A 72089-nucleotide genomic window follows, 5' to 3' on the forward strand; every position below is an offset into this window, starting at 1 on the left:
ATACATATGAGGACTTATTATCTCAAAACATAACTCACACATATGAGGACTTATTACCTAAAGATATTAGATACGCAGATAAATTGCATATACGTTGAATTTATATCCCAAAAACATAAACTTTGCATAAATGGGGAATCTTTATCCCAAAAAATATTCGTTTGCATACACGGGGAATCTATGCCCCAAACACATAAGTCTTTGCATATATGGGGAATTTGTACTCCAAAAAATAAACTTTGCACATATAGGGAATTCATGCCCCTAGGCGATTCACAACCAACTCCCTACTAACCACAAGTGAACAAATAATTCCTTGTGGTCGCTTCCCTTTATGAGGGCTTGATCTGAATCCTTTACCTTTACCATTTATTAAATAACCAGCAATGCCGATATAAAAATCATTACAAATATGGTATGCTATCATTTCAAACATTTAAATACCAATATTCTCCTTTTATCAATTTAGTAAATGTGACGACTTAAAGACTCATGCATCACAACATTTTCATATAAACGACTTGCTTGTTATCAAACATTTTCACATAAACAATTCATTTTGCTATGTAGCCATAAAATTCGCATGTTCTCACTTGACTAGTTAGTGTAGACTATTTTTTACTTTTACTTTGGTCGTTAACTCTACACTATCTCCAACTTATCACCTTGCCAAAACCTATTTATTAGGGAATATTAGGGTGATGGTGGAAAATATGATTCTTTATGGATCATGTATATTCACCTTCTGAACTGATATTTCCACCCTATGTATGAGTTAGAAGAAATCCAGTCTAGGATAATCCAAAAAGGACACTTGTGTATCTAGGCACAGAAACACAAGCCAAATCGCCAAAGAATTCTGAGTTTGTTTTAGAAGAAGAAGAATAGTCGAGAAGGGTTATGTTTATACCTCAAAAGATGAGTCGTATATATACATGACAGATTAGGGTTGTTATCTTCTAAATTAGTTAGGAGAATCTTGAATTTAGTGGCATAATCAATGGTTTCCAAAACCGACAAGATTTGTTAATTTTACCATAATCACCCACTAGAATTCAATTTTTCCATAATGAAACTAATTCAAATTTCCGAAGACCAACAGGGGCTTTTCCCCTTAGACCCTGCTAGGGGCGCTGCACCTAGGACCCTGCAAGGGGGCGTGACCCCCTTGACCCCCGCCTTTCTGTCGTATTGGCTTATAATTCAATCCCATATATGCTTGCACTCCATATTCACTACAACATAGAATATAGAGCACAAACGATAAGCCTCTTAGCTCACATGTCAGTTCCAATTACACAAAATGCTAGGTGACGCTAAAATCATCAACACTATTTAATCAAGATACCATGTTCCTTAGAAACTTGTATAGGCTAACTATCACGTCTACTATAGTGGTCATTTATTCGACCCTTAACCGAACCTGGTAACCACTTGTTACCAGACTCATTCAAAATCTTATACTAAATCTATTAAATGGATTATCATGTAAATCGTTAGTTTGATTAGTCACTTCTAATCATCCTATAATTTAGGGTTTATAACTCTTGTAAATCGGATCAAAAATCCCACCGTGGAATTCAACTGTTAAACTTACTGTTGAGTTCATAATGACACCATATTATAAACTTGACTAACCGACTCGGGTTTTAACAACCTTTCTATAACCACGTTACATAACTATAATCACATAATAATGAGATGATAGAATACCTTATCTCTTTTTGTGATCAGTTCCTCGTATATCAACGCTAATACATGCTTCTTTAAGCTACAAGTCGTTGCTCGAGTTTTCGTAGTTCTCGTCGGAGAAACGTGCAAAGAAAGACGATTATAAGGTATTTATACTAGTTGTGATACATGTTGACATGCAAAGCCCACGTGTCACATTGAGAGACTGCTTCATGTTCCAACCTCTTGCCACCTGTCCTACTCGCCTGCCACATTAATTGTCACCCACACAACCACACACAACACATTTATTGAATCTTCATGATGCGTTTTTTTTACCACACATCACATCTTTTAAGACATGACGTTTGGTCAGCATGTTGACTTTTTCCAAATAGCAATGTACTTCCAAATTCTTGATTTCTATATCCATAAACACAATTTTTACTTAATTTCTAAATAAGGAATTGGAATTTTTCGATCGTTACAGGTTGGAAGTGATGAGAAAGATGAGTTTTCAGGTATTATAAGATATGAGCAGTGGAAGTGAGATGAGAGAGAAAATTGATGTGAAAATTGATTTTAAATAGAAAATAATTGTCGGTTCCTCCATGTTGAGAGAAAAAAAATGATATGACAAGTGAGTTGGAAGAGAAAGGAATTGTGGGTTCCCTCCAAGTTAGACCTTTATTTATAATTCAAAGGTTTCAAAGTCTTATGTATTTATGTTGGAAATGACGATGTACACATGCAACATGTGTCACGTACACATAATACTCTAATAATTCGTGCATCCTTCTTTCTTCAACTTTTTGATTTTCCCCCCCTCTGACTTTTAGGTTAATTATTAGAAATCCCTTATATCACCCATTAAAAAATCGAAATATATATTTTTGCAATAAACCAACTAATTACCGTGATGACTAGTTGTTGACTAATTTTTTTATCCTTCACGTGTCATTTGTTGACAAGAATTTCGTAAAACTTTTTATTTCACTAAAATCCTTATCTTTTAACACATTTAAAAAAAACAATGAAAATATAAAATTTGTTGTTCATTTACCGCTAATTTAAAACTTTAATGTTTTAATAAAATTCAAATATTAATACAAGCAAAAATCAAATTAAAAGTTATCCAATATCGCTTTAACCTTAATTGATCTAATTGTGTCATTAAATCCTCTAACTCCCAAAAAAAGCACCTAATGTTCTATACATAAGGTTTTAACGAAGATGCTACTTTAAGTTTTTAACCCTAACATTTTACTATTGTTATATAACTTCACTACCCTCAAAACTCAAAGGTTGACTGACACCTGTGATTTCTGTTCATCTAGCCAACAACCGACACCCCGTTACACCGTATTATCAAATCTTACCCTTCATTTCATATTATCATCATATCTTACCCTCTTACAAACATATTATGACATCTTACCCCCCTACGCGTTTTGTCCAACTTAAGTCCTCGGTCCAACAGTTAACGAAGCCATCCGCACTTACTAGTTTCTGTTTTTGGATAACAAAATATAATATAATATAATAATAAAATAAACAAATACATACACAAAATCCTCTATCTCTCCAATAATTCTTTCATCTTTATCTCCTTCAAATTTTCGAGGAAGACCTGCTCCAGTTTCATTTTTCGTCAAGCTGTTGTTGTTGATCTGGAAAACGCGTATCTACATATATGGACAGGATAGTCGGAGGAAAGTACAAACTCGGTCGGAAGATCGGAAGTGGATCCTTCGGTGAAATTCATCTAGGTTTTACTTTTACTTTTGAGTTTTTGTTGTTCTTGCTTAAATCGGTAAGTTTTGTTGAAATTGAACTTGAGAGAGTTAAGGATTTTTTGTGCAGCCACGCATGTTGATACGTTTGAAATCGTCGCCGTGAAGATCGTAAGTGTTGAACATGATTAATTGCAGTTACTTTTTTTGTTCATTTTTTGATTGGTAACTCACTATTATGTTTGAAGAATGACTTTTTAGATTGGTTTTAGTGCGATCGAACTAGGTCGGCTGCTGTGAGGTCTCGTATCAGTTTATAGTACAACATATGAGATAGTTGTAGTTAACTATTTATTATGTTGAATATTGCTTCCAATTGTTGAATCTGAAGGCAATCGGTGTGAATTTGTTTCACTAGGGTTAGGGAGCATTGAATTTGAGGTTTAGGATTCTAATTGTAGCAGGTTTTAGTCCGATTGTGAACTGATTTAGCTTGAATCCAGATTGTTTGCAATGGTATTCCAGCTACTTAGCATGCCATTGGTGTTTCTGCAATAAAAGTTGTCTGCTCTATGACTCTATCTATGATGCCAAGTAATCAGAGCATGTTCCTCACTTCCTTTGGCTGTCTATGCTGTACTACCTTTATATTGTTTATTTACTTTTGCTTAAGGTTAAGGTTAAGTTTACAGAGACTGAATTAAGTGAAAGTAATCCATAAGAACTCATAGTTTTGTACATGCATTGCTTATTTTAGTGTAACATGAGATCAGTCTTGATATTTTTTTCTGACTCTGCAGGAGAACAATAAGACAAAACATCCTCAACTTCTATATGAAGCCAAGTTATACAATATTCTTCAGGGAGGAAGTATGTATAGCATTATCATAACAAAGATATACATGTTTTCCTTCCCTTTCATGTGTTCTATTTAGAAATGATATATATCATTACATCAATTTCCAATCATTGTTTTCACTTGTAGGTGGTATACCTGCTATAAAATGGTCTGGTGTAGATGGAGAGGATAACATTTTGGTACTTGATTTGCTTGGACCAAGTCTTGAGGACCTATTTGTCTATTGTGGGAGGAAATTTCAATTAAAGACAGTCTTAATGTTGGCTGATCAAATGGTAACTATGCATCTTACACCCTATTCAAACATTATACCTCCATTCTATAGACATCAACTTCTAGGTTTTGGATCTCATAGTTTCTGATAAGTCATTATCTGTTTGTTCTTCGCTAGAGCAATTAAGAAGCTAGTATCTTTGTGTGTGTAGATTACGAGAATCGAGTATGTACACTCCAAAGGGTTTTTGCATCGTGATATCAAGCCTGATAATTTTCTCATGGGTCTTGGTCGAAAAGCAAACCAGGTGATAATAAAGGCCTTACTTTTCTACTTCTTACAAGTTACAAATCTCTAAGGCATTTTGCAATGATGTCATTATCACATATTCTTTCATTTTATCCATTAGGTTTATATTATCGATTTTGGGCTTGCAAAAAGATATCGTGATGCAACAACCCATCGACACATTCCTTACAGGTATACCTTTCAATTTGGCATATATAGATATAATCTTCCTAAATTTGAATATCCCATTATCCCTTCTCTTGCATGATTTCAAATCACATATTCAATGGTTTTATACATTCTACTACCTATTTTTTCAGGGAGAACAAAAATTTAACTGGAACAGCACGTTATGCAAGTTGCAATACTCATCTTGGAATTGGTAAGAATAGCTTTCACTGAACTTGAATGAATGATATCACCCTAAAATATAGGAGAAAACTTAAAGTTCATTTTTGTTGTCTCTTTTCTAGAGCAAAGTCGACGTGATGATTTAGAGTCTCTTGGATATGTACTTCTATATTTTCTTAGAGGAAGGTACCCATTTTTGCTGTGATGTATATTTCTTTTTTTTAGTTTTATAATTCCTTCAACGTTAATTTTGTTAACATAAACTTTGTGTCTAGCCTTCCATGGCAGGGTCTAAAAGCTGCCACAAAGAAGCAGAAGTATGACAAAATATGTGAGAAGAAATTGTCAACTCCAATTGAGGTGAATAAATGCCAATATACCATATGATTTATCTAATTGAGTTTAAATCTTCATTTATTTTTTTCTATTATACCTTACAATTTCAATTCATTAAGGTTCTATGCAAGTCTCACCCTGTGGAATTTGCTTCATACTTCCATTATTGCCACTCATTGACCTTCGATCAACGCCCTGATTATGGATTTCTCAAACGTTTATTCCGAGAATTATTCACTCGTGAAGGTATTTTTTTGGCAATTTGTAAGTTTAATATAAATTTGCAATAAAGAACACCAATTTTATATCAAGTGAAATTCATTTATATATATATATATATATATATATATATATATATATATATTACATTATTGTACTTCTAGGTTTTCTTATTAAAGTTATAAGCAGTGAAAGTAGGTTGCTATTTCATGCAAATAATATTTTTATATATATCTGTTGCAGGATTTGAATTTGATTATATCTTTGATTGGACAATTCTTAAATACCAACAGTCACAAAAGAATAAAACTCAACCACATGGATTGGTTAGTGCACTTTCAATGCAGTTTCTCTCTTCATATAATACTTTATTAATTTTTCTAATAAAAACTATCCATCTTTTACAGCCAGGTCATGGAGAAAGCAGCAGTGGGGCCATTCGAAAAGATATGGAAAAACATCAAGGTTAGAGATCAAATCAAACAGTATATATATATAAAAAAAAAAAATTTAAAATAATATTCATCAAACTAACATCTGTGTATGTATGTGTGTGTGTTCCTTTCAGTTACAGGAAGCAACAATGCTACTTATTCAGCTGAATTAACAGACCGCATGAGGTCAAACACAGCCGCCAGTCCCGGCATCCGAATGCAAATAAAATCACCGATCAACCGAATGACTCCCGAAAATCCTCCCGAAAGAAACGTAAACTTATCTGTTTTTTTTTTTTTTTAAAAACTTTTTTATATATATTTAGACTAAAGTAACTGTATATAATGCTGATGTGGCAGATGTTGAGTCATTTGCAAATGCCACAATCATCATCTGGGCCAAAAAGATACACAACAAAACCATCAGACTCCAACAACAACACTAATCATCATCCAATTCCAGACACTACTACTACTACTACCACAACAACAGGTCCTTCCAGCAGTTGGATTTCCTCCTTACGCCGTATTTCTTCCGCTAAGTAAACTTGTGAGGAGGGTGTGTATTGTCGTTTCACATATACCGCCAATTCAGCAGCTTTTGTGCCTTGCTGAAGAAGCTATCACTATTCACTATGAATGTAAATTGAATGGGTTCATGTTCATTGTTCATTGTTCATTATTCATGATTCAGAAGCTATATGTATAAAGCCCAAAGCTCACTTAATACAGGTCACATCACATCTTTCTTCCTTTTCAGGTCAACAACTAAAAATATCCAAAAAATCAACTCTCGGGTTTTAGCTTCTGTAAATCTTTTTTTTTTTTTTTTTTTTTGGTTTGATTGTTTATACTTTTGATTTCCGTCGATCTGTGCACATAGTTCTGAAAACATTTGATTTGATTTGATTGATGTATGGTTGTTGTGTGACGTCTTCGTACAAGCCTTTCTGTTTCAGTGTTACTACCACATTTGAGAAAGCTCGCGACATGGCCAATCATATTCAAGTAATTAATGACTGACTTTATATATATATATATATATATATATATATATATATATATATATATATATATATATATATATATATATATATATATATATATATTTCTTGTTTATATTTATAGCAAAATTAAGTAACGTGTTTGTGATCTTTTTTATCTGCAGAATCTTTCCTTGATGGGCACACTGGAATTGAGGTTTGACCTCGAGGGATGCTATACGGTTTCATTGTTTTACTATAATACCCTTTCCTTTTTGTCTTTTTTGTGTCTTTTGTTGTCGATATGGACTTATCATGCACCTTTGATAGTGAAAGCGGTACATGGGTTTTAATTCGAGTGTGGATTGGGCTCATTGTGGGCACTGTGTTAGCAAGCAGTGCGGGCAATCTCATGGTTGCTGATAGAATAATATTTAGTATATAAAAAGAGCAAGACAAGAAAGCATATATGATATGGAGAGCTTATTAAGATATTAGTATGAATTTCACAATAGGTTAGCAAGAGACTTGGTCTACGCCTTGTTTGGTTGTTACTTTTATAATGTGGTAAATGTGTGTTCTGAAAAAAAAACTATTAATCGCGAGTGAGTTTGAACAAATTACAAAAATGTGAGCATGTAAAAGCGAAATGATCGTCAACATTCTTCAACTTGATGGTTTGTAGGAAAAGCTGACGATCAATTGTTTGTATTTTGATTTACTTTGTATAGTATATGGTTGGAAAGATTTGGAAGTTTACTCTGCAATGAGTCATTTGGAAATTTGTTGAATATGTTGTGTTCGTTTTTCTAAAAGTTGTCACTTGGGTAGATTCATATGAATTCGACCAAACTCTAAGGGCTTAGGAACTGCCCTGAAATGCTTATATTGGTGAGCTTTTGTTTGGAGTCCGACATGTTAAGTATGATCGTTTTTTTAAAGAAAATTGGACTTATACAGTTTAGATTATTATTTATAGATTATATAAGTATTGTGGTCAGGACCGAGGGGTAGCTCCTTCCCCGGTCAATTCGGGTTTGGGTGGATTCTTCGGTGGGTACGAGTATTTTTTTCCATCTCTTGTTGGTAGGCTAAATAAGATAAATTTCGACTTGGTAATTTGTGCATGATGAATAGTTGTGTTGTTAGAGGTGGGCATAAGCCCCAAATATCTGATTTGTCTCGATTCCAATTGGAGAACGATTAAAAAAATCACATTATTAAAGAATCATCGGATCCGATCTTTAATGGTTCTATCGGTTAAATTATAAGGGTTTTTTTTATTTTTATTTTTTATTTTTTATTTATTTTTTTTAATTCATAACGAATGAGAGACCAATTATGAAAACTAGGTTGATTTGTTCTGGTTAGATGGATATTTTTTTCTTCTTTTTTGAGCATTTTTAGTACTAAAGGTGCACGGAGCTGGTCGATTTTGGTTGGAAAAAGCCGTTGGGGTCGGCGGGCCTGGCACTGTCGTGGTTACGCCCCAGTGGGTTAGGTTGGGCGGGTTCATGACCATTTCCATCCCATAACTCTCTTTATCTTCCACATGTTTAAGTACTTATACATTTGGATTTTAATTATCGTTTTAGGATTTTAATTATCATCAAACCATTTCAATTATTGTTTTAGTAAATATTATAATATTTTTTTAATCAAAATTGAGAGTGTTGAGACAGTCTAGAAAGATGTGTTACATGTAGTGTGTTGAGAATAATAGAAGAGAAATTATAGAGAATAAAATGATATGTTATATACGTGTCTTGGTATAGATGCTCCGCTAGATCACTCTATCTTCATTCAAAAATAATCATAAAATTACATAAAATAAAAGTTCCATAAAAAACATAATTCAAAGATATTACTATTCTTTGTTCATGCTGTATTGGTACATATGTTTCACTAGATCTTCTCAAAGATTGAAATAAGTTTCGGTGTATTGAATTTCAATTACCTTTGCTAAAATTCAATTGAACCGATTATGAACTCTTAAGTTGGGTTACCTATGCCGTTGTCTTCGTACATGCAAATCACTATACATTCATGTTTAATAATCATATTATGCATTATAATAAATGCATGCATTATTCATTTTAACTTTTCCATATTGCAGAGTTGTGCAACGTATTTCACTATATGTCATGTCAGTTTGAGGACTCCAAATAACCTCTATATATCCCTAGTATGTTCTTGTCTTTTTGTCAACAACTTTGCTTTTTCAGTTTGAGGTACCGCGTATGCCATCACAAAGGTAGTAACCATGTTTGTATGGATGCTCGTTCACAGTGAAGGACATATCGGGTGCTTTCCAGGTCCATATATTGTTGAAAATGGGGGATTGGCCAAGAACATTATTGTCATTGTTAGACCCCACAACTCCAAAGAATGAATGTCATATCCACAAATCCAAATATGCAACAACTTCCAATATCATAGTCGACTAACCTATATCATCTGGGCTAAATTGATCGCATCACGCAGTTAGATAGTTTTCCCATGACTAATGCGTACAATCAAGGTTATCGATCATTCATGGAAATCCATGTCTATCTTCATGTGCCAAATACAATCCCTTAATATCACGTGCAGTAGGATTGTGCAAATATTCTTTGTGAAAAACTATAACACCTGCAAATTCAGGCTAGGCAAATAAGTAATTATATGCCATAATAATGAATTTTAAATAGGAGATTATTTAGGATGAATAATCTTAACCAAGTTATAGTATTTGTGACAAGGATTCCACATATATAAAGAACGTTGAAATCTGACTTCGTATGAATAAGTTATGCTTCTTCGAAGTTTCGCGATTAAACTGTTACGACTCTCAAAAAATAAATTTTCGATAGATTACCTTTTAGCCTCGGTGATCTAAACAAAAGTCGTAGTAGTCATTAAACCGAGAGCCTACATATAGAGAACATCAAAATTTGATTTCATTAGAGGAAGTTATGATTTTTCTAAGATTCAGCGTAACAATATACAACTCAGAAATCGAATTTTAGATCGGTTAATTTTTAGCCAAAACAATTTAAACGAAAATCGAAGATCTCGTTAATAGGAACCACTCAATATAATAATTGTCGAGAACGGACGTCGGCCGAGAAAGTTATGAATTTTTAACGGACATTAACAGTCTAAGTTTATTAAAAATATAACTTTAAAAATAAAGTCAAAATTAGCCGATGGAGTCTAAGTGAAGGTTATAGATCTCGTCGATAGCTACGCATGACGCGTAAGAAGAAGTGTTATGAGCTTTCTAAGATTGCGACATGTGGCGCATATCGACAACCCTCGAGATTGCGACACGTGGCACCACCCATTGAGCGATACGTCACCCTGGTCGACCAGGTGCATGACGCAGGGGACAGGGTGCGTGACACGCACCCCAAATCAGCCTATATAAACTTCCGATTTCAGCTCATTTTTCTCACATCCTTCCTCCAAATCCTCTGGAGATCTTTTCTATTCCTTACTCCCCATACTCCCTAGTTCACTATCACTATATCAGTGCCCTTCGGTGTCAGATAGCCGAAGAATAGAAGCTCCCGAATTGAGATTTTGTCTGCGTAATTTCCCAATTTTCACTAGATTACTCTGTAATTTAAGCTACACTTATTTTATTTAAGTGCAATTTTTAATTATAGTCATAGTCGTTATTATGAACTCATAATTAAGATTTTTCAGTGATTCTAAGTCGTCATACTGATTGACCTATTTACGGGGATGGTGTTTAGGCTAGATTTAGTGAGGTGTTTACAGTGAGATTTCCAAACAGTATACTCTATATACCAAACAGACCCTGCCTGGTTGTCTCTTATCACCTATAGATTGTCTACATTGGGATTATAGAGGGATCTCAATTATTAATTAGTCATAAGAAATAATAAACTAAGATTTAGTGATAATTGAACCTAGGTCACATCCAGGGAAAAACCAAGTGTTAAAGTGAAACGCTGCCCAACTTTCTAATCATCCACTTTAACAAGTAAGTGCATGGTTACCTTCATCTTATACATAGATATTGTTTTGGTAAAAAAATAATAAAGTAGGAATCAACCAAATTCTATGAGAGGTTGTGGTGTTGTGATCAAAATGAATATGCTAATGAAGTATAAATATCGCAAACGAGTTTACAAGGAAAGCCCTTGATCCTTGCTAGGATCTCTGACATAAAACCTTGGGAGGTGATAATGATCACATGCCTTGTTGTGTTTATTAATTTCAAAGTAGGTTTACAGTGATAATGAAGATAATACGAGTACAAGTGAACTAGTATAGCTTTTTTATGTGTGTAGTGTGCGATTTACATGTGTTATTTATAACCCATACTAAGCAACAAGAAGTCCAATAATTTCCAGGATCCTGTTAGATGAATATTTACACGTTGTTTGACTTGGTATTCCTGGGTCTTAAGTTTGGTTGAAGTGGTTCTCCGTTGAGAATGAATCTTATGTTGACTAATTATGCACAAGTGAGAGAAAAAGAAAGAAGAATATAGTCGTTAAAAGTGTTAGGAAATATTAATGATAATAATCAGGACCCTGTGATATGTTTAAGGATCCCGAGGCTTCAGAAATATTAAGGATCCTGAATATGATTATGAGATACTGCCCCAAACAATTGCCCCCAAATTATACTTGTGAAATATTAAAGTTAATTTCCAAATATTTAAAGGTATAGTTTCAAAGTACAAAGTGAAATAAAAAGTTTTAACGGATAGGACGATTTAAATCTCAACGGATGATTTTTCTAGCCGTTAGAATAGGTCAAATCACCATTCTACCTTTCTGTGATTCTTGTATAAATAGGATGTTCAGCCTTCCGATTTTGTCTTACTATTTTAGCTCTTCTTCCAAGCGTTCATTGAATACCATCGAAGGTACTACCTTTGTCTCTTTTTCTCCTTAACCTTCTTCGTTTTTAAATATGGTCAAAAAAGCAACTCGCGCTCGCAAAAGTGTTATCGCTGTTCCTGATAGCGATTGTGTTGGGTTATGAGCAAAACATCAATCCTATGGTGCACATGCAAACCCTAAAGCTTTGGATCTAGGTTTTTCTAATTATACATGCAATAATCATCCAAAGCTTGTAAACCCTAAATTTAGCATACCAAAATTGAAATCAACATAAATAACAAGTAAGAAGGTTACATTTCAATTGAAGCTTGAAGATCCTTGCCTTGAGAGCTTAATATCACAAATGTAATACCTCTAGCGATCACAAACACCACAAGCAATTGGAGAATGTCAGAAAGAGAGAGGAGGAGGAGGGATGATTTCGGCTCTAAGGATCCTTTTAGGGTTTCTTGTAGCTGAAAATAAGATGCCAAGGGGGTCTTTATATAGGTGAGGGATTAGGGTTTCAGTCAAATACCTAATCTGGTTGCTTAAGGCCTAAGCAGCCCATAGGAACCTTCCAGAACCCTAGCCTTGGACGAAATCCTTATGGGCTCCCATAAGATTTCGTCCACCTCTTATCCAAGAGGTCCTCAGCTCCTTATTGCAATTATCACATAATTACAATATCAGTCCCCTTAATTCAATTAACCTCTTTTGACCACAAAATTAATTCTAAATTAATTCTTGACCAATATTAATTAAATAATATGATTTCTCTTTTAATATATTATTCTCATAATATATTAATAAATCACATTTTTCCTCTTTCTCCATAATTCTTCCAATCAAGTTGCTTTGGTGAAGGCAACCCAAAAGGACCATGCTACAATCGGGTTAAGTGCATACTATATATAGTTATGGGCTTAAACACCTAATCCAATAGATTGTATATACCAAAAAGCCTTATCTTACGAAGAAACTTGCACATTTGATGACGATGATATCGAAGCTCTGAAATCGGTTGGAACTTTCCCTGCCAGTACCATTTTTAGAGCTTTTGATTCAAGGAACCAATCGGACTTTGTTTCGTCCTTCTATATTTGTTTTCCCAAATATCCTTTTACCTTACGTCTCTCTTATGCTTTTCCCGGAATCATCCCTGAATTCTAGGGATGAGCAAAAGGACCGAACCGGCCGGAACCGGCCCGAACCGGACCGGACCGGGGAACCGGCTTCGGCCAAAATCAAGAACCGAACCGGCCCGGCGGTTCTACCGGTTCCCGGTTCCTACCGGTTCTTGTCGTGTCTTCAAATGATGGAACCGCTCCTTGAAAAATAGCATCATACGGTTCCGGTTTTTGCCGGTTCTACCGGTTCCGGTTCCTACCGGTTCCCGGTTCCAAAAATCCACAAAAATAACGTCCCGGTCCCGGCCCGACCGGTTCCATCGGGTTCCGGTTCCGGTGCCGGTTCCGGTTCCGGTACCGGTTCCGGCCGGTTCCCCGGTCCATATGCTCATCCCTACTGAATTCTTTGAAATCACTAAGATTTTTTATATTCAAGCCATGCTAGCGGTTTGGAGGATCCTTTACCGGATTGATCGTCTGAACTGCTCCATGGATCTTAACATCGGTTTAAATGAGTTAGCTTATGTCTATGACCTTTCAACCTTTGGGAATTCTCGTTTCTATTGAAAGTAAAAACTGATAGATCACCTCTCATCTTGAAATCCAATCATAATGATAGTGCTTGGAAAGGAAAATGTTTTTTTTTTGTGAAATGTGATTCCATTCCTGACGGAAATCTTTTACCATAGTCTTGGGTTAAAAAGGGTAGGATTTATTTGTTGATATCTTCACACTAAGGATCCTAATATTCACACTTCTTATTTTGCTTGATTTTTTTACAACTTTTAAATTTGAAGAACTCGACCCTCCTGCCAAAGATACCGAGGATAGAATTGAAAGTTTTTTCACCTTGTCCGACTTAGAAAGATCATTCAGGCTCATTCATCACGAAATTTCCTCTGCTGTTGTCTCTATGTCAAAGGTTAAGGATCTCTAATTCATCTTTCTCTTTCATAAAGGATCCTGAATTCATATGGTCTTTCCTGTTACACCCAGGATCCAAAGTTACACGCTCCAGTGCCCACTTCACTTTTTCCGATCTCGACACGACCATGTCTAGTGGTCAACTGGTAGTAAAGAAGGAGAAAGCTTCATCCTCTTTCCTTATCAAGAGAACTTCCATAGATCTAACAGTGAAGATTTTCGGGATCTAAACAGAGAAAAACCATCGGGACTATGGATTTAAGTTTAGAGAATCTCGGAGCGGAGGATGCACTCCGGAAGTTAGTTTCCTTCTCTCGAGCTGTAAGTGCCAATATAATTGTTCTTTTCACATTTTACTCTTCGCCATTTTCTGATGTCTTTTTTGTTTCAGGTCTCCGACCACATCTCTGGTGACTTGAGGATCTGGGCTGAGAGGGCTAAGCAACCCCTCAAAGAACAAGAGAAGATGTGGAGAGCAACCAACAAGGATCTCTTGAAACAGGTGGAGCTCTTAAGCAAAGAGAAGGTCAAGAAGGAGGAGGAGCACGTTGCGAAGATGGAAGAGGTGATCGTCGAGGTAAAGGATAGCGTTGTCGTGGTTGTTTGAGAAGCGAAGATCAAATTAGCTGAAGATGTGGCCAATGCAGGATCCTGGAATTTGGTTGGGTGGCGTACAACCCTAGCCAAATTAACTAGTGAGCCTGTTAATACCAGTCAGGATCCTGAAGTGCAGCAGCTGATGGTGAATGAGGAGGAGAAGACCCCTGGCGATGATGACCAATCTGCGGTTTAGGCCTGTTAGATAAAAATATTTGAATAATTCTTGTAAAACAATATTTTTGTTTTGTTGGGGTTAATATTTCTCTTGTAGGTCTTATGAGGATCCCTAAATAATTAGGATCCTAAAGAGTTCTAATTTTACAAGAGCTCTTAAGCTCTGAATAACCTAAAATGATTAGTAATCAATTTGGGATCTTAAAATAGTTAAGATCTTTAGGGTAATAAACCTTCATTCATTGTGTAGGAAAAATAACTCTAAAAGATAGATAGTACTTGGTGATCTTTAGGTTTTATAATCTTTTGACATAAGAGAAGTCTTGTGTTATAATCCTTTGAGTTCCGTATGATCTTGAAGTTCACATATGGAAGGAGCCATGCTTTAGGAGTTCATCATAGAATATCCTTATTTGGTTTTTACTTAGTAAACCGGGGAGAATCCCACCTTAAGAGTTGTTGGTGATTTGTTGTCATCAATATTATTTAAGTGTAATAGGATTACTTTGTTGACCAAAGGTGATCTTGATAAATATTAAACAAGTAAGGAAGGTGTGGAGTACACACTTGTTTAAGTTTGATCAAGTTTTCAAAGTACAATGTCATTTAGGGGCGAAGCCCCTAAATGAACGGGGGTCCGGGGGCAGCGCCCCTGGGAGCGGGGTCCAAGGGGCAGAGCCCCTGGATGCGGTCGAAAAACGTATTTTCAGAGAATTGACCATTGTTTGACCGTAATCCAAACTTCCGTTTTATGCCAGTTTTTATAGTTTATGACAGTTTGAAACTGTCATATGACAGTTTTCAGACAAAGATCATAAATTCGGTTTTGGTCTCATTTTTCTGGTACAGACGAAACTATCATCAAAGCATTCTAAATTCTTGTCTCTCTGAGTCTTATCCGATTAAAGAATATTGGTAGTACCACCCAAATGCTTTAATCTGAAAGTGTTTTACACAATTCTCAGAATTCCAAGCCTTACTATACCCCCAATTTCTAACAAAGATTAAAGCATTTCTGTGAAGGAAATGACTAGTAAGTTTGAAAAAATGAACAAGTTTGAAGGGCAAGATTTTCGTAGATGGCAGAAGAAGATGAAGTTTCTCCTTACCACTCTGAAAGTGGTGTATGTTCTGAGTACACCCATGCCAGTCTTACCAGAATCTATTGAAGATGAACCTTTGGAGGAAACAAGAAGAAGATCAAAGTGGGAAAATGATGATTACATATGTCGTGGTCGTATTCTCAATGGTATGTCTGACTCTCTTTTTGATATCTATCAAAATTTCGAATCTGCAAAAGAACTATGGGATTCTCTTGAATCCAAGTATATGGCTGAAGATGCTTCTAGTAAGAAGTTTCTTGTCAATAACTTTATGGGTTACAAGATGATTGACTCCAGGCCTGTTATGGAACAATACCATGAAATGTTAAGGATCCTGGGACAGTTTGCTCAACACAATCTGAAAATAGATGAAGCAATTGTTGTGGCTATGATCATTGACAAACTGCCCCCTTCCTGGAAGGATTTTAAACACAATCTCAAACATAACAAAGAGGAATTGACTTTGACTCAACTTGGAAGCCATTTATGGATTGAAGAGTCCTTAAGGACTCAAGAACTTGATAACAATCCCAAAGGCAAAAACCAAGTTGGTTCCTCTTCTGTGAACATGGTAGATGGAGAAGGATCAAAGAATCAAAAGAAGTCTAATGGAAAAAGGAAGTTTAAAGGAAAGGATGACAAGTCTTCCAACAAGAAGGCTAAAGTGGTGTGTTGGAATTGTAACAAACCGGGTCACTTCAAGAAAGATTATCATTTGCGTAAAGTGAACAAGGATGGTGCAGGACCAAGTGGATCCAAGGATCCAGAAAAGCAACAAGGTCAGAATTCCATTTTCATGCAGAATTTTAACTATATTAAGAATTATATTTCTGTGATTTCTGAAGCATTTATGTGCAGGATGATAATGTTGCATGGTGGGTTGATTCGGGAGCAACAAGTCATGTTTGCAAACATGACTGAACCAATCAAGGGAACCAATCAAGGGCATAGGATATGTTTTACTTACTTTTACTTCTGGGAAATGTTTGTGTTTGAACAATGTTTTATATGTTCCAAGGATTCGTAAGAATCTCGTGTCTGAAATTGTATTAAATAATTGTGGTTACAAACAAGTGTTAGAAAGTGACAAGTATATCTTGTCAAGACATGGTTCTTTTATGGGATTTGGCTATATATGTAATGGAATGATTAGGCTTAATATTAATTATCCTTCTAGTGATAATTCTGTTTGCATGGTTTCTAGTAGTACTAGCAATAATTTTCATAAATCTGAATTATGGCATGCTAAACTAGGACACATTCATTACAAGAGATTAAAAGACATGTCTAAAATGAGTTTAATTCCTGCTTTTGATATGCAAAATAATGAAAAATGTAAAACATGCATGCTGACTAAAATCACTAGACAACCTTTCAAAGATGTTGTTAGGGAAAGCAAGGTGTTGGATCTTATAAATAGTGATTTATGTGATTTCCATGCAACACCTTCCCTTGGAAACAAGAAGTATGTTGTTACTTTTATTGATGATGCATCTAGATATTGTTATATCTATTTGCTACATTCTAAGGATGAAGCACTTGATAAATTTAAAATTTATAAACAACAAGTTGAGCTTCATAAAAATGAATTAATAAAAATATTCCGTACTGATAGAGGTGGTGAGTATTATGATCCACTTTATTTTGAATCAATTGGAATAATACATCAAACCACAGCTCCATATACACCACAACAAAATGGTGTAGCTGAAAGGAAGAATAGGACTTTGAAAGAAATGGTTAATTCCATGTTGTCGTATTCTGGTTTAAGTGAAAGGTTTTGGGGTGAGGGAATGTTAACTGCATGTTACATCTTGAATAGAACTCCAAATAAAAGGAGTAAGAATACTCCTTATGAACTTTGGTGTAAAAAGGTACCAAATTTGAGTTATCTCAAAGTTTGGGGTTGTAGAGCAGTGGTAAGGCTCACTGAACCCAAAAGGAAAACGTTGGGTGAGAGAGGTACAGATTGTATCTTTATTGGATATGCTGAGCATTCCAAAGCATATAGATTCTATGTTTTAGAATCTAATGACTTTGTGTCTATAAACACAGTGATGGAGTCAAGAGATGCTATTTTTGATGAAGAAAGAATTACATCTATACCTAGACCAAGGGACATGATTCATCAATCTTCCAGCAAGAGTGCTACTCAAGATGAAGATGTTTCTGGTGGTGCAAGTTCTGTACTCGAACCTAGGAAAAGCACCAAAGCTAGAAAAGCTAAGTCTTTTGGATCTGATTTTCAAATATATTTAGTTGAAGGAACAAGGAATGAGACTATTTCTCAACATCAATATTGTTTTAATATTGAAGAGGATCCAAAGACTTTCAGTGAAGCTATGGCTTCTAGGGATGTACATTTTTGGAAAGAGGCAGTTCATGATGAGATTGATTATATCATGCATAACAATACTTGGGTATTGGCTGATTTACCTCCTGGTTGCAAGGCATTAGGATGTAAATGGATCCTCAAAAGAAAAATCAAGGTGGATGGCACAATAGATAAGTATAAAGCCAGATTGGTTATCCAAGGCTTTAGACAAAAGGAAGGCATTGATTTCTTTGATACTTATGCTCCTGTTGCCAGAATTTTTACTATTAGATTATTATTAGCTCTTGCAGCTATACATAATCTTGTGATTCACCAAATGGATGTGAATACTGCATTCTTGAATGGTGACTTGGATGAGGAAATATACACGAAACAACCTGAAGGGTTTGTGATGCCTGGAAATGAACACAAAGTGTGCAAGTTGAAGAAATCATTATATGGTTTGAAACAAGCCCCAAAATAATGGCATCAAAAGTTTGATGATGTTGTCTTGTCTAATGGTTTTGCATTAAACTAAGCTGACAAGTGTGTATATAGCAAATTTTATACTTCTGGTAAAGGAGTCATGATTTGCTTATATGTAGATGATATGTTGATTTTTGGTACTGATTTAGAAGAAGTTGATAAAACCAAGAAATTCTTATCATCTAGTTTTGATATGAAAGACATGGGGGAGGCTGAAGTAATTCTTGGTATAAGAATTAGAAAAGGAAACAATGGGATTTCAATTTCTCAATCTCATTATATCGAGAAGATATTAAAAAAGTTTAACTTTGAGAATTGTTCTCCTGTTAGCACTCCTATAGATCCTAGTCTTAAGCTTCTACCTAATAAAGGATCTCCAGTGTCTCAACTAGAATACTCAAGGGCTATTAGTTGTCTAATGTATGTCATGATTAGTACTAGGCCTGATATAACATATGTTGTGGGAAGGCTTAGTAGATATATTAGTAATCCTAGTTCACATCATTAGCAAGCCGTGAGTAGAGTATTCAAGTACTTAAAGGGGACCATGAATTATGGTTTAACTTATAGTGGATATCCTTCTGTTTTAGAAGGTTATTTAGATGCCAGCTGGATTAACAACTTAGAGGATCACTCCTCTACTAGTGGTTGGGTGTTTCTTCTTGGAGGAGGTGCCATTTCTTGGGCATCTAAGAAACAAACTTGTATTACTAACTCAACCATGGAGTCTGAATTTGTTGCTTTGTCTGCTGCTGGTAAAGAAGCTGAGTGGCTAAGGAATTTGATTTATGAAATTCCATTATGGCCCAAACCGACATCTACCATTTCTATCAGATGTGGTAGTGCTGCAACCTTGGCTAAGACTTATAGTCAAGTATACAATGGAAAGTCTAGACATTTAGGTGTTAGACATAGCATGATTCCTGAGCTCATCATGACTGGTGTGATATCTGTGGAGTTTGTAAGAACTCAGTTGAATTTAGCTGATCATCTAACCAAAGGGTTAGCAAGAGATCTTGTGCACAAGGCGGCTGTAGGGATGGGTTTAAAGTCCACTTAAAATCTTTTATAATGAGATACCCAATTCCCATCTAATGTGATATTAGATGTTGAATTCAATGTGGAAAGCTTGATATTTGAAGATTGGAACACATTATTATCATCATCCAAAGGTATGTGTTCAGTACTGCAAGTAAAGGAGGTTGAATTTTTATTCTTAATAGTTCTTTTGAAAAATTGCATTTGCATGTGCAAGAATATAAGGACTACCTATATAAGCATGAAGTTTAGCTGCTTCAAGAAGTTAGGACTTGGCTTTGATATGCTTATTGAAGGATGGGACACAAGCTAGTAAAATATAGTGTCAAGTTAGAACTTATGAGAATGTAAATTGTTGTGTGTATTATCTTCATGTATTCACTATAGATAGAAAGGGTTCAATCCTTAGTGACACCCTGATATTCGAGTATTTGGATTGTGTAATATACTAAGGTGAAATTTAATCGTCACGATATTTCATTTATGCATCAGTTTGTTGGTGTTATGTTTCATTTTAAATTAATCAATATTACACTTAAATGGGGGAGGTTTGTTGGTGATTTGTTGTCATCAATATTATTTAAGTGTAATGGGATTACTTTGTTGACCAAAGGTGATCTTGATAAATATTAAACAAGTAAGGAAGATGTGGAGTGCACACTTGTTTAAGTTTGATCAAGTTTTCAAAGTACAATGTCATTTAGGGGCGAAGCCCCTAAACGAACGGGGGTCCGGGGGCAGCGCCCCTGGGAGCGGGGTCCAAGGGGCAAAGCCCCTGGCTGGGGTCAAAAATCGTATTTTTAGAGAATTGACCATTGTTTGACCCTTATCCAAACTTCCGTTTTATATCAGTTTTTATAGTTTATGACAGTTTGAAACTGTTATATGACAATTTTCAGACAAAGATCATAAATTTGGTTTTGGTCTCATTTTTCTGGTACAGACGAAACTATCATCAAAACATTCTAAATTCTTGTCTCTCTAAGTCTTATCCGATTAAAGAATATTGGGAGTACCACCTAAATGCTTTAATTTGAAAGTGTTTTACACAATTCTCAGAATTCCAAGCCTTACTATACCCCAATTTCTAACAAGAGTTAACTGGGAATAATCCCAACTTAGAATATATCTAAGAATGATCCCTATCTATAACATGATTATGCTACAAGCCTTGGGCATTTCCTCGGGAAAATCCCAACTTATAAAAACATGACAATGTTTATGGATCTCAACATATCACTGGGGGGAATCCCAACCTAGGATAACACATTAGTGTTATAAACCTTAGTAAATTACTAGGGAAAATCCTAACTTAAGATAACACGTTAATGTTATAAACCTTAACAAGTTACTGGGGAAATCCCAACTTAAGATAACATGTTGGTGTTATAAACCTTAACAAGTTAATGGGAAAAATCCCAACTTAAGATAACACGTTAGTCTTATAAACCTTAGGTTTAAACGTCAAGATCTTAATATATGTTTAGAAATAAGGGGGTTGCTAAGTCATTGAAGCGTGAAATGACCCCCTTATTCACATCCCATAGTAGGACTTTGTGCATCCAAGCAAGGTGTAGAAACCTTAACTCGTATGAAAGAGGTAATTAACTCTTTAAACCTTAGAGGGGATTAATTACCCTTAATCGTAGGAGAGATGATCAGTATCTATTTGTAGTTACTATGACACTTACGTGTTACAATCCTTAAGATAATAGAACGATGTAGCTATTGGGATCCTTGAGTGCTACGATCCTCAAATGTCAGGATCCTTGAGTTCCTGCGCGTAACAAACGTCTGATTGGGGTGGGCGTTAGCTTGGCTCTAAGTTAGTAATGGTTTTTGGATGATTGCATAACACACACCATGTCATTCCGCATTTTGTAATCTGATATTTTATGTTGTAGTGATACACTTTGATCCATCTTGGTTGTATAACAATGTTTTGGATTACCGTTTTATAAATTTTAAAATGAAATTTTTGGGTCTTATTTTTGGAACCTGACTCAACCTAAGAGTCCAAACTAGGGTAAAAAAACCTTTTCACGCTTCCCTAAATTTGGCCCGTGGCCCAAGACCAATTTAAATTGTCCAAAGGCCCAAATTCTAAAATAATCACCCAAGGCCCACTATGGCCCAATTTTCCAAATTGGGCCCAAACCCCTTCATGGGCCTTAAACCAAGGTCCAAAAATATACTTAGCCCAAAACAATATTATGATGGCCCAAAATAAAGCCCTAGACTCCTAAGGTCCAAAAATAGGCCCAATACCGAAAAGCCCAACTTCCAAAGCCCATTGCTAAGTATGTAGGGCGTACACAACTCGTACGCTAAGCGTACTCGCATGGAGGCTTGTACGCCTAACGTACACCTCAACTTTGCCAACCTTCCTTATTCAGCACTTATTTGGTTAAGATTTCGACCCAAAACCTAGATCTGACTTCTCTAAGATGGTTTATCACATAAAGTTGCCAAATTTATGTGCATGCATGGCTTATTGGTGCTTTAAAGCTCAAAATAACTTAACCAAGGGTCTTAACAAATGCATGAGTCCATAAACACCTCCAAGCTTGCATTTTTATGAACAAAGGGACTCCAAAATGCCTAGATCTACAAGGTTAGGCTTCTGAAATGACCCTAGTTCACAAGAACCAACCAAAAGGGACTAAAATGGCCATAAAACACCAACTTTTCTTCTCAGGTGACTTGCAAAAGGAAGGATGATTATGGATCTCTAAGCTTCCTACCAAGCAATGAACCTTCAATCTTCTTCTATCCCTTCAAAATGAGTAATAAAACACCAAATTTTCTTCACAAGAGCTCAAAGACACCAAAATGATGGCTAAGGATATTTAGGGTTTAGGGCATATGGAGGCTGGTAAGAGGCCAAACTCATGGGACTTAATGAGCTTATATAAGGGTTAAACCCTAAAAATTAGGGTTTCAAGCTAGCCAGATTATGCCCAATGTAACCCTCGTACGCCCAACGTACGAGGCTCGAACCCACGATCACACCCTCGCTAGTACACTAAGCGTACACTATGGTACTCCCCGCATACTAGCCACAAGGACCAAAAATGCAATATTTTAGATATGAAGGGCTAAAAGGAAACATACCCAATTCAAGTGTTACATTTGGTGCTTGAGTGCTCAAAATGTTAACAACTTTTAGGGTAGTGAGAAAGAAATGCATCTTCTTCTGCCAGCGATGAAAATCACTGCCTTCAAACTTGTCTAACTTCCGGAATTTGGAAGTCATGTCTTTAACAGATTCCGCCATTGATATTCTTCACAAAATCATAGATTTTGAATGTAATATTTTGGGGTCTTAGAATATCAATTAACATGGATAATTTATGGGATCGTGATTGCAACTACTTTCCAAAATCTGTGATTTCGACCCTTATGCCTGGGGTATCACAAAATCTGATTTGCGATATCTAAGAAATGCAATTTGGAAATCAGGCCAATTCCAAATTCGAAACACAGAAAAATATACCTTGCTGTTTTGTGTTCTTGAGAGATAGAACAAATCAAAATATGATTTTCGTGTATCTAAAACCAGAGAAATGTTCTTATATTAGAGGGAAAAGAAGTTAGTGGTAGTTACATGCAATTTGGTGCCAAAACAAGTGGTTGGATATATGATTATAAGATATAACTGATTCTTACATCACAATGCTGTCACCACTTTTTCTGAAACCACCGTTAGGGGCTCTGCCCTTGGACCCCGCTAGGGGGGCTGCCCCTAGACCCCACCATGGGGTTGCAACCCTTTGGAACACTACACACAAGGGCGCTGCCCCCGTATTCCCGAGCTCATAATTATCACACCGAGTGTGCACTCCGCACCTCCAAGCTCGATTAGTAAATGAAAACTCAGCCTATCTCATTATTAATAATTATTACACCAAAATATGTTGATAACACTAAAATCACCAACAAGTAGTAGATTACGTGAAACATGGTGTTTCACTATTCGGATAAAACCGAATTGTCCGATTGGATAATTTTGATTGGATTATTTGGTTCAGATATTTAGATTTTTGGATAAGTTTTCAATAAAACCGAATTATTATCTTGGATTTCGAATTGATTAGGGTTTATAAAATTAAAACTGAATAGTCCAAAAAATCTGAATAAACGTTTATTATATATATATATATATGTGTGTGTGTGTGTGTGTGTGTATTCATATAGAACATTAATTATTTATTAATTTACTAAATTGTAATTTTAAATAGATTAGAAAATACTATCATATAAAATATCTTAATGTGCTTCTCAAAAGTATTTAATAAATTTTAATTTCCAAACAAGCAATTTATTTTTGTTTAAAGTAGACTAATATTCATGTTATATAATTTTTTAAATGTCCGTCTCTTGTAAAACTGAATTATAAAACCGATCCAACCTAAATGAAATTTGGTTGGTTCATATTAGATTTTAATTTAGTTTAAACTATTTGGATTCATGTTTGAAAACTAAAATCAAATTTGATTCACTTGATTGGATCTGATCAAATTGATACATGCAAACAGACACTCCTACTTGAGCCTAAGCTTAAATTGTGATGATGATTAAGATCATAATGCAAGAAGTTGACTACTTAAAGTCGATTAGAAAACAAATGATGCATAGGAGTGCTTGATAGTAAGTACTCCTAATTAGCATGAAAGAGAAATTGAGATGTAAGATGTAAGTAATTTGATTAAGGTGCTTAAGTTATTTTATCTAGACTTGTTTTAATAAAACTATTATTGAAAACAAGCTTGTATTTTGTACATCCCGACCAAAACATTAATAACAATAGCGAATTTAAATGTTATAAAATATAACTATTTATAAGTTCATGAATGTGAGCAATAAATGGTTTGATGTCAATTATTTTCAATGAGATCGGAATGTTTGGCTTGGGTATGTGCCAACCCACTCATGGATTGCTTTATTATGGATAAAATTGAAAGGGAACACGAGACAATGTCACATACCAAAAGCCAAAATGTATCATGTTATTGATGTAACCAAACATTCTCTAATTGCGAATCAATAATACACACTTTCAACTCTAAATTAGTATGATTCCATGATACTCGGTTCGACATATAATTTAATGAACATAAAATATCATAAATAAGAATTATCAACCAAAAGCAAAGTTTTAAATATTATAAAAGTTATAAATATTATATAAAGATAATTGACCATAAAAAGTACAAATTTGTATTATTAGTTACTAAAACAACATTAAATAAACATGACAAGTACGAAAATTATATTATAAGTTATAAATATTGCATCTTGAATGTCAAGACAATTTAACTTTTTTTTTTCCTTTTGTTTTTTGCTTTAACGGGTCCAATTAAATACCGGATAAGTTTAGCTGTATACTTGTACTCCCTTGCAAATTTCATACTATAAATAATTTTCATTAAACAAAATAAAATATAATAAATTGTATATATATTAAAAAAACCAGAGATTGGATTCTTTTAACTATATTGATATTGATTGATTTGGGGGTAAAGAGAAGTTGATTTAAAGATGATTAGTGTAATCAGTAGTATGGCGGCGCGTGGTGATAAGAAGCGCGTAGACCCCAGTGTCTACTTGCTACACTCATCAACTAAAAAGCTGAGAACCTTGTCGCTCCACACACACATGCATCGATCCTTCATTCATCTCCATTCTCTCTGCTCTTCTTCACCCTTTTTTCCTGATCAAAACCAGCTGTAACGAGGTGAGATAATTGTCAGTTTCTGCCTTCTTTTTTATCTTCAATTTCAAGGTACAATACTAACAACTGTGTGTGTTCCAACCATCCATATCTATTCACTAACTCTGTGTGTGTGTGTGTTCCATTTTCCAACAGGCTTTTCCTTACTCATAGATCATGACTGTATCTATCGACATTTTAGGTTTTATGTTTTGTGGGTTTTTGTTTTCAGAGCCTAAATTTTGCAATTACCCGTGAATTAGTAGATAAGGTTTTTGGGTTTGGGTGAGTGGTTATTACTTTTTGTTAGATTGATTGGAGAAGAATTTTGTTTAAGGTCTTGAACGTTTGTTGTTTAGTTGGAGGAATTATTTGGGGATTCGGTTTATGCTTTTACTTAGATACGTGATGATTTTCGATTCTTGGGTTTAGATAGAGACTACGCCAGCAGATAAGGTATCTGTTGGATTCTAATCGGTTGTTTCTTTGACATTTCTGTTTTAGTTTTCGAAGACTTGAGAGCAATACCCACAAGTCCACAAGTTGAAGTAAAGAATCTCGCGAACTCTAATTGGAAAGTTAAGCAAAGTGCTTCTTGATTTCGTTTCCATATACGGAGTATATAAAACTCTTGATCATGAGTTTTAATCCAACTGTTGAACAAGGATCAATGGTGCATTCTCGTTTCCAGTAATGGGTTGTGCTTTTTCAGTAGACTGTAACTGTATCGGTGATATATGTTTACCTAGAGATCCTAAAGTTAAAGAAACCGATAATGTGGGTACATCTGAAATCGCCGTGTTTTCACCCAAATCTTCATACAAAGAAGACGATGGAGACACAAATCAGAATCCCGAAGCAGGTATAACAAGATTACGAAGGGTTTCAGCACAGTTTCTACCTCCAGATGGGTCTAGAATCGTCGTCATTCCAACAGGAAACTACAGGTTACAGTATTCGTATCTATCTCAAAGAGGCTACTACCCTGACGCCCTCGATAAAGCCAATCAAGACAGTTTTTGCATTCACACGCCATTTGGAACAAACCCTAACGACCATTTCTTTGGGGTTTTTGATGGACATGGTGAATATGGAACTCAATGTTCTCAATTCGTGAAGCAAAAGCTATGTGAAAATCTCCTTAGAAACAACCGATTTCATGTGGACCCTGTTGAAGCCTGTCATGCTGCTTTTTTAACAACAAATTCTCAATTACACGCAGACAACAATGTAGATGACAGCATGAGTGGGACAACAGCCATTACTGTTTTAGTTCGTGGGAAGACACTTTATGTTGCTAATTCAGGTGATTCAAGAGCTATTATAGCTGAAAAAAGGGGGACAGAAATAGTAGCAGTTGATTTGTCAATAGATCAAACTCCATTTAGAGAAGATGAGCTTGAAAGGGTTAGATTATGTGGGGCTAGAGTTCTTACATTGGATCAGATTGAAGGTTTAAAGAATCCAGATGTGCAATGTTGGGACACTGAAGAAGGTGATGATGGTGATCCTCCTAGGTTGTGGGTCCCAAATGGGATGTACCCTGGAACAGCTTTTACAAGAAGTATTGGTGATTCAATTGCTGAAACAATTGGTGTTGTAGCAAATCCAGAAATTGTTGCATTGGATCTTACTCCAGATCATCTTTTCTTTGTGATTGCTAGTGATGGAGTGTTTGAATTTCTCTCTAGTCAAGCTGTGGTTGACATGGTAAGGTATCTTATTTTATCCAAAAGAAACATGAAATATCCAGAATCCATCTTCAAGTTCATCAATTTCCTATTCAAAATCGTAAAATTCTGATACCCTTTTTATAAAAATAGGTTTCAAGCTTTACAGATCCACGTGATGCATGTGCTGCAATTGTAGCAGAATCTTATAGACTTTGGTTGCAATTCGAGACTCGAACAGATGATATAACTGTTATAGTTGTGCAAATAAGTGGATTAACAGGGGTATGTAATAAGTAGCTCTTGAATACTTGAATTAACTTGAATTACTTTTTTTTTTTTGTTTCAATAGTTTTCGGGTGTTGAGTTATATATTTTTATGACAGGTTACAGTAGGTCAAGCAGGTATTTCAAGCAGTGCTTTAAGGCCTCCAATACCTCAAATTGTAGAGTTATCAGGATCAGAATCTCCTTCTACAACAATGAATTGGAATGCTAAAAATCAGAGAGTAAGGACTGATATATCAAGGACACGTTTGAGGGCAATTGAAAGCTCTTTGGAGAATGGACAGTTGTGGGTCCCACCATCTCCTGGACATAGAAAAACTTGGGAAGAAGAAGTAAACTTTTTTACTTTCCTCATTTGTTAATTTTTAGGTCAAATTACTGTTGAAACATGATATAAGAGGTGTTGAAACATGGTTAAATTTGGAACAATGTATGAAACTTTTATGGTTATTTTAGGTTTTGATTAGATTTTTTTTATTGTTGATAAGTGATTTTTGTTTGTTTTTACAGGCACACATTGAAAGGGCTTTGCATGATCATTTTCTTTTTAGAAAACTTACGGATTCACAGTGTCATGTTTTGTTGGATTGTATGCAAAGAGTTGAAGTTCAAGCAGGAGAAACTGTGGTCAAACAGGTAATTTTTTTATTTGAATCATATTTAGGTTTTCAATTTTGATATTAGAAAATCAAGTCTAATTGATTGGTGTCATATTTATATTATGAAGGGTGGAGAGGGTGATTGTTTCTATGTGGTTGGAAGTGGTGAATTTGAGGTCTTTGCAACACAGGTGATGTGATTGATGCCTTCTTTAAATATAAAAAATATTTATAATCATGAATTTTTTTTTTACATATTTTGATTTAAAAAAAAAGATTCATTTTTTCAACAGGAAGAAACAACAGGAGCAGTTCCTAGGGTTTTACAACGGTATACAGCTGATAAATTATCTTCATTCGGTGAGCTGGCACTAATGTGAGACATCTTTTACTTTATTTAATCTTTATCACTAAATATTTATTTGCCAAAATTGGTTTTGAATTTTTATCAAATTTTCACTCATTCCATTCCTTTTGTGATTCCATTCCACTACAGGTACAATAAGCCCCTACAAGCTTCAGTACGTGCAGTGACTAATGGAACTCTGTGGGCCCTACGAAGAGAAGATTTTAGAGGAATTCTGACATCAGAGTTTTCAAATTTATCATCATTGAAATTACTCAGATCTGTTGACCTTCTCTCAAGGTTGACCATTTTACAACTCAGTCTGATTGCTGATGCTCTTTCTGAAGTTTCCTTCACCAATGGACAAACAATAGTTGATAAGGTAAACTAAACTTTATTAATAATTATCAAAAACCAAAAAATACCCATTTTTCAACACTCATTGATATTATATATAAGTATATGTCTATTTGTAGGGTAATGGTGTTTCAGGGTTATATATGATACAAAAGGGAAAAGTGAGGATCACGTTTGACTCGTATATCAGAAGTCAAAATGCAACAAGTCTGATGTCTGATGACATGGAAAGTGGTTCTGAGCTTATAATGGAGAAGACTGAGGGAGGGTATTTTGGGGAATGGACACTTCTTGGTGAATGCATTGATTCTTTACACATTGTTGCTTTAGGTGATGTAGTTTGTGCAGTTTTAACAAAGGAAAAGTTTGAGTTGGTTGTTGGTCCTGTGTCGCAAGCCTTACAAGATGGATACAGGTAAGAAATCCCACATTTACACATTTTCCACATATACCCTTTTCCCATAATAACCACAAAAAGGTGCTTCAAGTGTCTAATTCTTCATTAATCAATTTTGTTCAGGTCAAGAGAAACTTCTAGTGATTTTCCACGTGAGCCTAACAAAAGTATTAATCCGAGTTTGTTCTCAAATGTTCAGCTTTCTGATTTGGTATGAAAACAACATCATAGTTTTTTTTTTTTTTTTTTTTTTTTTTTTTTTTTTTTTTTAAATTTATTCTTGAAATCAAGATAATAAATTAATATATCCAGTTTTTTATTTAGGAATGGAAAACATGTTTATATTCCACAGACTGTTGTGAGATTGGGCTTGTTCAACAAAAGGATTCAGGTTAGTGCTTCAATCATCTCTCCCTTTTAAAGAAAACATTAAAGTTGACTTTTTAGGTCAAACAAAGGATGTTTAGAAGTAAAATTTTGTAAAATGAATATGATTGTAGCATAATTTCAAAATCTTGATGATTTAGTTTGACTGATATACAATCTATGAATGTTTTCTTTGTATCCAATCAGAGCATTTGTTTAGCTTAAAAAGATTTTCGAAACAGAAGATCAAGAAACTTGGGAAGGAAGAACAGGTTTTAAAGGAGAAAAAATTAATAAAAAATGCAAAAGCATTGCCAGGTGTCCCACAAGTTTTATGCACATGTGCTGATCAAACTCATGTAGGCATACTTTTGAACACTCTCATTTCATGTCCAATTAATTCCATACTTCACTCTCCACTTGATGAATCATCTGCTCGATTCTGTGCTGCTTCTGTTGTTATAGCATTGGAAGAATTACACAAGGTTAGTCTTTCAAATTTCCAATTATCAATTTTTTTTTTCTTTTTTTAATAAAAATTTGTATTTAATTTGGTTTGTTCAGGCTGGCATTCTTTATAGAGGTGTGTCACCTGAAGTTTTAATGTTTGCTCAAACAGGACATGTACAGGTGTGTTTGTTTAACTGTTTAAATGCAATAACTAGAGAAATAGTTAAAGTAGCTTAAATCATATTAATAATAATAATCACACGTGTGTTTTTATTTTATGTAGTTAGTTGATTTCAGATTTGGGAAGAAATTAGACAGTGAGAGAACATTTACAATATGTGGAATGGTTGACTCTTTAGCTCCAGAAATTGTTCAAGGAAAAGGCCATGGTTTTGCTGCTGACTGGTAAAAAAAAAAAAAATTAAACCTTTATTATTTCTTTTATCCCTGTGTAATGTGGACCCCACAAAATAAAAAAAAATGTTAAATGATTATATGCAGGTGGGGTTTGGGGGTGTTGATATACTTCATGTTACAAGGGGAAATGCCATTTGGTTCATGGAGAGAAAATGAACTTGATACTTTTGCAAAGATTGCTAAAGGACAATTCACTCTTCCTGAAACATTTAGCCCTGATGTTGTTGATCTCATCACAAAGGTATGAATGAGATTTGACCATGATTTTGACCTCAAAAGTCAAACTGACTTTTGATACTACTTGGTCACAAACTGATATGGGTTCTCTAAAGATTTTGAGATTAAGAACTACTTTGACCTTAAAAGTCAGAATTGTATCTCTTTTTTCACCAACTTAGATGCAAGATAGATTCTTGATCATAAAACTGATATGGGTTCTTTAAAATTCTCCAGATTTCACTAGTTTCTTCCCCTAGGTTTTCAAGATTTTCAAGATCTTACAACTAATTCTCACCCAAGATTTTGGATTTTTGGTCATAAACTGTTAAGGGGTTGTTTAAGATTTTCAAGATTTCACAATTTTCACCAAAGATTTGGATTTTTGGCCATAAACTGTTAAAGGGTTGTTTAAGATTTTCAAGATTTCACAATTTTCACTAAAGATTTGGATTTTTGGTCATAAACTGTACTTCAAGATTTTCAAGAAATTGGTTTTTGGATATTAACAAAAACAAGCCCTACTTTTTATAACAATTTGATTGTTTTTGAACCTGAAGTTGCTGGAAGTAGATGAAAACGAAAGACTTGGAAGCAAAGGTGCAGATTCTATCAAAAGTCATAACTGGTTTAAGGGTGTGAATTGGAAAAGCATAAAGGATGGCACCTGCACTGCACCACAGGAGATCATCTCCCGTATAGATCAATATCTTGAAAATCGTCCCACAGATAATCTATCTGTATCTGTATCTATTTTGCCAAATGAAGACATTGATGAACTCAACACACCAGAATGGCTCCATGATTGGTAGAGCTCATGTGTGTTTTGTTCCAAGATCATCTAATCTTGTTGTGTTGGTATAAATCTTGTATGAAACTTATATAAGTATTAAGCACACACTATCTATATACGGAGAGGTGTATTGGTTTTTATTCTTTTTTCAACTTGTGTAAATAGGGCATATGTGTGTAAGCATCGGAGTTTTGCTTTTGAATCATCTTTTGTTCCTCAAAACTTGAAATGAATGTATTATATGGATTTTGTTCATCTTTTCTGGAGTCCCTTTCTAAATGGATTTTTAGACTACAAGTGGTGGAAAAACCTAGATGGAGTTGACAAGTCGGTCTGTGACTAAGGTTATGTTTGACATGTATAGGCTAGCTTAATTCTTTCTATTACATTGGAATAGAAAGAATATGATTTAAATGCCGATACCCAATTTATCGACTAACACTGAATTTCTTATTCCTGTTTGCTATCTAGATATAAGAAAAATCTATCAATCAACGATTTTTTTTTGAAACAACGGAAATTTATTTAAAAACTAGCAAGAAGCTAGAAAAGAAAAAGAGAATTTTTGACCAAATCATAAAAAATAACCGATTTCCTAGGCAACACCGTTCCAAAGATAACGGAATTACGGAAATTCCAAATACACCATAAAGTAGTCATGATCACCGCGTCGAAAAAAGAACATCATTATGCCAAAGAAGTAATTGTGACCCTAAAAAAGAACTAAGTAACCACATGATCACAATGATAGCTTCCAAAACAATTATATCAATCTAGAACACCATATCTTGCATATCAATAAAATCCGGTATGACCAACTCGCACCATCTATCAATAAATCGTCATAGATATGCAGTTACTTGCCAATAAATGAAAATACGTCTCATATCTTCTGGTCTGAGTTGCAAATATCACAAACAATGGACAACATATCCATGCGTTTTGCATCTAAATTGACTCGAGTAACAATCATGTTTAAACGAACATGCCATTAAAAGAATAAAAGATTAGCAAGGAATTAAAAGGTGCTCTGGGTGATTAGGGCGATCACGACGATGGACAACATATCCATGTGTTTTGCATCTAAACTGACACGAGTAACAATCATGTTTAAACGAACATGTCAGTAAAATAATAAAAGATTAGCAGGGAACCAAAAGACGCTCTGGTGATTAGGGTGATCATGATGATATAATCCATCTTCTCCGGCGAGGACACATGTCGGCTGGTTCCTTCTCTTATTTTACTCGTTTCTTGTCTAGTGACTCTATTTCATGCCATCGATCACATATAGGGTTGGATTTAAACATCCACCAACAAATGAAACCTTAACAGAAAAAAGAAAATTAGACATAATGTTTGCGTGACTAATTTTCCTTCCCACTTTACTTAATGTGAATCATAGAAAACTTGTGAAAGATATGAGACTGTGCTGGATGTTTTTATTGTTAAAAGATTGTCAAAGATAGGACAACCATTTGCTTTTTTTGGGTTCTCAAAATCCGTGAATATCGACATTTTACGCTCAAAGCTTTGCACCATATGGATTGAAAAACTTAAGTTATTTGCTATCATTGCTTGTTTTCACAGGGGGGGGGGTGATAAGGGGGTTAATGTTAATTCAATCAAATATCCTACGGTAAACTCGAACTATCATTCATTGGGTCAATCAAACTCAAAATTTTATGCTTCGATTTTACATGGAAATAATCAAGATAAACCTCGATGGTTGTTGATGATTGTTTAGTGTTTAAAAAAGATTCTCTTACGCTTATTGGAATGGTTAAGGAGTTCCGACCTCTTACAAACTTATGTGTCATTTGCATTAATGTAACATCCAAAAAATTTCTAATAAAAATTTCATTTTTAATTCATTCCAAAACATCAAATATTCATATCAAATCAACCAAAAGTATATCATAGTAAATAATCATCAGAGTACAAAATCCCAAAATCATAAGATGCGGAAAACATGGGTGGATGCGGTGCGATCATATCAGACCCTTCCCTTTCAATCTGGAAGTATCTGAAACCATAAACATAAACTATAAGCATAACGCTTACTGGGTTTCCTCAAAATACTCCATACCATACATACATAACAGTAAAAAATATAACTAGGACTATTTCACCCCTTTCAATCTCTTTCAACCGGTACTGAATCTATTTCACCCCGTTCGGTCTCTTTCAACCGATACTGGGTCTATTTCACCCCCTTCAGTTTCTTTCAACCGATATCAGGTTTATTTCACCCCTACATCTAGCATACAATCATATCAACAAGAGTCACAAAGACAACAAACACATACATGCATAAAAATAATTACCATGAAGACAACTATCATCCTACAAACATAATCCAGTAGGACGACAATGGTGCCTTTGATCCACGAGTACAGTGAAGGAACTCACCTGAGTCTGAAGATAGACAATTCACACTCCTGGGTTATTACTACTAAGGCTCCTCACACTGAATATTCCAATTAACCATAATGGTTCAGATTACCCTCTTAAATGCCAAACATAACAAACAAACCATGGGCCGACATTGGTGCTTTCGACCCGCTAAACACAGTGAGGAAACTCACCTCAGGCCGCTGAATCTCTCAATAAAATCTCGGTCTGCTAATCTAGAAAATCCCCACGCTAACATCATCAAAATAATATCCAATTAACAATTAGACCTTGACCCATAAACAAGAATCTAAACCACTTAACCCATAACCAGGAAAACAAAATACCATCTTACCATTTTTCTTACTAGGCTTGAAACCAAGGCCCAACCCAAACTACTCAAAAGGCCTAAATTCTAAATGGCAACTTGAAGCCCAATATGGCCCAATCTTATAAATTGGGCCCAAAACCCATCATGGGCATAACTCCGAAGGAGCCCAATATACTAGTTAAAAGCCCTAAATAGAAGTCTAATGACCAAACAAGGCCCAAATCTTCTAAGCCCAAAGCATGCCCAAAACCTATGAACGACAAGACCATGCGCCCATCTGCTGAGTACGCGGGGCGTACTCAGCTCGTACGCCCAACGTTCGCCTCAGAATCCCAAGCTAGTTCATTAAGCACTTAAACAGTTAAGACCTTTTGCCAGACACTCAAATCTGGTCCCTAAGGGTGACTTAATACGTAAAGTTGGCAACTTTACACCCATTCATGGCTTAATGGGACTCTACACTAAAAAAAACCTTAATAAAGGTCTTAACACTTGCATGGGCCAAGATCTTTCACAAAGTTTGCATTTTTATGAACAAGGGACCTCCTTGGAGCTAAGATCTAACATCCATGGCTTCTGGAGAAGATCAAAAGCTCAACTTTATCTCAAAAGACCCGAAATGCATAAACAAGGTCCATAAACTAGATCTAGCATATTGAACCATCAAGTAGAGAACTTTATACCTCAAATGGCTTGAAATGATGATGATGACTTTGGATCTCTAAGCTTCACTCCAAGCAATGTGTCTTTAATATCCTTCTATCACTTCAAAATGCACAAGAACACACCAACATTCTTCACAAGAGCTCAAGAGCAACAAATATTGGATTAGTGTCTAAGCCCATAACTGTATTTGGTATGTACTTGACCCGGTTGTGCATGGTCCTTTGGGTTGCCTTCACCAAAGCAACTTGATATGGTGATTTATGAATAGAGAGGTTATTATGGTTTATTAATATATTATATGCATAATATATTAAAATAGAAATCATATAGTTTAATTAATATTAGACAAGAATTAATTAAGAATTAATTCTGTGGCTAAAAGGCATTAATTAAATAAAGGGGACTAGAACTGTCAATTGTGTGATAGTTGAATATTGGGCTGAGAAGCCTCATGGATTAGGCATTGACAAAATTAAGGATGTGTCCATCTTAATTTCGGCCATAGAGGCCTTATTCCAGAAGGTTCCTTGGACTGCTTAAGGCCTAAGCTGTCCATTAGGGTTTTGACTGAAACCCTAGCAGCACAAGTATAAATAGACCCCTAGGGCATCAGATTTCGGCCACTGGAAACCCTAGAAGAGTTCATAGCCGAAATTGTGCCTCCTCCCCTCTCTCCAATATCATCCTCTTGCTTGTGTGGTGTTTGTAAGCCATTAGAGGAGTGACATTTGTGACTCTAAGCTCCAAGAGAAGAAGATTCAAGCCATTCTTGAAGAGGTAATCATCTAGATCTGATTTTATATGACAATTTCAAAATATGTATGCTAGATCTAGGGTTCATAAGTCTTGGATGAATTGCATGTACAATAGGGAAACCTAGATCCAAGCTTTAGGGTTTGCATGAGCACATAGGATGTTCTTTTGTATAAAACCCATCAGTGGTATCAGATACTTGATTAGTTTCTATTGTATTGATGCCTTGTATGTTCAACTTGCTGAAAATCATTTTTTTGCCCTCTGCCCGACCTGACTCGGCAAGTCGGTCCAACTCGGCGAGTCCAGTTAGTGACACGGCGAGTCGGGGAGTCAGACAGAGGGAAACTCGAGATTTCTTGCTGTTTTGCTGAAGGATAATTACCAAAATTGTTTTTGAATAATAAAATCCAAATCTTATTATTATTATGTGATTATCCTTACCAAAACAAAAGATATGTAACGACCCAAAATACGAACCAAATTTTTTTGTTAAAATAATACTAAAGATATCAACCATCATAATATATCATGAAATCTTACGTCATAAATCCCAAATAGTTATAATAGATGTGTCATGACAAAAGAAATGTATCAACATAACATAGTATCTGAAATAAACTCCCAGGACAAAAGTTGAAACTGTGGTGTGTGCAATGCCATCATCTCGAGCTCCTCCCTTTGCTTGCGGAAGTACCTGAAACCAAAAATGAAACTGTAAGTACAAAGCTTAGTGAGCTCCCCCAAACTACCACATACCATACAATAACATATAAACACATATTGGGCCTTGCCCACTACATCGGACCGAAATCCGGACTAACTAGGGCCTTGCCCCCTGCATCGAACCGAATTCCGAACTAACTGCATTGGACCAAAGTCCGGACTAACTGGGGCCTTGCCCCCTGCATCGGACTGAAGTCTGACTAACTGCATCAGACCGAAGTCCGGACTAACCGGGGCCTTGCCCCCTGCATCGGACCGAAGTCCGGCTAACTACATCGGACCGGAGTCCGAACTAACTGGGGCCTTGCCCCCTGCATCGGACCGAAGTCCGGAAACTGACTGAGCATAACATATCAATTAGCGTAAGCACATATACTGCATACTGCATCGGACCGAAGTCCGGAACACATAGCACAAAGACATGCTTGAATCACAAAGACATCAAGCACACTAAACTATTGCATCGGACCGAAGTCCGGATCTACTGCTAACTAGACGGGTCGACATTGTGGCCGTAGACCCGTTCCTACTGGAAGGAAACTCACCTCGTAATATTGGCTGCTGAGATGCTAACTCTAAAAGTGGCTGACTGCTGCTCCGGAACTGTCCGACTACAAATCCCAAAAACACTAGATTAGTTACTTGCAAATACCCTCAGGGTAAGATGACTATTTTACCCCTGGTCAAAGTCAACTTCCAGTTGACCGGACTCGCCGAGTCAGGGCGCAGACTTGTCGAGTCCCTTCTTTACTAACACCGACTTTAACTCACCGAGTCCCTTTCCCACTCACCGACTTACCTTGAACTCACAAGCCAAAGAAAAACGGGGACTCGCGACTCGACTCGTCGAGTCCAAATAACAACTCGCCGAGTCTTGTCGTGCAGATTCCATACAGTTGAATTCTAAACCATTCCAGAGCATCTAACTTGTAGATCTAAGCCCCTGGAACCATCTGAACACGTAAAGTTGCTAACTTAACGTGTTACTAAGAAGGAATGAAGCTATTTCACTCAAACACTACTTTTCTCGGGAAAACTCATCCGACTCGCCGAGTTGTATGAACAACTCGTCGAGTCTAAGGCAATCTTCATCGGACTCGCCGAGTTTCTCATCCAACTCGTCGAGTCCACGGCTATCTTCATATGACTCGCCGAGTCAAGCTTGTGACTCGTCGAGTCCATTCAGTCCCTTTTCCATACAGACCTGATTTGATCCATGCAGCGACTCCAAATCACAGATCCAAGCTTCTAGGGCATGCTTATCACGTAAAGTTGTAAACTTTACGTGCATGCATGGCTTTAAAGGCTTCAAATGTCAAAACTAAGCTCTTAATGGGGTTCTAAGCTCAAGAGGGACCTCAATCACGAACATGACTGAAACTTTACACTTCTAGAATGCAATGAGGGTCTAGATCTGAAGTTTCCATCCAAGGAGAGTCCATATCTCAAGTTTTGAATCATAAAAGGCTCCAAAGAAGGCACAACAAGCATAAAGGAGGTTGTAATTGAGGACAACACAAGGTCATAACTTCATTACCTGAATGAAAAATAGATGCAGGCTAACTCCTGGATCTTCCTTCTCTTCTATGGACCTTCTTTCCTTCTCAAAGCTTCCAAGCTATCACAAGCACACTCAAACTTAACAATGGGGCTAGGGTTTACAGGGGAAATGTTCTGAGAGTGATAGAGGCGAGGTTGGGGGCGTATAAGTGTGTTTAAATAGGGTGCAAACCCTTAAAATTAGGGCTCATCCAGACAGGCGGACTAGCCGAGTCCAGCGTATGGACTCGTCGAGTAGCCAGCTCAAAATGCGTGATCGTCCCATCTCTACTCGACGAGTCGGGCCACAGACTCGTCGAGTACCCCTTCAGAAATGAAAATACTTTATTTGAATTACATACCAAAAATGGGGCGTTACACGATAATTACCAATTAACTGAATAATAAATTCCTTATATGATAAAATTTGATTATTTGAATTATTTGATGAATTATCTTGTGAATAAAATGGAATAGGTCAAATTTAGATAATCATTAAATTAAATGTTTGATTTAAATTATTTGCTATTTGATCCTATGTGTTTTGAAAAGTTCAAAAGTTGCCCTCACGTTTTGGAATTTAAATTTTTATTAAAAGTTTAATTTAAAATTATTAAATTTCAAACCCTAGAATTTTACAAGTTTAAAATTCATCCTATACTATTATAATATTATAATAATAATTATTATATATGTATAACTTAAATGCTAGTCTTACCGTTAGTATGCCTCATTCACGAAGCCGATCTATAAGGGGGTATAAGGTTATGGCCTATAAAATGGCCGTTTAATGGGTGTGCACTCTCACCCACCGCTTCCTAGATTAGTGGAGGGTCGTTAGCCGAACGGGTGGTCTAATTTAATAAATTATACTTTTAATTTAATTAAATGTAAACCATATCACTATGGATTTATTAACTCTCTTTTAATTATACACTTAATTAATTTAATAAAACCATAAGGGTGCAATTTGAACTTTTTCAAAACTTAGGGTTTTAGAACTTAACATTTTAAAATTAAACTTTTTAATTAAAATTTAAATTCCAAAACTGGAGGGCAAGTTTTGAAACATTTCAAATCATTAGGGTTTAGAATTTAAATATTTCAAAATCAAACCTTTTAATCAAAAATTTAAATTCCAAAACTTGAGGGCAAGTTTTTGAAACTTTTCAAAACACAAAGGATCAAATAGCAAATAATTTAAATTAAACAATTAATTTAATGATTATCTAAATTTGACCTAGTCAATATTACTTGCAAGACAATTTACCAATTTAATTCAAATAATCAATTATTATCATATAAGGAAATTATCATTTAATCAAATGGTAATTATCTTTTGTTTGGTCAAGGATATACTCAAATATATGATAAAATTCGGATATTAATGACCCAAAGCAATTAAGGCAAGTATCCTCAAGAAAAACAGCAAGAAATCCCGAAATCAACTCCAACTGACGCTTGAACTCGCCGAGTCCACAAAGGGACTCACCGAGTTCATCAGTCAGGGGCACAAAAAAAAAACGATTTTAAGGCTTGAATAAATAAAGAAGGCATCAATACAATAGAAACCAATCATGGCTCTGATACCACTGATGGGTTTTGGCTATAAGAACATCATATGTGCTCATGCAAACCCTAAAGCTTGGATCTAGGTTTCTCTATTGTACATGCAATTCATCCAAGACTTCAAACCCTAGATCTAACATATTATAATCTGAATTAGGGTTTAGATCTTACCTTGATTGTTATGTAGTAATAACAATCTCAAATCTTCCTTGTAATAGCTTTAAAAAGCTTAGAGTCACAAGTGTCACTCCTCTAATGGCTCACAAACACCAAGAGCAAGAGGATGAAGAATGAGAAGAGAGGAAGCACCCAAAAACGTGTTGAAAACCCTAAGGAGACTCTTAGCCACGTTTTTGGTGCCCTAGGGATCCTTAAATAGTGAGGCTATTAGGGTTATCTAACAAGGAAACCCTAATTTGACTGCTTATGCCCTAAGCAGCCCATGGACTCCCTCCTTAGAGGCCTTGGACGATTTCTAATGGGTTTCCCCATAGAATTCGTCCACTCCATCCTCTATGGAGTCCATTAGCCCAATATTCAACTATCACACAATTGACAGTTCTAGTCCCTTAAGTTTAATTAATATCTTTTAGCCACAAAATTAATTCTTAATTAATTATTGACTAATATTAATTAAACAATATGATTTCTCCTTTAATATATTATTCTCATAATATATTAATAAACCATAATTAATCCTCTCTCTCCATAATTCATCCTATCAAGTTGCTTTGGTGAAGGCAACCCAAAAGGACCATGCACCATCGGGTCAAGTACATACCAAAATAGTTATGGACTTAGACACTAATCCAACAAGATTAAGGGATTTTAGGCTTGTAAATAGAGAATAATGTAGTAAGGCCTATGATGTATTGTTTATGCTTATGATCTGTATCAAACATGACATCCCGAGTCTTTTTAATGAAATACATTTCTATGGAAATGCTTTTGATAAATCTTTATCATATTTTGTTTTGGGACAAATTCCGCAACAATTTTATTTAAAATGTTACTCTGATTTTTAAACAAAGCATAAACAAAATCGGTCTTTTCTGACCATGAAAATGGGGATGTCACACAAACCCAGATTACCCGGAACCCGGATAAATCCAAATTTTAAACTTGAAACCGGAACCGGTTCTATATATTATAGTTCTAACGGTTCCGGTTCGATTCTGGTTCCGGTCCGGTTTACCTCCAATTTCTGGCATAAGTTCCACGAGGAACTAGGCACACGGCTGAACTTCAGTACAACCTATCATCCACAGACAAACGGACAGAGTGAGCGGACCATACAGACTCTCAAGGATATGTTGAGAGCCTGTGGCATTGACTTCGGTAGGAGCTGAGAATCCTACCTACCCCTTGCAGCTTTCTCCTATAACAACTTTCATTCCAGTATTGGTGCCCCACCATTTGAACTGTTGTATGTACAAAGATGTCGCACCCCAGTTTGGTGGGGTGAGGTCGGCCACTGGGTGATGGGTCAGACCGAGCTAGTTCTACAGACTACCGAGATGATTCAGTAGATTAGAAAACGGTTGCAAACCACACAGAGTCGGCAGAAGAGTTATGTCGACTGGCGCCGATCTGAGTTGGAATTTCAGGTCGGTGACATGGTACTCCTGAAGGTCTCACCCTCGAAGGGTGTGATTCGCTTCAGGAAGTGGGGGAAGCTGGGTCCCCGATACATAGGACCGTTCAGGATCATTGCTAGGGTTCGCAAGGTGGTGTAAAACCCCGTTTATTTATTAAATAAATAAATTAATTAATGAATGGCTTGTAGTCCTAAAATAAATAATTATATATAAACGACGAAGAGCTAATTGTCATAATTTTAAAAGTTGGGGGTTAAAAGTGTTAGTTCCGAATTAGTTTGTAAATTTTATGAAGGCAGGGACTAAATGGTAACTTCGGGGACTTCATTTGAAGAGATTTTGGGGCTAAGGGGCTATTTGTTAAATTAGGGATCGGATTTGAGTGGAAATATGGAAGCAAGGGTATAATTGGTAAATATTGTACCTAGGATGAAAGGATTTTATGAAATCAGGGGTTGTTTTGTAAAATTTGGACTTATTTAGTAAAGTTTTAAGGGGAAAGGTTTAAATGGTAAGTTTCGGACCTTAGTTGAAAAGTTTCGCATGGGTAAGGACCAAACTTGTAAAGTGGGCAAAGGTTTGATTTGGAGCGGGATTTAAACCCGGCGCCTTCTTTCTTCCTGTTACATTTCCTTACCCTAAACCTAATTGAACAAGAGCAGCCGCCACTCCCTTCTTCTACCATCGGTGTCGCACCATCAGTTTCACTCACCCTCCATCCACTCCTCCAGCCGCCATCGCCGGAGTTCTCCAACCGCCACCATCCTCGTTCTTCGTCTCCGGCGCCGTTACCACTTGACCCCTCCCCTCTCCTTCTCTGATATGGTGAGGTTTTGGACGACAGCCAACGTCCCTGCTGCTGTCCGGAGTTGTTGCTTCTTTAGTCGTCGTCGGGGGCTCGTGCGGCGCCTCCTTCTTTTGTCGCCGTAGCTCCAAGCGATTTGACGCTCCGGTTACTCTCCAGCCGTCGGATGCCACCATAAGGGGTGGTTGGGTTCACTTCTAGCAAGCCGGGTGTGTTGCTGCCACCTTTCCGTGTCACCACCGCCACCGTACGCCGCCACTTGCAAGCAAGGAAACACGCATGTGTGTGCTTTCTGTGAGTCCGTGTAGGTGTGTGTGATTTCTGCTTCAAGATTCGCGTGGTGGGCTTTGCTGTTTGACGGGGAATTGAGAGAAGCCACCGCCACCACCGTGAGGTGGTGGCTGTCGTTCTAAAACTTCTGTTGTCGCCGTCGTGGGCCACCGGGAGGGTGGCTGGGGTGTACCCCGTAGATTAGAAGCATTGATGTGGGTGTTTAATTCAATGGAGAGGTGTGGGTGTTTATTTGGTCGGAAAAGGCATCACCACCACCGTGAGGTGGTCGCTGCCACCATACACCACCGTGTTTGTGTGTGTGTTAGTAGGTGTGTGTGTTTATTTGATTTTTCTACGTTGTAAATTGTAGCAAGTTGAATATTGGAAAGAAATTCGAAACCACCACCGTGAGGTGGTGGCTGCCGCCTACTGCTGCCACCGGCCGCCATGTTGGGTGGCAGTGTGCTTAGTTGTGTTGGGATTGCTCGTTTTGGGATGTTTGGTCAAGGGACTAAAACCTTAATGGGCCCAATGAGGCTTAATGGACATAAAAGCCCAAACATGTGTCTAATGGGCTTAATGGACCCTAATGGATCCAAGGACTTAGCTAATGGGCCTACTGGGCTAAGATGGGTTGGAAACCCTAATTAGGGTTTGGAAAACCCTAATGCCATGAAACCTTAATTTGGGATTTATCGGGATCGCATCGGGATTAAATAAATGAACTTGGAATATTAAATAATAATCATTGGCGGAAATTAATCTAAGCAATATTGGACTTAATGGATTAAGTCCTTAATGGGTTAAGTAGGAAACTTAACCCTAATAATCATTTTATGTGAAACCCTAATTTCACTTGGGTTTATTATTGGGCCTTTTATTGGGCCTTGATGATTGGGTTATTAAATGGGCTATCCAAGATCAAACAAATGGTCTAGAGTAATTTAATGGGCCTAGGGTAAGGCCCATGTAAGGGGCTTGGGCCTAATTTGGAAAATTGGGCCATGGATGGGCCGTAGTCTGGGCCTTAATGATTATATGATGTTGGGCCTTAGAATGAGACCATGTATAGGCCTAGGCCCAATTTGGAAAATTGGGCCATGTGTTGGGTTTTGATTCCTAATTGACTTTGGGCCTATGGTTTGGGCCTTGGGCTTAAATAAGCCAAGTCTGGGGTAATGTAGTAATTATCCAAGTATGTATTATGGTTATGAGTTGGGACCCAATTATTAATTGGGTGTTGTTTTGGTGTTGACAGTTCGGGAATCTGTCATCCAGCAGCTGGGGTTGAGCCTACGAGACTTCAGCAGTGTGGAATTGTGTCTACGGGACTTTAGCAGTGTGAGGTGAGTTACCTTCCAGTAGCGGTGGGTCTACGGCCACAATGCCGGCCCACCAGTAGGAGTTGTATGTTAGATGATTGTCTTTGTGATATCATCTAGGTTTGCTATTACCTGATATGTTATATGCTGGTATGATAGGTTATATGTGATAGTAGTAGAGTTCGATTGTTAGGACCGAAGGGTAGGTTAGACACCCCAGATATGTCTGACAGTATGTGATGATATGTTTATATGTTGGCATGATATGTTATATGTGATAGTGCTAGTAGGAGGGGAATAGTCCCCCAGTTCGGTTGTTAGGACCGAAGGGTAGTTCGGACACCCCAGATATGTCTGATAATATGTTTATGTTATGATATATGTGATAGTAGCAGTAGGGAGTGGAATAGTCCCCGAAGGTCGGTTGTTAGGACCGACGGGCAGGTCAGCACCCCAGAATGGCTTGACATGGGTAGGTCGGCACCCAAGAATGGCCGTACCGGGTAGGTCGGGCACCCCAGAATTGCCCGACAGTATGTATGTTATGTGATTGTATGGTATGTTGTATGATGGGGGAACTCACTAAGCTTCGTGCTTAAGGTTTTTAGTTTTGGTTTCAGGTACTCCTTGTTTAAAGGAACGGAGCCGGCTTGATCGCAGCGCATCACACTATGGTTTTCTGCACGCGAGATATTTGGGATTACACTCTGATATTGTTTTATGATAACACGTTTGATTATTTCTACTTTGGTTTTGACATGACATGATATTACAGATGTTTTATTACACTGTTGGTTTTATAACGGCGTATTTAAAAATGAAATTTTTGGCCTGTATTTTTGGGATGTTACAAGTGGCATACATGCTAGATCTCCTAAAGGAGCTTAGTCAGGTCCACAACACTTTCCATGTGTCACAGTTGTGAAAGTGCATAGTAGATGAGGGGGTAGTGGTATCATTAGACGATATACAGGTCAACAAGTGCCTGAATTATGTGGAGAGGCTAGTGGCCGTTCTAGAGAGGAAGGTAAAGGTTCTATGGAATAAGGAGGTACCTTTGGTAAAGGTACAGTGGGAGCATAGAAGGGGAATCCGAATGGAGATGGGAGCCAGAGGCTGACATGCAGGAGCACTACCCAAAATTGTTCGCCGCAACAGACTTCGAGGATGAAGTATAGTTCAAGTGGGGGGATAATTGTAACACCCCGACCCCCATGAATAAGTTATAAAGCATTTTGTACACATTTATGGACCTATTCGACGAGTTGGTTACTCCAACTCGTCGTGCAGAATCGGGTTAGCCCACGTGGATTATTGGACCTACTCGACGAGTCGGAGGACCTGGACTCGACGAGTAGGAGATGGAAGATGAACTCGACGCGTCGCATAGACAAGTCGGCGAGTCCGATGAAGATTAAATGTGGATAGTTTTTGCATGGACTAGGCGAGTCAGTAAGACAACTTGACGAGTCAGTTAGGGTTTTCCCGACTTTTGGACGCGCATAGACTCGACGAGTAGTCAGGAAACTCGGCGAGTCAACTAGGGTTTTCAGAATTTCTCGAGTTTTGGAAGGACTCTACGAGTCAGTAAGATGCACTCGACGAGTTGGGTCAACATGGAATGTTGACCTCGTTGACTTTGACTTTGACCAAGGGTTGACCAGTTTGACTTCTGGGGGTATTTTAGTAAATTGGAAATTTATGGAAGTGGTCTTATGGTAAAAATAGGTGGTAGAGATCGTGGCTATGATTCGAGAGTTTGAGCTTATCACTTTAGTTCAACATTTGTGAGGTGAGCTCTCCTCACTATACTGAGGGGTCTGAGGCACCAAGGCCGCCCCATTGGATTTGATATCCTAGTAGTTGGTGATATGTCGGGTATGAGTTAGTATTGCATGCTAGTTGTTATGATAGTCTGAGAGTGGTTATGCATGCTAGTTGTTGTTATAGTTTGGTAGATCTGTAGGACTACCTGTGATATGGCCTGATTATCTATATGGATAGTTAGTATTATATGTCAACATGTTATGTGGATAGGGTTGAGGTTGCACTGCTCCGTACGGTGACCAACAAACCCTTGAGTATGCCAGATATGAGCTGAGGGCCAGGGAGAGCATGCCAGACTCATACTGAGGACTCCTAAGCATTCCAGATGCGAGCTGAGGGCCATGAGAGCATACCAGACTCGCACTGAGGGCTAGTTATTTCGTTACAGTCGGAGGACTGAGGGAGCAAGCCAGATATGAGCTGTGGACCTGTAGGGTAAGCCAGAATCATATTGTGGGCTCAGGGGTAATCCAATCCGTAGAGCTGTGGACCCATTACATGCTGTTACTATGTGTGCTATTTGTTACGATTCATTATTTTGGGGGAACTCACTAAGCTTTGGGCTTACAGTTTCTGTTTTGGTTTCAGGTACATCTGATGATCGCGGGAAGGCGAAGGCGTGATCGTACCGCTCCTCACATCTTATGATTTTGATTTCTAGGATACTCTGATATGAAAATATTTTGAAAACATTTGTAATAATTAATGGTTTTTAATTGGTTGAAAAAGTTTTAAATTGGCTCAAAATTTTATGGATGTTACAAACATGAGAGTTACATCTATGAGTAAGAGAAATTAAATATCCTCCTACTTTTGTTCCTACAAATTCTCCTACCCAATTAAATGATGACATGTGTCATATTAGTATACTAAAATATCATTAAATTTCATTATATGAGCATTAAGTGTTAAACATGTCACTATTTAATTGGGTAGGGAGATTTGTATGAACAAAAAGTACGAGGATATTTAATTTCTCTAAATTGAAGAGCGCAAGGGGTTATAAATTATAATGGGCGTAGGGTTCTTTTCCTCTATTTCACCTTATGCTCATGGAGTAATTTCTTAATTTCACCCTCTTTAAACATAATTGATTTATTTTCAGGCTTAAAGTCGGCTGTTTCCATAAAAAGAGATGTAAATTGATGTTGTTTTGATTAATTTAGTGCTTTGGGTGATTTTGCAGAGCCCGAAATTATATTGTTTTCAAAAAGGACTAAATACAATTTATGGCATACAAGTGGATTAAACATATGGTTAGTTTCCTTAAATTGGCACAGGTGTTGTTCTTCTATTTCACCTTGTAATTTGTAATGTTTGCTGTTTTTTTTGAAAGGCGGATATATAAAAAAACTAACAAGAAGCCAGGCAACAAAACAAAGACTCACATAATAGCTAGTTTTGGGTTTTGAAGCCACCCCTGAGTTGATAACTTTTCTAGCACTAGCATTACACCATAAAAACGACTGAGAAACAATATTATCAAAATGAAAACCATCTCTCGGTTGCGAAGTAACAAATAAACGAGAATTCCTGAAGTTCCAAACAAACCACCACAAGCAATTGAAAACCGATTCCAAATAAATTTTACCCTGACGATGCAACCGTAATGAAGTAAACTAAATCATCCAAGTTAACATAAGAAACAAAATTTGGAGCTACAATGTCTCACCATCTAAGAACTTGAGACGTGAAATTCTTAACAAAGGGACAAGAGAAGAACAAGTGAGTTGTCGACTCCGTATCCACATCACAAACCGGGCACAAAAGAGATGGAATATCCAAACCACGCCTATCAAGATTCACTATTGTGGGAACTCTGTCAAGACTCAAACACCACGCAAAAACATTGACCTTTATAGGCACCAAACGAATCCAACGAGTAGGAATAACAGAAGAGGGGAGGAGATGTTCATCAATAAAACACCTCACAAAAGCCACAAAGAAATCACTAGTACTCGAAAGCGCCCAAAACTAGGGGTGTGGTGGTTGTCGAGGCCAACACAAATAATAACCCTAAATATTACACACTAAAATAGTGTATAGTGATAAAGGGATCAAATCCACGGAGATTGGTTCAATTTATAACTCTATGAAAAATCTCTTTGTAAAAATACTTGTAAAATGACAATAAAAATAAAATGGGGGGTTTTGGTGTTTTGAAATACTTAGAAACAAACTAGAGTTAACTATGATTTAAATAGACAAATGCAACAAAAATAAGAGTTTGATGCAAAATCAATAAATGAGAGATGGTTGACTTAAAGTTTCCTCACTTTGACTTTTGATGAACATATCATTAGAATCCAATGGTGCAATACTTTGATTTAAATCCTTAATTTGGCTATAGCAATCCAAGGAGCTTGAGATTACCTGGAGTTTTCTTAATTGTTGAAATGGCTAGAGAAGCTCATAACAATTTCCTTAGTCAAAGTCACTAATTCCAAATAGCATGTAATTAGAGAAAGTCAACTAGCATTAAGAACCAAAAAGTCACCAAATCCAAGAGGGGTCAAATGCTTTCACTACCATGTTGGAGGAAATGTTTTTATGATTGTGTGAAGCAAAAACAACACAAAAAACATTTGTTGCTTGCTAATTTGAGGATCATTTACTTAATCAAGAAATTAGCCAACTAATCACCACAAACATATTTAAACTCATGAATAAAAACATACTAGTAGTGATAATATGATAAAACACAAAACAATTCCATAAAGATTTAAGAACAAGTTCATGGATTCTTCAACATCCAACAAAAGTTCAAAAGATTCAACAAAAAGTCAACCAAGATTTGTTTAGCCAAGCATGGCTAAACTCAAATGAACAAAGTTAGATAAGATTGTACCAAACATTTGACAAGATTCAAGAGATGAAAAAACGATATTCTTCAAGTGTTCTTGGCCTCCAAAAATGCTCCAAACTCTAGAGAGAAAGTCTCAAAATCAGACCTTCAAGATAAGGCTAAAGAGGCACACCAAACTTCCCAAAATAGAGCTCTTAGCAAAATCCTGAAATTGCCCTAGTCAGGAACCCACGCGGGCCGCGGGGAATCTTACTCGGGCCGCGGGCTTTGACGGGTATTTTTGGGCTTCTTCAAGTTTTGGGCCCCCACAGCTAATCCATTGGCCCAGTTCGAATCCAATCAACTCCTAGCCCATTTTTCTTCAATATTTCTTCAATTAAAGCCCAATTTGCTTATCCACATCACTCTAAACTTCCGCAAACTCCCAAATATTGATCTTGCACACTCAAGAATTCTCCCGCGTCTTTCAAATTTAAAGCTCAATTCTTCCAAGACTTCAAGCAATTGACAAGTCCACCCCATGAATCACCTTTATAGCCATCAAGCATGAGATCCCCAATTCCTTTCAAGCCCAATCGCCTCCCAAGAGTGCCGTCCCGCTAGTTTCCAAGAAAATCTGCCATAATGCTCAAGAAACTAGAAAGTACCCCGAAATGGTCATAAAAATAACAAAAGGGAAAATATGCATAGAAGTTAACTAAAATGCGAATGAAATGTACTAAAATAAACTATAAAAAGAAGTAAATAAAATGAAGCTATCAGGGTGGCAAAAATTGACACGACACGAAATAAACGGGTTTGGGTAAGATATTTCAACCTGTTTAAATAAACGGGTTGACACGACACGACACGAAATTTAAATGGGTAAGGTTAGGGTTGAGATTTTCAACTCGAATATGACTCGAAAATGACCCGTTTATTTATATGCAAGTATTTTGAATTATTTAAATAAACTAGAGAGATACAAAATCAAAACTGTTAAGTAAAAGAAAGCCTTCGAATTGAATTGTTTTGTAATGTTGAAATGACTTAGCCATCTAGATTTAGACTTCATTTCATTTTTTTCATTCTCTCCCAAACTACCCAGTCTCTTTCACCACTCTCGCATCCTCATGACCTTTGTCATCCGCCTCCCTAAGTCTCACTCTTTTAATTTTGTCATCTGAACTTGCTATGACTTCATCTATTCTGCCTCCAAACTATTAGTTTTTCCTTTCTGCCTACCTAACTCCTACTCTTTTAACATGCTCAATCTTCTAACCTCACATGACACGACATATTTCGAGGTATAGCCCTAACCCGAAACCCGACACGAACTCGACAGGAAAATAAACGGGTTGACACGACACGACACGTTAATTAAATGGGTCGGGTTAGGGTCAAACACTTTCAACCATTTAGTGTTTCGACACGACACGAACCCGACACGACACGGCACGATTGCCACCTCTACCCAAAACCATCTGTCAGAAGTAGGAGAAAGCACCACAGACCGAAGCAAATCCTAAAGTTGATGAAATTGGCAATTCTCGACTCCCCCAAGGAGATCTCCTAGGCGACGAAAAGAAAGAAACCTGCTCCACCTTATGTTTGGCTGTAGCTTGATTCACCAAATCAAGAACATAAACTCTAGGGAACTGAGATTTAAGAGGTGTGTGGCCTAACTAAATGTCCTCCCATAACATAGTCAAAACACCAACACCAAGTTTCTTTTTACACAAAGGCAAAAGACCAACCCCCTTGAAATTCAAGCTCTACACCGATTTCAAAATATCAAACCAAACTGAATGTCGATTCTTAGTAGTACGACACCCAATAAGACCCTTTGAACCGTAAATAGCTTTAATAACTCTAACCCAAAAAACATTAGGGCTATAAAGAAACCACCACACCCACTTGAAAAGAAGAGCCATATTCAAAGAAAAAAGACTGCTAACTCCCAAAGCACCATCCTTTTTACTAGCCAACACTGTATTCCAACTAATCCAAGTCAATTTCTTTTCATCCAGCTCACCCCCAACAAAGAAGTTATTATGCAAGGCTTCCAATTTTTTTAATATACCTAAGAGAGCTTTAAAAAAAGACATAAAGTAATCGGTAAAGCACCCACCACTGACTTTAATAAAGTCAATCCGCCTCCAACTGAAAGAGTTTTCACCTTACAGTTGGAAAGTTTAGGCACAGTTTTGTCCATTAAATCCCGCCAAGCATCAAATTTGGACATATTACCTCCCGCAACTAGGCCGAGATAATGAAAAGGAAGCTTCATTATTGCACAACCTATCTAAAATCTGTCTACCAGGAATGAATGCACATTGTTCCATACTCACCAACTTGTCAACAACCGACGCCAAACAATTAGCTAATATTTTTCCAACAATTTTATATTGACAACCTATAAGACTAATAAGACGAAAATCATTAACACATTTAGCATCACAAATTTTAGGAATCAAAACGATAAAAGACGGATTACACCCTTTTGGAAAAAGACACGAGCTAAATAAATCCTTCACCGCTGTTATAACATCCTTCTCAACAAGATACCAAAATTTCCAAATGAATTCAAATGTGAATCCATAAGGGGCTTAGAGACTTATCCATACCACAATCCAAAACAACTTGCTTGATTTCCTCATTAGAAACTTCACACTCCAGGTTCACAGCTGAAGTTAGAATTTTTAGGAAAATTTGAGTGATGATTGCCCGAGAGTTGGAAGGAGCCGAGAATCTATCTTGGAAATGTTGTAGAATCAACCCACTCCCCATCTCGTAAAATACAACGAATCGCCAAACGATTTTTTTTTATTATTATTTAGAGGGCCATGAAAATATTTAAAGTTTTCATCCTCTCTATAGCCCAATTCACTTTAGCTTTTTGTGCGGCATCTAACGCTTAGATACGAACTATATCACCTATATCTTTTAACAAAGACATCCCAGCAATCCCATCTAGATGATCTCCTTCTCCGCAATCCAACCTAGAATCCAACTCAACCAACTTATTAAACAAACTGGTTTTTGTAGCATCTTGCTAGCTTTTAGTATATTAATAAAATATGTTTTTCTTTCAAGTCTATTTCATTGTTTAAGCGACCCAATAAATTCATATAGGGGGTGTTTGACTTAGCTTTTCACAGCTCAAAAGTCTTTTTTGGAAAAGAAAAAAAGCAAAAGATGTATGGCAAAACTAGTTTTAAAAGTTACTTTTGGAGTTTTTATACAAAACAAATGAACTTTTTGGAAAATGCAGGAAATCCTGACTTTTTGTAATTTTTCCAAAAATGACTTTTGGGCTATGAAAAGCTAAAGCTAAGCCAAACACCCCCATAATGTTGACATAATCTTATTATCTCAGGTATGTCTCATATACACAGCTCAAACAATATTTATATGTAAACTTCACAAAAAAAAAGACCATAACGTTCTTACTACGAAAAAGAAAAAAAAGAAAAAAAAAAAAAAAACTCTCTAACACATGCATAACTTACCAATTTAAACCTAATGTTCGGCAAGGTTGGATAATTTTCAGACGAAATGACGTTCCATTGGGAATCATGAAAATTGAGCATTTGCATAATCTTAAACCACTCCCCAAAAATTTATTATTTATCTCATACATAATTATAATTCATTAACTATTCACATTATGAAGTAAAGATAAACTGCTAGCATTCCTTATATAGAATAACCCAAATTTATTTGCTTCTACATAATATTTATTTTTTTGTCACTAATGAATTTTAGAGTAACTCAAAGACTGGTGTTATTGCTTTAATTCTCGTATCATTTAGATTTCAGATATTTAACTAAACAATATGTTTTCATTCAAGATCTTTCATAACCTATATGCCATTCATACGTATATGCATGATTCAAATATGAATCATTTACATCCCGCCAAACAACCCTAAGATCCCAACTGTGGGTTGCAAGTGGTTTTCAAAGAAAATGGAATCACTGTTTAATAACTATCCAAGCAAATTAGTTCTTTTGATCATCAACAAATTCACCTAATTCCCAACAATTTGTTCTAATTAAGGAACATATTATTATAAAATACACCAATCAAAACTCTTACAAAGTTTAGTTCGATCTAAATTGCTAATTGTTCTAACTTGCCGGTTATAACATACTAACTAATTCCGTGCCTAAAAACAATAAATGTTCGTTTTCTACATTTTCTTGCCTAATCAAATAACTTTTTATCGAAATATGGGTTCACTCAAGATTAATGTGTTGAATAAATGCCATTTGTGTTTCCATATTTGACAATCTCGTTATCAATACTTATCCAAGTCTAGTCGACGAATGTTAGTCAAAGTCATACTCTTTTATCTTATCAACATTTTTGTTGTGAATTCACGATCACACATAGAGGACGACTTTTATAGTTTCATTGTAGATGTATTCTGTGTGGCCATAACAAAAAATTATTAACAATTTGGTAAATAAATAGTACTTTTTATTTATTCATAATTAGTTAGTAAAGAGAACAGCAAATCAATTTAATCTCATATATCACTTTTCAATTTGAAATAAAAAAAGGAAATAGACTTATTAAGGTAAACTTTTCGGTTTGTTTAATATTTTTTTTTTTTTTTGTACACATCTAGGTAACGAATTTTTTGAAAGTGTTCACATATGACCATTATGACCGAATGTAACAAATTACATTCGGTCATAATGGTCATATATGAACACTTCCAAAAAATCCGTTACCTAGATGTATACAAAAAAAGATAGTTACCCAGATGTGAAGAAACCGAAAAAGTAAGATCAATTACATGAGTGGTCTTTGTGGTTTTGGTAATTTATGCATTTGGGTCCTAACTTATTTTTTAACTGGGATGATCCCCATTGTTTATTTTTGTTGTGTGTTTGGTCCTGTCTTACCTCAAAAGTTTATTGTGCCCTTTTTAATTTATTTTTTAATTAATTTTCTTATTTATGTATTTATGTTTTATATATTTAAAAAAATTAGTAGACTCCACATATCTGTATCTCCTCACCCACAACTCATTGTCTCTTCATTGTATTTTCCGCCACCACAACCCAATAGAAGGGTTGTGGTGTTGGTTCGCCGGAGTTGAAGGGCTAAAAAAAAGGATAGTGAAGACGTCGATGTCACTAACGATGGAAAGGAAATAGTTGAGGAGGATGAGAGATGGGATGGTGACTTTTGGGACGCAGCTTAAATTTCTCAAATGTGGTTCCAGGTTTAGGGTGGGGAGATACATATATGTGGGGTCTATTAAATTTTTTAAATATATAAAAAATACATAAATAAGAAAATTAATTAAAAAATTAAATTAAAAAGAGCACAATAGTCTTTTGAGGTAAGACAATGACATGGACCAAACGCACAACAAAAATAAACAGTAGGTATCATCCGAGTTAAAATATAAGTTTTGGACCAAACGCACAAATTACCCAAACCACAGAGACCATTCGTGTAATTTACTCTTACCCTTTCGGTTTGTTCACATCTAGATAACTATCTTTTTTTGTTCACATCTAGGAAACAAACTTCTTGGAAGTGTTCACATATGACCATTATAACCGGTTATGACCAGATGTAATCTGCTAGAGTCGGTCATAATGGTCATATGTGAACACTTTCAAAAAGTTTGTTACATAGATGTGTACAAAAAAAATAGTTACCCAGATGTGAACAAACCGAAAAGTTAATTACCTAAATAAGTCTATTTCCCAAGAAGAAATTAGCCAAATACAAAAAATAGTTAAAGATTTTCCTCATAACGACTTACAAAATCCTCAATAAGGTGTGGAAAAACCGTATTCATTTATGTCAAAACTATATCGAATAGCAAAATGGGTCAGGTTGTGTCTCCTTTATAAAAGACAAAAAAAACATTTTCTAAGTTTTTACATGTTTGACAACTACAGAAAAGAAAATGAAAGAAGACAACAACAATACACTCGATATAATAGTTTTTCAGTATTTTATATGTTTTTCATACTTACCAAAACAACATTTTCGGAGGTAGATCTCAAATCTAAATGTGAAATGTTGTTTTGGCAAATCTAAACAGTATTTTCGCAGCTCAGATCTACCTACGAAAATGTTGTTTTCATAGGTATATTTTGATTTTCAAAAAGAAACATATAGCTTAATAAATCTTTAGTTTTTTAGTTTTTTTGTTTTGTTTTGTTTTGTTTTGTTTTTTTGTTTTTTTTGCATTATACCTACGAAAACAAGATTTTCGCAGGTACATCTAAAGTTTATGCACATGGCATCTGTGAAAATTCTGATTCACATGTATATTTAAATCTTTCATGTTCGAAAACAACATTTTATCAGGTAGATATGACATCTGTATATGACATCAACGAAAATCTCTTATCTACGTACGAAAATATTGTTTTCACATGCATTTCAATGAGTAATTTATGATTTTTCTTGTTGTTATCAGGTTTTAGCAATTTATTTTATAAACAAACATGAAATTATAACATTTAGTGGGAAAATAAATGAAAAAACAACTATTGGTAAAGTTCGAGACATCATAGACTCTTTAGGAGAAGGAAGGCTAGTGTTTTCGATATTAGGTAAACTACACTGAGGTTTGACAAATGATAAATTTATTACACAACAATGCTTTCGATTTTCATTTGTTGGTTAGAAATGTCATCAAGGCAGCTGAAGTTTTGTTTAATAACTAAATTCAAATCCGATTGATATTTAGAAGTAAAAAAGGAATTAAAGATTATTCCATCAATGTTTTGGAAACAATTACTTATGATATAATTATAATAAATACTTTTATTTGTTTTAAAAAAAATACAAAACAATTATTTATTTGATGTTTATAAAAAAATAATATTTATTGAAAATTATACGTATAAAATTAATTTATAATTATAGTGTATATATTAATTTTTTATTGGTCCATATATATATATATATATATATATATATATATATATATATATATATATATATATATATATATATATATATATAATGGGCCTTTAAAAAAGTTGGACCATATACAACTGTCCACTTTATTCCCACCATTCTCTTTTCAAATTCGACTTGGTGATGATTGTGGCCTTTAAAAATAGAGATAAGTTCAGGTATTCTTGTTGGGTCAAAATATGGTTTATACTTTTTTTTTTCTGGGCAATTATATTTTTGTGTAATATTTTATGAGCCTACAGTCTAGTTTACGGTCAGGTGGTGTTTACGGTTGAGTTTACGGCCGTAAACCCATTTACGGCCTATGTTATACAGTCCATATTCTCCATTTATAAATATAGGTGTTAGGGTGAGGAGTAGAGATTGATGAACCCTAGAGATTGTACGGCCAAGAGAGAGCATATTGTGTGAAAGAATCTATTGTAAGGAATTTTATTCATATCATCAATACAATCAAGATTCTTAATATTCTTCTTCTCTTCTTATTGTGATCTGACATCATCCGTTTGATTGGGATTCCGCACCATCAAACGGATCTGATTGATACACAGACAAATTAGGGACTTACAATTGGTATTAGAGCCAGGTTGTATCAACCAATTTTGTTAGATTTGGGGCATAATTTGATCTTATTTTCGAAATATTCTTGCGTTTTTGGATAGATCTCTGAAAAATAAGGGGGGTTTGTTCTTCGTGTTTTTCATAAAAAAAGGTTTTTGATCGAGTTTTGGAGCTACAAAGTCGAAAAATCGTTGTTTTTTGTCGTAATCAACGAGGAGTTTGCGGCCGGCGGCTAAGATTTCGGAGTTCACGGCCAGAAACTGTTCACGGCCGCCTGAGGATTGCGGCCAGTGTTTGCGGTCCGAGGAGTTCACGGCCCCGGAGCTTGCGGTCCGAGATTGCGGCCATCACCTCGTCCTCGCATAGCAGTCACCTGGTCTCGCATAAAAAATCATACGCGAATTTTGGAGGTGCCGAGTTTCGAACCCGCAACCTCCAAATCAACAAGCCTGCGCCTTATCCAACTCAACTAGCTGATTCCTTGTGTCTTTCCTTCGAAATTTAAACTATAACCCGTCTGTCGCGCAACAAGTTTTCCTATTTTTACACTTTTAACCCCAAAATTCAATTCCTTTTAATTTTAAATTATTTTTTCATCCAAAATTAAAAAAAAAATAATAATAATTAAATAAAAAATAAATTAAATTAAAATTAATAAATGAAATTATATTTTAATTTTTGACTTTTATTTTTTAACATTTGACCTTAAATTTTGACTTTGACTTCCAAGTTTGACCTTTGACTTTAAACTTTGACTTTTTCGTTTAACTTTTAAATTTTCAAATTTAGCTTTTCGGTTTGACTTTTAAGTTTTATTTTAGCTTATAGTTGTGCTTTTTAATGGCTTTTAAGGTCTACGAGGGAGTTGAAAACATGAAAGAGAGTCGTTAGGATATGTTAAGACAAAGTTTTAACATTTTCGATTATATCCCTGGAGAAACACTCAAAACTCAGTTGCAACGATTTACCACACTCACTACTGAGATGAATATAGCTGGGATCTTCTTGTCCAAATCTGAGATAAACAAAAAGCTACTGAATTCACTTCCGAAATCGTGGGATATGAACGTGGCTATTATCAAGAAGACAAAAGATCTCAATCATCTTAGTCTTGCTGATGTAATTTAAGAACTTGATGCTTTGAAGTGTAGAGAAACAATGAGTTCTGAAAACATTCCGGTCACTGAAGTTACATGTACTCCAGCTTGTGAAGCTATGATTAAATTTCTTCGGGAACAAATTGATTTATTAAAAAGAGAAGTTGAGGACCTGAGATATGAAGGATATCAACTCAGGAAAGGACAGAAACCCCTGAAGGCTGAATTAGAAGCAAAAACCAAGGATTTTAGGAAACTTCAGGAAGAGTATAGCAACAAGTGTGAAAATTATGACTATATTAAGAGACAACTTGATGCTGTAACCGAAGAACTTGACTCTTTGAAAATTTAGTGTGGAAAAACGGACGTTAGTTTCAAAAATTATACTGCGTCAAGTCAGACAGCCGAGTCATTATTTGAAACCCAATTAAAGTTCAAACAAAACCAACAAAAGGGTTTAGGATACGATAATGTACCTCCTCCTTTCAATCATGCATATCAGTATCACCCGTTGACCAAAGAGGAGATTGCCAACGAACCATTCATGGTTTATGGCACACTAGCGGGATTTGTGTTAGGAGGAATTATTAATATTGAAGATACTAATGTTGCTACTTCATGTGCAGGTAAAGTAGCAGAAGATGAGAACAAGGAGAAAACCATTGAACAAACCAACATCTCCTTGAACTCTAAATATGTTGCTTCGAACTCAACTACTTCTGATCAACCTGTCGTTGAGAAATACAGGCCACCAATTCCAACGCAAAAGAGTTCTTGTGGCAAGTGTGCATGTGGGAACAACAAGAGACAAGGCAAGGATACGCCACCAGGGGCAAGAAGAAATAACTTTACAGTGAAGAAAAAGACATGTTTTCACTGTGGAACACCTGGACACATTACCCGAAACTGTCCAAATCGCGCATACGTTCCTTACTATGCAAAAGGCTGGCAGAACGCGCCAAGAGGGAGATACTTCAAAAGAAACCCCTCAAGGTCACGTTCAGAAAATGATGTCTGGAATGCGCAGAAGAGCAATAATCAAACCCCAAAGGCCAAGCAGAAGGACATGTCGGCCAAGAAACCTAGTTCAAGAGATGCTCCTGTGAAGCCAAGACCGATTATGTCAAAGTCATCTAGGCAGACGGCTTCGAGTTCCAAATCAAGTGCCGAGGCACCCATCCGATCCAACAAGAAATGGGTTAAACCCGAATATAGATGGGTACCAAAGGTTCAATCTCACAAATCTTCTAATGATTCTAATATTTCATCGTCTTCTATTTGTGATAAGCAGGATATGTCATGGGAGAAAGTACCTTGCGTTGATGACAAAGGTCGACCCAGTTTCAAAATGGACTGGGTTCCAAAGACCAACTGATCCCGCTCTGTGTCAGAGCAGCTATGGAGGCATATCATCAGACTTCGGTTTGTTGGTAATGGCTGCTCCTGGCATATGATTGGGGACATCTCTCAACTATACAACACTCAGAACATTATTTGAGAGTATGTGTCCTTTGCGGGAAGGGAAGAAAGGAAAGGATCACTCACGGGGTTAGTTCTTAATGACGTAAAGAATTTTCGGATCTGTTCTGAGATTACACATACTGTTCTCAGACCTTTTGAATGCAGATTCAATCGGTGAATTACGGTTTGCGTTTTCTTCTCTATACTACGGAGTTTTTCTTAAGCTGATTTGCTTTAAAGACTAATTTTTGTTTTAGCATAGTTTACATTTGCGCATTTATTTTTGTTTCTCTCCTATGCACAAATTTAGGGGGAGAAATAAAAAAAAAAAACAAAAATTAGAAAATTCAAAAAAAAAATCCAAAAACATTACAAAATCAGAAAATAAAAATATGGTGTTAATGGAATGTGCTTGCAGGAGGTGTTTTGGGAAATGAAATTAGCATGTGATAACGGGCAATCTGAATCGGCGTAACATACCTAAGTTGAATCGTCTACGCTCTGTGTTCGATGCGCTGGTAGGCACGAAGATTTTAAATGGACTTAACTAGGGAGAGTTGAACCTAATGAATTTAAGGACTTGACAAACTTTTACCTAGTTAGATCCGTTTAACCTGATGTCACAACGCTCGGATAGGTTGAGCAGGGAGATATACATGGGAATCTACCGGTCACATTAAATAACCCGTATCTAGAACTGTGGATTCACTTTTCCTCGATGTGCGGATTCTGTCCTTAATTCCGGTTGGATGGGGCGACTGGTAAATTCCGATAAATTAGGTCTGTAGAATATCATTTTCTTTCTTTCTGTCTGTTAGTCATATGTTGTCTCCTTTGCGTGACTTCCAATCCAACCTGGTACACAACATATGCAACTCTATTTCTCTACATGTTATGAAATTCTTCTTATCTGTTACCCATATGCTGTCTCCTTTGCGTGACTTCTAATCCGACCTGGTATACAGCATATGCAACCTTCTACTTCTCAACCCCTCTGAAACAATAAGTAATAGAATTCTCAATCTATCCTCTCTCTGAATGGTTGTCTGCTCACCCGGTGTAAGGAGTACTCTAGAAGTTCTTGATGGCTGGGGCATATCAGGAAGCGGGAAACACGTTCTAGTACACTTAAAATTGAACACATACAGATTGTCTGTAGATCTCGTTGATCGATTTAGGTGGACAACAATATCTCTGGTTGTAGTCAGTTAAATGGTCTTAAGAAAAGTTTATTTAAGAATTAGGGCCAATAATGATAATAAAGTTACAATTAGATATATTCATGTATCATGTCATTGGTAAATTGTCCAAAATATCGTCACAAATTTTTCGTGTTTAAGTGGACCATAATATTGGCGATCGATCAGACGAAGATATGAAGATAAGGGTACCGACAAGTGGAATAAGGCTGTCCAACAACTTTGATCCCAAAACACTCTTAAAGTTAGATATCATTTTATTTTTGTTAAGTCTGTTCATAGTGTTCTTCTAATTTAAATAAAAGGGGAGAATTAAAATTAAAAAAAAATCAAACAAAAATCAAAATCAGAAAATTCAAAATAAAAAATAGTGTTATTTCTGTTTTATTTCTTGCTCAGAAAAATCAAAAATCCAAAAATATTTTTGTTTCTATTTTATTTATTTATTTATTTTGTTCAGAAAATATGAAAAACCCAAATATATTGTGTGCTAAGTTTTCTTTTAGTTTTGTTTTGTCTTGAAAAGTGATTCCAGGTATAGATAAGACTCATGGAGTTTGTGTTGGAGATTTTTAAGCCGAAGGCTTCGTCCGTGAGCATCGAAGAATTCTCATTCGAAGGAGCAAGAAATGAAGATCATTCTTTCAACATTCAATCCTTCAACCCCAGAAGCAAGGTGAAGCAGAAATTGAAGATTATATGACGGATTGCATTGAAGCCTCCTCAATCAGTCTGTTGCTATCGTTGTACCTGCTGAATTGATCCAGGAGATTTGTTGTCTCTGAAGATTCTCAAGCTGAAAGCGTTATCTTTCAAGAATCGATACAAGAAGCCTCCTCACCCAATGTGCGTTCAATGTCAAATCTTGAAGAAAAGCTCAAGTGCTCAAGATGAAGTCATTCATTGAAGATTCATATGTTCATCCTGATGTTGTGAAGAAACCGAAGGTTAAAGCTGAAGCCAAGCTCCCATTGAAGATTGACAAGAAGAGCCAACTACTTTTTAGGGGGAGCTTGTTGGGTCAATTAAGAAAAGAAAGCTATAAACCAAGGGGGAGATTGTTGGGTCATTTAAGAAAAGAAAGCTATAAACCAAGGGGGAGATTGTTGGGTCAAAATATGGTTTATACTTTGCTTTTCTGGGCAATTATATTTTTGTGTAATATTTTATGAGCCTACAGTCTAGTTTACGGTCAGGTAGTGTTTACGGTTGAGTTTACGGCCGTAAACCCATTTACGACCCATGTTATACGGCCCATATTCTCCATGTATAAATATAGGTGTTAGGGTGAGGAGTAGAGATTGATGAACCCTAGAGATTGTACGGCCAAGAGAGAGAGGAAGAGAGAGCATATTGTATGAAAGAATCTATTGTAAGGAATTTCATTCATATCATCAATACAATCAAGATTCTTAATATTATTCTTCTCTTCTTATTGTGATCTGACATCATCCGTTTGATTGGGATTCCGCACCATCAAATGGATCTGATTGATACATAGGCAAATTAGGGACATACAATTCTAATTAAGTATTGTATTATTGTATGCATGATTGTGGACCAATAAAAAATTAATAAAAAAAAAATAATTAAATAAATCAATAAGGGTAACTAGGTAATTTGACAAATAACTTCCACAAATACTTCCTATAATTTTGCTAGTTACGTTGATTTTAACCTAATTCCCCCCTTTTATATAAGGCCTACGAGTGATCTGATCAATCTTCATCACCGGTTGAAGACTCCTTCACGCCGACCATCCATTCGGCTACTAACCTAATTTCTCGACGACGATGAAGAAGATACTGAAGAACCCTACTCCTGCTGTTGAATATGCCATCACCAAATCGGTAGCAGCAGTAGCAGCGACGGAGGCACCGTAGCAGCGACGACCGACGTTGGTGATCGACGAGCGGTGGGTTTCCTTCGACGGTGAGCGATGGTGCGGTCGATGGGAACAATAGAGAAGGAAGAAAACGAGGGGAAAAGGGAGGACCTCTGAGGTTTGGCTAGACCGAAGGAAGAAGCAACAAAGCTACGGTGGCCTTTGGTGGGTGCAGATGGGAGTTGTAGGGTGGCATTGGGTTGTCTAGGGCGGTGGCAGTCGGCATTTCCGTCTGCTTTTTTGCGATTTCGGGGGGCACTTGACTCAGCTGCCTGCGCCCGACAGCGTCTTGACCCCTATCCAATTTTGGGCCAATTCCCCCTTCGTACTACCAAAAAATAAGATTCTTTCCGAATCCGAGTTTGCTGCTTAAACCATTACCAAACTAATATCTATTCCGTTTAGTACTTAAGGTGCTTCTGTTGCGTATAATTTAAATCCATTTGATTGGCTGTGCTTGCCGAGCACTCGTCACTCCGGAGGCAAATGCCTCCCTCGGACCGCAGACTTGTTTCATAGTTTTCAACTGAGCGGCAGACCCAACACGACTGACAGATAAGCCGACGTTAATTAAACTAGGAGTCTAATTTGGTAATGGGCGGTTCATTTTTCTAGTTCATTTTAGGATCGCAACTTCCTACGCAGTCCGTGTCAGTAGTGATAGCTCAGATCAGGTATATTAACCTGAGAAAAGACAAAGATGACTTGGAAGGAATCAACCCGGATAGATTATTATGAGAAAGAACTAGGCATTGTAGGTTGAGCTGGCGGAGCGCTTCGGGTTGCTACAGGATGGTCCTGCAGGCCCTCTTGGTGGGGAACCTCTTAAACTAGACCCCACTTTCGATTAGATAGGCTTCGGTCTTAATCAAGATAGGTCAAGGGTGCGTCGGAACGGTCGGTAGCTATGTTTATGCCTATGCCTATGTCTATGCCTATGCCTATGCCTATGCCCATGCCCATGCCCATGCCTATCCCTATGCTATTCATATGCCTATGCCTATGCCCATCCCCATGCCTATGCGTATGCGTATGCCCATGCCCATGCCCAATCCCATGCCTATGCCTATGCATATGCCTATGCCTATGCCCATGCCTATGCCCATGCCTATGCCTATGCCTATGCCCATAGGGTTCCTCGAACAATGTGATATCTCACACCGGGTAAATCCTTAACCCTCCCCCCTCTTACTACGACTACAGAATGTTCTTGTGAATTATGGCCAATACCGGGTATATAAGCAGTGATTTCAAATCCAGAGGTTAATCGTACTCTGGCAACTTTACGTAAGGCAGAGTTTGGTTTTTTTGGGGTGATAGTGGAAAAGTTGACAGATAAGTCGCCCTTACTGCCACTCTATAGAACCATCATGAGATTTTCACCTCATACGGCTCCTCGTTTAATTCTTTCGAAGTTGTTGGATCCTTTTCCGCGTTCGAGAATCCCCTCCCTTCTTCCACTCCGTCCTGAAGAGTAACTAGGACCAATTTAGTCATGTTTTCATGTTCCAATTGAACACTTTTCGTTTTTGATTATTCTCTTTACCAAACATATGCGGGTCCAATCACGATCTTATAATAAGAACAAGAGATCTTTCTCGATCAATCCCCTTGCCTCTCATTCTTCGAGAATCAGAAAGATCCTTTTCAAGTTTGAATTTGTTCATTTGGAATCTGAGTTCTTCTACTTCATTTTTATTTACTTATTTTATTTTCATTTTTATTTACTTATTTTATTGATTTTTATATAATATCAATATGTTTGCCTATCTTTTTTTATATTATTCCTTAAGTCCCATAGGTTTGATCCTTTAGAATTGGACTCATTTTTCATTAAGCGAAGGGTACGAAATAAATCAGATTGATTAAAAGCACTATGTGAAATATTCGGTTTTTTTCCTCTTCCTCTATCCCATAGGTATAGTGTTTGAATCAATTGAGAACCTTTTCTTCTGTCTGAATCGATATTATTCCATTCCAATTCCTTCCCGATACCTCTCAAGGAAAATCTCGAATTGGATCCTAAATTGACGGGTTAGTGTGAGCTTATCCATGCGGTTATGCACTCTTCGAATAGGAATCCATTTTCTGAAAGATCCTGGCTTTCGTGCTTTGGTGGGTCTCCGAGATCCTTTCGATGACCTATGTTGTGTTGAAGGGATATCTATATAATACGATCCGACAACTACAGTAGGTTTTGATGGGTTTGAGCCATAAGAACATTCCTATGTGCACATACAAACCCTAATGCTTGGATCTAGGTTTCTCTAATTGAACATGCATTGAATCCAAGACTTCTAATGATATAATAACATAAGAAATCAGATTTGGAAGATTACCTTGAATCATTTGCTTGAATCTTCTTGTCCTTGGAGCTTTAAAGTCACAAGTGTCACTCCTCTAATGGCTTACAAACACCAACTAGCAAGAGGATGACTATAGAGAGAGGAGAGGGGAGGAAGAAATCGGCCAGAGTTTCTTTAGAGATAAGGGTGCCGATTTTCCTTAACCCCTAGGGTCTATTTATACTAGTGAGGATCCTAGGGTTTCACCCTTAAACCCTAATTGGATAACTTAGGCCCTAAGCAATCCAATACCCTAATGATAAGCCTTGGACGAATTCTAGGTCTATCCTAAGCCCCCAAAACCGTCCACCCCTTATCCACAAGGGATTATAGCCCAAAGTACAACTATCATACAATTGACAGTTTATGCCCCTTTATTCAATTAATCTCTTTTCACCAAATTAATTCCTAATTAATTTATGACATATATTAATCAAATAACAATATTATTAATCCTTATATTATTCTCATAATATATTAATAATATTTCTTCTCTCATTATAAATCATCCTGTCAAGTTGCTATGGGGAAGGCAACCCAAAAGGACCATGCACAATCGGGTCAAATACTTGCCTAATATAGTTGCAGCCTTAGACACTATTCCAACAGTCTCCCACTTGGATAAGTCTAGTAAATATATATACACGTATAAACCGATTAGCAATCGTAGCTCTCAAAGACGCTGTCAAACTCTGATCTTATCAATCTTGTCCTTTAGATAAGGGATCGTATAGTCCTCTGTTTAGATATCATGTAGACATGTATATGGAACCAATTGTCAAGCATTTGGTTTCTCGATCTCAGATTTATTTGTCATAGAACTTAATCAAACACATCAAATCATTTCTGACCGGGCCCGGCACATAAGTCAAATCAAATCATCGAGCGGCCGAGATATCGCTATTAGCCTCTTAGGATAAAAGTAACAAATACACTTCGACTTATATGCATTTACTTATTCATTAATCAATCATACACAACAATGCGTTTTATAACATCAATTTACTGATGCGATTTCGCATTATCAATGTACAACCAATTAACAAATAACAAACCATATATCTAGGTTTTAAGACCATATGATATTATCGTCTTGCGATCACCCTTTTTGACAGATTCCATAAGGTGATTCCAGCAAGCGCGGGTTTGTTCCAATGCTCAAAACTAGTTCATAAGCACTCATGAACGTTGCAGCAAACTTTTGCCATGTCTAATACCATTTAGACAATCTAGACACCAATTCATGACAATCTACATTCATACCTACTTCCAAAATATGAACGATTGTGGACTGTTTGAATAATTCATTTATTCTAAATAAATTCAGTTATTCTAGAAGTCAAAACATGCAAAGTGAAACAATAGTTAAATATTTAACATAAGACAGTAACTTTACTTATAAATATATTTATTCATCAAATGTTAAATTAAATTTATCTATTACAAGTTTCTAAAACCATCTAATCTAATCTAATATCATCTCTCAGCCCAATACTCCTAGCATGCTGCAAATGCTTAACCCTACTCAGTCCCTTCGTAAGCGAATCTGTTGGGTTATCTTCTGATGATATCCTCTTCACCACGAGGTGTCCTTCGTCTACTCGATGTCTAATGAAATGATATTTTCTGTCGATATGACGAGATCTACCATGATCCCTCGGTTTCTTGGTCAAGGCAACCGCTCCTTCATTATCACAGAAAATCTCCATAGGCTCTTTGATGGTAGGCACAACTCCAAGATCACCAATGAAGTTCTTTAACCATATTGCCTCCTTCGACGCTTCGCTCGCTGCAATGTACTCTGATTCGCACGTTGAATCAACTACGGTTTCCTGCTTGGAACTCTTCCAAGTTACTGCTCCTCCATTAAGGGTAAAGACGTAGCCCGACTGCGAACAGTAGTTGTCCTTGTCGGTTTGAAAGTTGGCGTCACTTGACATCTACTAACCATGCTCTGCCAGGGTTCCCTTGATATCTACTAACCATGCTCAAAGCAAAGGCTACATCAGGGCGAGTGCAAGTCATAGCATACATGATTGAGCCAACTGCGGAAGCGTATGGTACTCGGCTCATTTCTGCTATCTCGACTTCGGTACTCGGACTTTGAGTCTTACTCAATGAGCTCTGCCAGGGTTCCCTTGATATCTACTAACCATGCTCAAAGCAAAGGCTACATCAGGGCGAGTGCAAGTCATAGCATACATGATTGAGCCAACTGCGGAAGCGTATGGTACTCGGCTCATTTCTGCTATCTCGACTTCGGTACTCGGACTTTGAGTCTTACTTAACTTGGCATTACTTTGTATCGGTAATTCTCCCTTCTTCGAATTTTCCATACTAAAACGTTTTAGTACTTTATCTAAGTAAGTATTCTGACTAAGTCCTATTAGTCTCTTACTTCGTTCTCTCACTATCCTTATTCCCAAGATATAGGAAGCTTCTCCATGGTCCTTCATAGCGAAACACTTCCCGAGCCAGGACTTTACTTCCTGCAGAGTCGGGATGTCGTTTCCTATGAGTAGTATGTCATTGACATAAAGAACGAGAAAGCTAATTATGCTCCCACTGGCTTTGACATATACACACGATTCATCTTCGCTTCGTACAAATCCAAACTCTTTGACTTTCTCATCGAAGCAAAGATTCCATCTGCGAGACGCTTGCTTAAGTCCATAAATGGACTTCTCAAGCTTACACACTCTATTTGGATGCTTCGGATCAACAAAACCCTCTGGCTGAGCCATGTAAACATCCTCAGCCAATTTCCCGTTAAGGAAAGCGGTCTTGACATCCATTTGCCAAATCTCATAATCATGAAATGCGGCAATAGCTAGCATCACTCTAATAGATTTTATCTTCGCAACTGGTGAGAAGGTCTCTTCATAGTCAACTCCGGGAGTTTGAGTAAAGCCCTTCGCAACCAATCGCGCCTTGTATGTGTGTACATTTCCATCCACGTCGGTCTTCTTCTTGAAGATCCATTTGCACCCAACGGTCTTACGTCCGGGTACATTATCAACCAAATTCCAAACTTGGTTGTCATACATGGACTAGATCTCGCTGTCCATTGCCTCTTTCCATTTTGCAGACTCCGGGCCTGCCATGGCTTCCTTAAAGCTATTAGGTTCATCTAGATTTATTAGTGTACCATCACTAATATACGTGTCCCCTTCGGTAGTAATATGGAAACCATAAAACTGGGGTTGAACTCTAACTCTTTCGGAACGTCTAAGAGGTAAGGACTGGTCAATAGGTTCAACCGGAGTTTCCTCCTCGAGTTGAGTTCCAGCAGCAGAGGTTCCTTCATCAATCGATTCTTGAATCTCTTCAAGCTCGATTTGCCTCCCACTGTCTCCTTGGCTTATGAGTTCTCGCTCTCGGAAAACTCTTCTCCTCGCAACGAAGACTACATTGTCCTTCGGTTTATAGAAGAGATATCCAAAGGATTTCTGTGGGTAGCCGATGAAAATACATCGCTCACTACGAGGTTCGAGCTTGTCGTGAGTATCTCGTCTTATGAAAGTCTCGCAACCCCAAACCTTGATATGTGCTAACGAGGGAGCTTTCCCTGTCCACATCTCGTGAGGTGTTTTGGAAACCTTCTTAGTAGGGACTCGGTTAAGGATATGGGTGGCAGTCTCTAAGGCATACCCCCATAATGAGATAGATAGTGAAGCACGACTCATCATAGAGCGAACCATGTCTAACAAGGTTCGATTACGCCTTTCTGCCACACCATTCAACTGCGGCGTCCTAGGTGGCGTCAATTGTGAAACTATTCCACACTCTTTTAGATAATCGTGGAATTCAAGACTTAGGTACTCTCCTCCTTGATCGGATCGAAGCATCTTGATTTTCCTGCCCAATTGATTCTCCACTTCATTCTTGAACTCTTTGAACTTTTCAAACGTTTCTGACTTTTGCTTGATTAAGTAGATATACCCATATCTACTATAGTCATCGGTAAAAGTCACATAGAAGCGGTTTCCATCCTTTGTGGTTGATCTAAAGGGTCCACATACATCGGTATGTATTAGGTCCAATAAACCCTCACCCCTTTCATATGTGCTAGTGAAGGGTGACTTGGTCATCTTTCCAAGTAAACAAGATTCGCATGTGTCATCCTCCCTAAGGTCGAATGAATCCAACACTCCATCCTTTTGGAGTTGGGCTATGCGCTTCTTGTTGACATGTCCAAGACGACAATGCCACAAGGACGCTCTATCCATATTATTGGAAGAATACATGCATAAAACATCATTTCCTAGGTTATCTACAATCATAACAGTTTCATAAATTCCATTACATGGTATTGCTTCAAAGTATAAGACACCATTTAGATAAGCATAAATAGAGCCATTCTCATTATTAAAAGAAAATCTAAATCCTTGTCTAAACAAACCATGAAATGAAATGATGTTTCTTGCCATTTCTGGCGAATAACAACAATTGTTCAAATCTAAACATAAACGATTCCTAAGCACTAGAGAATACACTCCAATCTTGGTCACAGGCGACGATCTTCTGTTCCCCATGATTAGATTTATTCTTCCATGCTCCACATCCCTATTTCTTCTTAGTCCCTACAATTCAGAACAAATGTGGTAACCACAACCGGTATCGAGGACCCAAGAAATAGCATGAGATGAATCATTAGATTTAATTGTATAAATACCTGCGAAAGACGGCTTGATCTTTCCTTCCCTGATAGCTTGCAGGTATTCTGGTCAGCTTCTCTTCCAATTCCCTATTTTGTGGCAATGGTGGCACTCTGCCTCCTTTGGGTTTGGGTTGGGCTTAGCAGGATTAACTTTGGTCCCACTAGAAGAGGAACCATCTCGGGACTTTCCCTTGCAGTGGCTCTTAGACGGAGCCTTCCTCTTCTTACCCCTTCCCTGCCCAATAGCCAAAACAGGAGCAGCGGGTGGATTGGGAGTTGGTGCAACAGATTTGTCCTTGAGGTTGCTCTCAGCAACCCTAAGGAGACCTTGGAGCTTACTTAGGGTGACCTCTTCCTTGTTCATGTGGTAGGTCATCCTAAATTGGTTGTAGCACGGAGGCAAAGAGTGAAGGACCATGTCGATAGCCAAGTCTTCCCCAAAGTCAACATTCAACTTGCGAAGATGATCGACATACCTTTGCATCTTCTGCAAGTGTACGGTTAGAGATTCTCCATGTCCCATTTTAGCGGAGATCATGTTAGTGAAAATCTCGTAACGCTCCTGCCTCGCGTTTTGATGGTATCTCTCCAACAAGTCTTGATGCATCTCGTACGGGTACATGTCCTCATAGGACTTTTGGAATTCGGCGTTCATCGTGGCTATCATGATGCAATGTACCTTCGTCGCATCACGCTCATGAGTTTCAAAAGCAGCCATTTCAACCGCAGTAGCGATTTCTGGATTGATCTTCTCGAGCTTTTCGTCGAGGACATACTCCTTGTCCTCATAGCGAGAAATTGTGAGAATGTATCTTATCCATTCGCTAATGTTCGTTCCATCAAATGTCACCTTTTGGCAAAGGCTCATCAATGTGAACGAACTAGCAGCAGCGTTGTTCGCGTATGACATCTACAAATAGAAAGGACAAAGATTGATTAGAATTTGAATCCCTAATAATTACCCAATAAGAAAAATTAGGGCTAGGATCCAACAACATTATTTACATATTAGAAAAGGGATGCCGTAATCCAACATGCAAACAATTTGAAGGTAAGTGAATAACGATTCACTAATTCTCCACCATGAAAACCTAACTTTAAGTTCTAAATGTATTGAGAATTCCTAGGTTTTGATGAGATTCATTGAACTTTTCAATGACATGTTTAAATCTCGATATGCCCCTCTCGTTTGTGACTGGGATACCGAGAATCACAAAGTGGGTGTGAATAACCATGCAAATCTACATGGTGCCTTCATTGTAACAATCACCTATTTGATGTGCCGGTAAACCACACACGTTCCATCGAACTATGATAAACAATGAATCACCATTTTCCACCTATGCTTAGAACCAATTAGTGTGCCGGTAAACCACACACGCTCCACTAACTTCTTAGCAAGGGTGCAAAGTGTAATTTCATTGGATTGCATCAATTCACTTTTCCTAAAGTAACTAGGATTGGGAATTTAACATGTAGTTACTTTATAGGTTCATTATACTTATTAATGAGAAGAGAGAGTTGTCCTATCCTACCCGTTCGGCTAACGACCCTCCACCGATCAAGCAAGCGGTGGGTGAGAGTGTACATCCATTAAGCGCCATTTTATAGGCAGCAACCTTATACCCACCTTATAGACAGTCTTCGTGAATGAGGCCTACTAACGGTAAGACTAGCATTTTAATTATACATATATATATATATATATATATATATATATATATATATATTAATCTTGTAATATTATATTAGTATAGGGTTGAATTTTAAACTTGTAAAATTCTAGGGTTTGAAATTTAAATTGTCTAAATTAAACTTTTAATCACAAAACATAAATTTCAAAACTTGAGGACAAGTTTTAAACCTTTTAAAACATAAGGGATCAAATAACAAATAATCCAAATTAACATTTAATCACATAATTATCCATATTTGATTTATTTAATTATTTCTTGCAAAACAATTTACCAATTTAATATAATAATTAATCAATTATCACATAAGGAAATTATTATTCAATTTATTGGTAAATTTCTTTAATTAGGTCAAGGATATACTCAAATATATGTTAAAATCGGATTTATATTGACCCATTAAGATAAAGGCAAGTTTCCATAAGATAAACAACAAGAAATCCCGAACTTAGCTCTTTCTGACGCTCGAACTCGCCGAGTACCTCAATGGACTCGCCGAGTTGAGGCCTACTCGCCGAGTACCACCATGGGACTCGCCGAGTTCATCAGGCAGAAGACAAAAATCGAATTTGCAAATAACAATCAAGCAACTAATACATCAATTCAATAGAAACCAATCAAGGCTCTGATACCACTGATGGGTTTGAGCCATAAGAACATTCCTATGTGCACATACAAACCCTAATGCTTGGATCAGGTTTCTCTAATTGAACATGCATTGAATCCAAGACTTCTAATGATAATTCTAGTATAATAACATAAGAAATCAAATTTGGAAGATTACCTTGAATCACTTGCTTGAATCTTCTTGTCCTTGGAGCTTTAGAGTCACAAGTATCACTCCTCTAATGGCTTACAAACACCAACTAGCAAGAGGATGACTATAGAGAGAGGAGAGGGGATGAAGAAATCGGCCAGGGTTTCTTTAGAGACAAGGGTGCCGATTTTCCTTAACCCCTAGGGTCTATTTATACTAGTGAGGCTCCTAGGGTTTCACCCTTAAACCCTAATTGGATAACTTAGGCCCTAAGAAATCCAATACCCTAATGATAAGCCTTGGACGAATTCTAGGTCTATCCTAAGCCCCCAAAACCGTCCACCCCTTATCCATAAGGGATTATAGCCCAAAGTACAACTATCATACAATTGACAGTTTATGCCCCTTTATTCAATTAATCTCTTTAAGTCACCAAATTAATTCATAATTAATTTATGACATATATTAATCGAATAACAATATTATTAATCCTTATATTATTCTCATAATATATTAATAATATTTCTTCTCTCATTATAAATCATCCTGTCAAGTTGCTATGGTGAAGGCAACCCAAAAGGACCATGCACAATCGGGTCAAATACTTGTCTAATATAGTTGCAGCCTTAGACACTATTCCAACAGGTTTGACAGTAGCGTTAGGACGACTGGTTCTCGTAGTTGTATTGCCCTAACGCAACGACTCAAACAACTACGAGGGCTCCCAAGACGATGAGACACATGCGCTATACCGTCAAGTATTGCTTTTGTTCTTGTTTTATTTTTTGCTTGTTTTAGACAGAAATCAATAGAGGGAAAAGATGGGTGTTTGGGATTGTTGTTTTTACAAGGAAGATAACATGAAAATGGGGCTATTGACCATTGAAATAGAAAAGGGAAGGGGGATTTGCAGTGAAACATGTGAACAGGGGGCTGTTTCTGCAGCCCCTTCGTTCTTCATCTTTTTTGTTTAATTTTTAATGGTAATGGAAGCAAGAAATCAGTGGCTTTTGCTTGTGGAATCGGTGATGAGCAAGGATGACCAAGAGAGGGTTGTTGCTCTCTTGATTTACCCATCTCTAGTGGTGTTCTTTGGCAGGAAAACAAATGAGAAGAACAGGGAAGACTTTGGTTGATTCATTTGACAAAAAAGAGAAGGAAGAACAATGGTGATGATCTCTTCTTTGATTGGGTATGTGATTCTAAGCAACATTATTCTTTTAGAATGTATTAGTGTCTTTGTTAGATTTGATGTTTTCTTCCCATTTTGACCTAAGAAAAACTTAGCGGTTTGGTTATGATATTTATCGAGAACGAAATCTTAGAGAGTATAGATTATGAATGATCAATGTTGTAAATGACGGCCTAGGCGGACAGTAACCGCCTACGATTTTTGCTAGGCGGTCAAATTAGGTGGAGATGGTCAATGACGGTCAACATCGGCCTAGGCGAAGCTAGGCGGTCGAAATTTCTAATTTTTAAAATTTAAAATTTCCAAATATTAAACCACAATTTTCAATTTTTCATATTTAAAATTTTTAAATTTTTAAATATTGCACCAAAATTTT

General features: G+C 36.7%; 2 protein-coding genes and 1 long non-coding RNA gene across 4 annotated transcripts; all 3 read left to right on the plus strand.

Moving 5' to 3' along the window:
- Nucleotides 1–3246: 3246 nt before the first annotated feature.
- On the plus strand, nucleotides 3247–6858 carry LOC145071419 (casein kinase 1-like protein 3). Its single transcript, XM_079018310.1, has 14 exons — nucleotides 3247–3440; nucleotides 3535–3575; nucleotides 4205–4274; nucleotides 4390–4538; nucleotides 4689–4784; nucleotides 4887–4957; nucleotides 5086–5147; nucleotides 5239–5302; nucleotides 5392–5476; nucleotides 5572–5698; nucleotides 5915–5997; nucleotides 6079–6136; nucleotides 6240–6379; nucleotides 6466–6858. Exons 1-14 carry the CDS (start codon nucleotides 3365–3367, stop codon nucleotides 6649–6651), a joined length of 1308 nt encoding a protein of 435 aa, XP_078874436.1. The 5' UTR covers nucleotides 3247–3364; the 3' UTR covers nucleotides 6652–6858.
- A 117-nt stretch (nucleotides 6859–6975) lies between these two features.
- On the plus strand, nucleotides 6976–7441 carry LOC145071420 (uncharacterized). Its single transcript, XR_013690448.1, has 2 exons — nucleotides 6976–7113; nucleotides 7274–7441. It is a non-coding gene; the product is annotated as an uncharacterized LOC145071420 (long non-coding RNA).
- A 17842-nt stretch (nucleotides 7442–25283) lies between these two features.
- On the plus strand, nucleotides 25284–31565 carry LOC145070530 (protein phosphatase 2C and cyclic nucleotide-binding/kinase domain-containing protein). 2 transcript variants are annotated; one of them, XM_079017470.1, is made up of 16 exons: nucleotides 25284–25435; nucleotides 25916–27121; nucleotides 27235–27366; nucleotides 27468–27701; nucleotides 27880–28005; nucleotides 28097–28159; nucleotides 28262–28344; nucleotides 28465–28696; nucleotides 28791–29086; nucleotides 29192–29279; nucleotides 29393–29459; nucleotides 29642–29919; nucleotides 29999–30064; nucleotides 30168–30289; nucleotides 30386–30542; nucleotides 31078–31565. In XM_079017470.1, exons 2-16 carry the CDS (start codon nucleotides 26105–26107, stop codon nucleotides 31327–31329), a joined length of 3213 nt encoding a protein of 1070 aa, XP_078873596.1. In that variant the 5' UTR covers nucleotides 25284–25435; nucleotides 25916–26104; the 3' UTR covers nucleotides 31330–31565. The 2 variants fall into 2 exon arrangements, with proteins under 2 accessions (XP_078873596.1, XP_078873597.1); XM_079017471.1 differs by having other exon boundaries at nucleotides 25359–25483.
- Nucleotides 31566–72089: the final 40524 nt, after the last annotated feature.

This window comes from Lactuca serriola, chromosome 8 (genome assembly GCF_051521515.1).
Source record: "Lactuca serriola cultivar US96UC23 chromosome 8, Lser_US96UC23_V15, whole genome shotgun sequence".
Classification (NCBI taxonomy): Eukaryota; Viridiplantae; Streptophyta; class Magnoliopsida; order Asterales; family Asteraceae; genus Lactuca; species Lactuca serriola.

Bases quoted from the DNA above. Each gene is read 5' to 3' on its own strand.
- LOC145070530 (XM_079017470.1), top strand. From the start codon at position 26,105: ATGGGTTGTGCTTTTTCAGTAGACTGTAACTGTATCGGTGATATATGT. The intron at 28,345-28,464 runs GTGAGACATCTT...ATTCCACTACAG, and splicing joins TTCGGTGAGCTGGCACTAAT to GTACAATAAGCCCCTACAAG. The intron at 30,065-30,167 runs GTGTGTTTGTTT...TATTTTATGTAG, and splicing joins CTCAAACAGGACATGTACAG to TTAGTTGATTTCAGATTTGG.
- LOC145071419 (XM_079018310.1), top strand. From the start codon at position 3,365: ATGGACAGGATAGTCGGAGGAAAGTACAAACTCGGTCGGAAGATCGGA. The intron at 4,958-5,085 runs GTATACCTTTCA...CTATTTTTTCAG, and splicing joins CATCGACACATTCCTTACAG to GGAGAACAAAAATTTAACTG. The intron at 5,303-5,391 runs GTACCCATTTTT...CTTTGTGTCTAG, and splicing joins CTATATTTTCTTAGAGGAAG to CCTTCCATGGCAGGGTCTAA.